Consider the following 72,089-nt stretch of genomic DNA (forward strand, 5'->3'; position numbering starts at 1 on the left):
CCAGTGAAGCATTAAAATGCAAAATTGCTGTGGGATGGAAAAGGATGGTAGTGATTTTAAACTACTTTCCAAGTTGTTAGAGTGGCAAGCTATGAATATGTTTTGAACAAATACCAGTAGCTACTTGGCAAGAAAGGAGTTATTAATGGTCACTGGCTTCTAGCCAGTTTTTCTTGCAGAGCTTGAAGAGAAAAATAAATACATCATAAAAGATATTCACTTCAGTCAGCTGTAAATTTGTGGTTCTGTGTATGAGGGAGGTAGGAAAGGATGAGTATATGTATAGACGTGAAGAGGAATATAAGACAAGGGATGATTTTAGGCTTTAATTACAAAATAAAACACCCAGCACCCATGATTATGTTTATTTAGAAAAAGTTTGTCTAGGGAAGCAGGAGTATTAAAATGGTTTGGTTCAGTTTTCAGCAAGAAAAGCTGGTTCTTTGTCACTCCAATCAGGTAGGCAGCTAAAACAAATAGGCCTCTATAAATAGCAAACAAGACTTTCATATGAAAAGATGAAAAAATCATCAATTTAAAATACAACAAATTTTTCCTGGAAAACATACTCATAGCTTTATTCTCTGGCAGATCCTATTGCTACAGAAGCAAGTTGTAGGGAGAAAATAGTTGTGTTTCTCCAAGAATACAGGGCAAAATTTGTATATGTTTGTGTGATAAAAACATTAGAACTTGTATGTTTGTTTTATTTGTCTACTTCCTTAATTATCTGGAGATAATACTAATACGTCTGTCTTTGCAGTGGAAAATTTACACTTAGACATAACTGTCCTCTAAAATTAATCCACCATGTCTCATTCTACTGGATGAACTGTTTTTATATTTTCTTTTCTTTCTTTTCTTTTTTTTTCTTTTTTTGAGATGGCGTCTCACTCTGTCAACCAGGCTAGAGTGAAGTGGCACAATCTCGGCTCACTGCAACTTCTGCCTTCCAGGTTCAAGCGATTCTCCCGCCTCAGCCTCCCAAGTAGCTGGGATTACAGGTGCCCACCACCATGCCTGGATAATTTTTTTATATTTTTAGTAGAGATGGGGTTTTACCATGTTGGCCAGGCTGGTTTCAAACTCCTGACCTCAAGTGATCCACCCGCCTTGGGCTGCCAAAGTGTTTGGATTACAGGCATGATCCTAGCCCTTTCTAACTTTGGCAAAATATCTGATTAAAATGTTTTATAATAAACTGGCAATCAAATTTAAAATTGTATTAACTTTTAAGAATTGATTTTTCTTACCTTCAGGAAGTCCTCTTTTCTTTTTATTTATTTATTTTTAATTTAATTAATTTACTTATTTATTTATTTTGATACAGAGTCTTGCTCTGTCACACAGGATCCTGGAGTGCAGTGGCGTGATCTCAGCTTACTGCAACCTCTGCCTCCGAGGTTCAAGTGATTCTCATGCCTCAGCCTCCCAAGTAGCTGGGATTACAGGTGCGCACCACCACACCTGGCTAATTTTTTGTAGGAAGCTCTCTTTTCTGAACTGAGTTAGGTTAAGTACTTTTTGGGCCTTATTACCTAACATGATGCAGCTGGATGACACTGGAGACTGAGAACTAGTGGTCGATGGACTGAATTAAGGAGAAAGATATATTTTGTCAGGCCTGAGCTGTGCTTTGAAAGATTTTTATATGATTAGCCAATAGGAAATATTGGGAAATTCACCTAAGGATCTGAATTTCAGGATTCTTTTAGAAAAGAAAAGGAAAATCTGACAACCAGGACTCAAATTCTTGAATGGTGTCAATAGAATGGAGTTGATTTGTGGTTCCCGCTGCCCTCCAGATCACGATAGTCCCCACGTGGCTGACTTCACATGTTAAAATTACCTGCTTGACTATCGTGAAACAAGAACCTGATGACTGGGCTGGAAAGCATAGGGATCTCGTGATGCTAAAATTTCAAAGCCCTATCAGAGAAAAGAAACTGGATCATGCTTAAGACATCCAATACCATAAGTGGATTGAACTGAAATCAACAAAAGTGGCAACCCCAAGTTCTGATTAGACTGAAGAGATTACCCCCAACCAAACCTAGCTTCCTGACAGAGGAAAGGGAATCATCTTGGTGCAGTGGGGAGCAGGGGCCATGGTGGTAAATATTATTTATAAATACTCATACACACACGGAAGTCTAAAACAAGAAATGCAAAATATGTTTAAAAAAAAAAAAAGTGGGGGGGAATATGACCCATAATGAAAAGAAAAAAAACTCAATAAAAGCAGACTCACAGGTAACCCTAGTGTTAGAATTAGCAGACAAAAATTTTCAAATAACTATTACAAGTATGTTAAAGAATTTAGATAAAAAGATGAGTAAAACAAGAGACAAGAGCATCTCAGCTAAAATAAGAAAATTAACTGAAAAATAACAATATCTAAAATGAAGTATTGATTGTATAAGTTTAATAACAAATCAATACAGCAGAAAAAAGAATAAGTGAACTGCAGGATAGGTCAGTAAAAATTATTCAAATTGAAAAGAGAATAAAAGAATGAGGAAAACAAAAATGTGGAACAAAGAATCAGAGACCTAAAAGTCAATATTAGGCAACTGAGTTGTCTTTTAGCCTGTTTTATGCTGCTATAACAGAGTACCCATGACTGCGTAATGTATAAATAACAGAGATTTATTTCTTACATTTCTGAAGTCTGGGAAGTTCAAGGCTGAAAGGCCTGCATGAGTTGAGGGCCTTCTTGCTGCGTTATTTCATGACAGAAGGTGAAAGGGCAAGAGAGCAGGTGTATGCATGAGAATGACAGAGAGTGAGAGAGCTAAAATTGATTTCCTCACAAACTAACTCTCACTATAATAAACCCACTCCCATGATCATATTAGTCCATTCACAAGGGCAGAGCCCTTGTGACTTAATCACCTCTTAAATATTCTACCTCTCAACATTGTTGCACTGGGGATTAAGTTTTCTATTTTCTTTTTTTCTTTTTGAGACAGAGTCTCACTCTGTCACTGAGGATGGAGTGCAATGACACAGTCTCGGCTCACTGCAACCTCCGCCTTCCAGGTCCAAGCAATTCTCCTGCCTCATCCTCCTGAGTAGTTGGGACTACAGGCATGTGCCACCACATCTAGCTAATTTTTGTATTTTTAGTAGAGACAGGGTTTCACTATGTTGGCCAGTCTAGTCTCAAACTTCTGACTTTGTGATCTATCCACCTTGGCCTCCTAAAGTGCTGGGATTACAGGCATTAGCCACTGTGCCCAGTCAAGGATTAAGTTTTCAATACATGAACTCTGGAGGACACATTCAAACCATAGATCTAACATACAGGTAATTGGAATCCAGGAACAGAGGAGAAACTGGGGCAAAATAAATATTTTAAAAGATAGTGGCCAAGAATTTTATAAAATTGATGAAAGATATGAACCCATATATCCAATAATCACAGTGAACACTAAGCTAGATTAAAAAAAAAAAAAACAAACTATACCTAGAGATATTTTAAAAGAAGCCAGGGTAGGGGAAAGGATCTATTATGCTTATGAATAGAAAAATAAGAATGTTGGTTAACTTCTTAAGAGAAAAAAACGGAAGCCAGAAAATAATGGAATGACATCTGGAAAAAAAAAAAAAAACCTGTCAACCTAGAAATCTATACCTTTAAAAGCACCCTTTAAAAATGAAAGCTAAATAAAAACAGAAACAGAAAAAATTGTCACTTGAAGACCAGCATTATAAGTAACACTCAACAAAGTTTTTCTCCAGGAATCTGTGAAGGCCACCAGAATGGGCAAAGATGTGAAAAAACATGAAGTACTCTTTAGAAACTTTCTTTAGAAGACTATTGACCATTTAAAGCAAATAGAATAGCAAAATAATCGCTAATGAAAAAATACATGACATTTGCACAATGGCAGAAGGGTAATAAAATTATACTGTAGTAAGTTTCTTACATTGTTTATGAAATGATAAAATAAGGGAAAGTTAAGGATACATATTGTAATCTTCAGTAACCACTAAACAAATACCAAGAGATATTACTAGAAAAACAATAGGTAAGATAAAATACAATACTGGCTGGGCACAGTGGCTCATGCCTATACTTCCAGTGCTTTGGGAGGCTGAGGTAGGCAGATCACTTGAAACCAGGGGTTTGAGACTAGCCTGGGCAACAAAGTGAAACTCCATCTCTAATATATATATATATCTATATACACACACATATATATGTGTGTGTATATATATAGATCTATATATACACACATATATGTGTGTATATATAGATCTATATATATTAGATATATATATGTGTATATATATCTATACAGATATATATATATACAGACACACATATATATGAATACTGAAAAATCCTTATATAACATATAATATATAATACTGATATATTCAGAATAGTGAATAATTCTTAATTTTTACTTTTTTAAACTTTTTTTTTTTTTGAGATAGAGTCTGACACTGTTGCCCAAGCTGGAGTGCAGTGGAGTGATCTTGGCTCACTGCAAGCTCCACCACCTGGGTTCATGCCATTCTCCTGCCTCAGCCTCCCGAGTAGCTGGGACTACAGGCACCTGCCACCACACCAGGCTAATATTTTTTTTTTTGTAATTTTTAGTAGAGACAGGGTTTCACTGTGTTAGCCAGGATGGTCTCAATCTCCTGACCTCGTGATTTGCCCACCTCGGCCTCCCAAAGTGCTGGGATTACAGGTGTGAGCCACTGCTCCCAGCCAACTTTTTTTTTTTTTTTTTTTTTTCTAATAGAGACAGGGTCTTGCTGTATTGACCAGGCTGGTCGTGAACTCTTGGCCTCAAACAGTCCTTCAACCTCAGCCTCCCAAAGTGCTGGGATTACAGGCATGAGCCACCATGCCCAGCTGCCACCGCCTCCTCCTTCTACTTCTTCTTATTCTTCTTCCTCTTCCTCCTCCTCTCCTTCTCCTTCTTAACTTAATTTGCAAACAAGCAAGAAAGGAATAACAAAGAACATATAGGGACCATTAAACCAATCATATCTATAGCTAATTTAATGTAAATAGAATAACATCACAGTGGAAATTGTCAAACTAAATTTTAACAAAAACAAGACTCAATTATATGCTGTTCACAAGAAACTCCAAGGACACAGACTGAAAGAAAAAAGAGAAAATATATACCATGAAAACACTAATAATAAGTGATAATAGTACAAAAAAATTACAGTATACACTAGGTAACCCAGAACTCTCAGCCCCAGGCAAGTGTAATATAAAGGTACATAGGATCGATTATGGAAACATTCTTAGAGGTGATGAGATTTGAGTCTAGTTTTAAAACAGTTGAGGTATAAGTGTATCTTTTAGAATAATTTTGGTTACAGTAAAAGAAAACCTGACTTAAACTGGCTTAAATGGTAAAGAACATTTATTGGCTCATGTAACTAAAAAAAACCCAAGGAACATGTCAGGCATGTTTTGATCAGGACTCCAACCCTGTATTTCCCTTTTTTTCACAGCTCTGCTCTCTTCCACAAGTCAGCTTCCTCCTCAGGCTAACTTACCTCATGGAAGCAAAGGGTTTACAAGAAGTCTTCCCTCCAAAGGCCCCTTTCTAGTATCAAACACTTGCACTTCATTCTGATTGGGGCCATCTGGACCAATCTCTGAGGCTAGGGAATTCCTTCCTCCCTCCCTCCCTCCCTTCCTTCCCTCTCTCTCTCTCCCTCTCTCTCCCTCTCTTTCTTTCTTCTTGACGGAGTTTCGCTCTTGTTGCCCAGGCTGGAGTGCAATGGCGTGATCTCGGCTCACCACAACCTCCACCTCCCAGGTTCAGGAGATTCTCCTGCCTCAGCCTCCCAAAAAGCTGGGATTACAGGCATGCACCACCACACCTGGCTAATTTTGTACTTTTAGTAGAGACGGGGTTTCTCCCTGTTGGTCAGGCTGGTCTCAAACTCCCGACCTCAGGTGATCCACCCACCTTGGCCTCCCAAAGTGCTGGGATTACAGATGTGAGCCACCATGCCCGGCTCCCTCCCTCCCTCCCTTCCTTCCTTCCCCCCTCCCCCCGTCTTTTCTTTTCCCTCCCTCCCCCTCCCCTCTTTCTTTCTTTCTCTTGACAGGGTCTCACTCTATCACCCAGGCTAGAGTACAGCGGTGCAATCACAGCTCACTGTAGCCTTGGCCTCCCTGGCTCAAGTGATCCTTCCTCCTCAGCCCCCTGAGTAGCTGGGACTACAGGCAGGTGCCACCATGTCCAGATAATTTTTAAATTTTTGGTAGAGATTGTCTCACTATGTTGCCCAGGCTGGTCTTGAACTCCTGGGCTCAAGTGTTTCTCCTGCCTTGGCCTCCCAAAGTGCTAGGATTACAGGTATGAGTCACTGTGCCCAGCCAGGATAGGGAATTTCTATGGGCTTGGACCTGAGTTACTACTTATCTTTGAACCAATCACTGTGGCAAGAAGGATGAAATAGCATATTTTATGAAGAATGCTTCTTTCTCATGCCTAATGTTGTCTCAATTAGTGTAACTCTAGCCTCTCTGGCTCTGGCAAGATCTATCAACCCATCTGATTGATAATTTTGTAAAACTTAACTGAGAATGCTCTACATAGTTTTCTTTTGGAAAGGCAGAACTGCCATTCCATTTGGGGAACTTCCCTCAGAGAAGAGGAGTTCTCTTCTGTTAATTCATGTAGCAGGACCCATCAAAGTCCATCATGACCTATGACTGGGTGCCTAGGTCTGCATTATTTGGAGTTGAGTCCACTTGTTTAACAGATTTGAACGATGTGCTCTAGCTGGCCTCTATGGCAATAAAAGTGCTGTTTGGGACCTTCATATTACTCTGGTTTATCTCTCAACTGATTGTTCAGAATCTAGTTAGAAAAGAGATGACATTACTAGGGACCACTATGAAGCCTCCAGAAAATATTGATTGACTTCCAACAATCAAAGCCTATGCTTACAGCTGGAGGCATAGCCTACACTTGATACGGTTTGGATAATTGTTCTTTCCAAGTCTTATGTTGAAATGTGATCCCTAGTGTTGCGGGTGGAGTCTGGTGGGAGGTGTTTGGGTCACAGGGGTGGATCCCTCACGAATGGCTTGGTGCCTGCCCTGAGGTAATGAATGAGTTTTCACTCTATTAGTTCACAAGAGAGCTGGTTGTTTAAGGAAACTGGTACCTCCTCCTCCTCTCTCTCTTGTTCCCTTTCTTGCTATGTGACATGCCTGCTCCCCATCAGCCTTCTGCCAGGAGTAAAACATCCTAAGGCCACACCAGAAGCTGAGCAGCTGCTGGTGCCATGCCTGTACAGCCTGTAGAACTATAAGCCAAATACACCTCTTTCCTTTATAAATTACCCAATCTCAGGTATTCTTTTTCAGCAATGCAAAATTGACTAACACAACACTACTCAAAGCACTTGACTACTGCAAATTCCCTAGGCAGGGAGAAGTAGGTTCCCCAAAGAAATATTTAGGTGCTGTCTGGATAAAGGAAGAGCCTGAATGTAGGGTGAGAAGATACTGATATGGTTTGATTGATAATCTCTCTGTTTGGTTATGTCAATTGGTCAGGATTAATCAGAGCTCTCCAGAGAGACAGAATCAGTAGGATGTATGGATACAGAGACATAGAAAAATAGAGATAGAGAGAGAAATTTGTTTGTTATAAGGAATTGACTCACACAGTTATGGAGGCTGAGAAGTCCAAATCCAGGAGAGCTGACGGTATACATCCAGCCTGAGCCTGAGGTCAAGGGCAGGAAACAACCAATTTCCTGGCCCAAAGACAGGCGGAGAGAGAGAGCATCCTTTCTTACTCAGCCTTTTATTCTATTCAGGCCTTCACCGGATTGGAGGAGGCCCACTCACATTGGAGGAGGGTAATTGCTTTACTAACTCTACCAATTCAAATGTTAATCACATCCAGAAACACCCTCACAGACATACCCACAATCAATTTGGACCAAATAGCTGAGCACCCCATGGCCCAGTCAAGTTGACACAAAAAATTTACGGTCACACTCAGGAAACATATTCACAGATTTAACACTAAAAGATTCACTGCCAAATGCTAAAAACACAACTGTTTACATGGTGTCACCTCCCCATGCTCAATTCTTGCCTCTCTTCCCACCCTGGTGCTTCAACCTCATACTGGCCTTTCTTCCTTTAATGGAATTGGCCTCACTTTGCTCTGGGGCCTTTGTAGATACTGGTCTACATGCAAAAACATATCCCTCTGCCCCCATTCACACTTACCTAACTCCTACTCATCCTTCAAACCTTGTTTTTAATAAATTAGCTGGGTGTGGTGGCACACACCTGGGTTACCAGCTACTCAGGAGGCTGAGGTGGGAGGATCACTTGAACTCAGGGGGTTGAGGCTACAGTGAGCTATGATCATGCCACTGCACTCCAGCCTGGGTGACGGTATGAGACCCTGTCTCTTAAAAAAATAGTAAAATCTTTTTTTTCAAGGTACTTTCTCAAGGGGACTCTGCCTTGTTTACCCAGTCTCTTTCCCCATGATGCATTGCCAAACATCATGTACTTCTCTGGGTGTGGGTGTGGAGGGACTTAAAACCACAGAAATGTGTTGTCTCATAGTTCTGGAGCTAGAAGTCAAGGTGTTAGCAGGGCCACACTCTCTCCAAAGGCTCTAGGGAAGAATCATTCCTGAACTCTCCCAGCTTCCGGTGGTTGCCAGCAATTCTTAGCATTCCTTGGTATGCCCTCATGCAATTTTTCTTGATAGCACTTTTCTAAGTTTATAATTACACGTCTATTTGACGGATGATTGAATCAGTAATAACATCTTCATTTACTTTCCAAGTGACACGTGAATTGAGGCATCGTTATTAGAAGTAGAACTGAAGCAGGGTCCAGCTGAAACATTTTCTCTGGGTACAATGACATGAATAAAAACCAAACAACAAACAAAAAAAGTGTGAAGGCAAGCCTAGAAGTGGACTGTAGGAAGCTGGATGACTGGGTCTCCACAAAGCCAGACCGATCCCCAAAATGCTCCAGAGGCTCCCCATCACTCATAGGAAATGCTGATTTTCTTACAGTGGCTTGTAGGACCCTAAACAATGTCCTCATCACCACCTGTACTGTTCTGATCTCACCTTGACAACCTTCCTTAGCACTTTCTCTGCTGTAGCCATCCTGGCCTCCTTGATGCTCCCAAACACTCCAGGTATGCTCCTGCCTCAAAGCCTTTCACTGGCTCTTTCCTCTGCCCTGAATGGTAACTTCTCAGTGGGAGGATGCCCTGACCACCCTAGTTAAAGTTGTAACTCACTCCTCAACACTCCTTATCCCACTTCCCCGCTTTTTTTTTCCCCACCTACTTTCCACAAACATAGGGATTTTGTTCTGTTTTGTTTCTGCTGTATTCCTAGACCCTAAAATAAGGCCTGGCACATAGTAGGCCCTCAATAAATATTTGCTGAATTAAAACAGACAGAACAAGCAAATATCCACAAAGACAAAGTAAGGCCAGGAATCAAGAGCCAAATAATCAGTTCAAAATCAGGGAAATCCAGGTGCCAAGGTAAGCAAGGATGAGGGTAGGACCGGGCATGTTAGAAATGAAGTGTAGAGTCTGGGCATTGTGGCTCACACCTGTAATCCCAACACTTTGGGAGGCTGAGGCAGGCAGATCACTTGAGGCCAGGAGTTTGTGGCCAACCTGGCCAACATGGTGAAACCCCATTTCTACTAAAAATACAAAAATTAGCAAGACATGGTGGCACGTGCTTGTAATCCCAGCTACTTGGGAAGCTGAGGCAGGAGAATCGCTTGAACTCGGGAGGCGGAGATTGCCATGAGCCAAGATTGCGCAACTGCACTGCATCCTGGGTGACAGAGTGAGACTCCATCTCAAAAAAAAAAGCGAAGTGTGAAGAGACAAGACCCAGCTGAGAATTAATCTAGAAAGCACTGCTCTTTGGAGATCAATTATGAGAGCACTGGACCTGGTTATCATGAACAGACTTCCTTGATGCCACGCTGGATGAAAGGAACTTGGGGGACCAGGACGGGTAAATTTGTGCGCTAGCCAGAGAATGAAGCATTGAGTCAAGAGGCAGAGAAACAAACCAAGCAGACATCAAGACTGGAAAAGCTCTGTAGATAGAAGTCTGGAAAGATGAAAGAACAGAGTAAGTTAGAATGGAGTGAGCAGAGACAGAGAGGTGTACAAGGTAAGCCTGGGGACAGACAGGGTTGAATAAACCTCATGAGTACAGGATTCACCTAACCCTTAAATGATATTTCCCAGTCTTTCACCTCAAGCCCTCTACCTGTTCACTCCAATCTCCCCTGGGCCAAGTCCTTTTTCAGGGTCCTAGTGGCCACCTACATACTGGATGACTGAAATCTCAATGTCCAGTCTGACTGCCATCTCTGCCAGCCTCAGACTCCAGCTTCCGACCTAGTATGTCTCACGATCATCTCAAATTCAGCATGTCCCAAACCAGTGTTCTCACCTGATGAGAACCTCTTTCTCTTTCAGCCTCAGCTGATGACATTTCCACTCATTCCCCAAAGCCAACAGGCCAGACATGAGGCATTGGCAGAACCTACATCACCTGCCTAAGAAGCAGAGATCGGGTGCTATGAAGAAGTGACCTCCTCAATGGGCCAGGCACTGTGCCTGGTGCTTCTCACAAATGACCTAATTTTGCCCTAACAGCATCCTTGCCAAGTGAAAATTATTATCCCCAGCTTACATATGAGAAAACTGGGGCTAGGGAAATGGACCAAGGTCATTTAGCTTCTAGCTGGGGGAGACGGGTGGGTGCTCTTTTTAGCCCAGTGTGCTCTCGTACCAATAAGCCCCATGGCACCAGCATGAGGACTCATTGCCTTTTTCTTTTTTAATAAGTTATTGAGGTAAAATTCAGATAACATAAATACTTAAAAGTAAACAATTCCGTAGCATTGAGTACATTTGCAATATTGTACAACCATCACCTCTATCGAGTTCCAGAAACATCTTCATCTCACCAAAGTAAAATCTCTTACCCGCTAAGCAGTTTCTCCCCTTTCCACGTTTTCCCAGCCCCTGGCAGGACTCACAGCTCTGAAGCCAGCTTTTTTCCTACTAGATCTGCTTTTGATCTAGCAGGAAGGTATGTAGGGTATCTAGTAGGAAAAGCACCTTGGGAGGCTGAGGCAGGAGGACCACTTGAGCTCAGGAGTTCAAGACTAGCCTTGGCAACACAGTGAGATGCTGTCTCTACAAAAAAAATTAAACACTAGCCAAGTGTGGTGGCGCATACCTATAGTCCTGGCTACTTGGGAGGCTGGGGCAGAAGGGTTGCTTGAGACCAGGGGGTGGAACCTGCAGTAAGCCATGATTGTGCCACCGTACTCCAGCCTGGGTGACAGAGAGAGAACTTATCTCAAACAAACAAAAACCCCACAGATTCTGACAAAAAAGACACGATGCAAAATAATACTGGTATGAGGGGCAATTACGGGAGACACTCATTTATGTTTTGTCTTCTCTGTTTAGGAGGCGTGGTGTAAGGAGTGACATTTCTGTTCCCTGATACCTACACCAGGTAGACCAGATTTCCTGCTCCACTCTGGCTTACTTAAGTGAACGTGGGGGGCTAGGATGGGTAGATTTGCGCTAACAGCTATTGTTGCCAAGCCTGATAAAACAGGGCCCCTCACACTGTTTCTTCTTTTGCAGGTGGGTGAGATAGAAGTCTACAAAGGGGAGAGAGAAGAAGCTGATGCTGAAACTTAAGAGATATTTCTCCAAGACTAGAGAAAGAGAAGGAGCCTCTGAGAGTGATAAGAGGCCCACGATTCGCATGCATGGAGCACCAGTAAGACATGGCTTCAGGAAGCCAGAGAGCCAGGCTGGGGACACAGATACCTTGGGAACCACAGCGAGGGTGTCCGTGGGCTGAGGCAGTGGTCAGTGGAGAGACCCACTGAGAGGTGACAACGTGCTAGTAGCCCTCGCTCGCTCTCGGCACCTCCTCAGGCCACGGTGTCCACTCTGGCCGCGCTTGAGGAACCCTTCTGCTTGCAGGGAGGTGTGGAGGGAGAGGCGCAGGCGGGAACCGGGGCTGTGCCCGGTGCTCGCGGGCCAACGCGAGTTCCGGATGGGCGCGGGCTCGGCGGGCCCCGCACTTGGAGCGGCCGGCCGGCGCCACCGCACCGGGCAGTGAGGGGCTTAGCACCCGGGCCAGCAGCTGCGGAAGGTGCGCCGGGTCCCCCAGCAGTGCCAGCCTGCCGGGTCCACCCTCGAATGCTCGTCAGGCCTCAGCTGCCTCCCCCCGGGGCATAGCTCCGGACCGGCAGCCCGCCATGCCCGAGCCCCCGAGCCCCCGAGCCCCCGAGCCCCCGAGCCCCGAGCCCCGAGCCCCCGAGCCCCCGAGCCCCCGAGCCCGAGTACAGCCGCCCCGCCCCCTCCCCGCCCCCTGCTCCCAGGCGCCGGATCCCATCGATCGCCCAAGGGCTGAGGAGTGCGGGCGCTCGGCGGGGCACTGGCGAGCCGCTCTGCCTGCAGCCCTGGGGCGGGATCCACTAGGCGAAGCCAGCTGGGTTCCTGAGTGGAGTGGGGACTTGGAGAACTTTTTTGTCTAGCTGGAGGATTGTAAATGCACCAATGAGCACTCTGTGTCTAGCTGGGGTGGGGGGGGGTCATGGACGCACCAATCAGCACCCTGTATCTAGCTCAAGGTTTGTAAATGCACCAATCAGTGCTCTGTGTCTAGCTAATCTAGTAGGGACTTACAGAACTTTTATGTCTAGCTAGAGGATTGTAAATACACCAATCAGCACTCTGTGTCTAGCTCAGGGATTGTAAACGCACCAATCAGCACCCTGTCAAAACGGACCAGTCAGCTCTCTGTAAAACAGACCAATCAGCTCTTTGTAAAATGGACCAATCAGCTCTCTGTAAAATGGGCGAATCAGCGGGATGTAGGTGGAGTCAGAGCTAAGGGAATGAAAGCAGCCTGCCAGAGCCAGTAGCAGCAATCTGCTTGGGTCCTCTGCCATGTTGTGGAAGCTTTGTTCATTTGTTCTTTGCAATAAGACTTGCTGCTGCTCACTTTATGGGTCCCTGCCGCCTTTATGAGCTGTGACACTCACCTGAAGTTATGTAGTTTCACTCCTGAAGCTAGTGAGATCACGAACCCACTGGGAGGAATGAACAACTCCAGTGCCGCCTTAAGAGGTGTAACACTCCCAGCGAATGTCTGCAGCTTCACTCCTGAAGCCAGCGGGACCACGAACCCACCAGAAGGAAGAAACTCGAACACGTCCAAACATCAGAAGGAACAAACTCCGGACACACCACGTTTAAGAACTGTAACAGTCACCGTGAGGGTCTGCGGCTTGATTCGTGAAGTCAGACCAAGAAGCCACCAATTCCGGACACACCATGGGAACAGTGTCCCTGAGCCTGCGGAAAGAATCCCTGTCCAAGGGCAGGGAGGGCCGGTTTGAGTAGCAAAGCCCTGTAGCAGAACAGACTGAGGCAACGAAACCCAATGCTTCCAGTTAAGACTGGGCCCCACCCCATTGGCTGAACAGGACAATGACCCTTCCCAACTTCGATTATTTTTCTATATTTATTTATTTATTTTGAGATGGAGGTTTGCTCTTGTTGCCCAAGCTGGAATGCAATGGCACGATCTCAGCTCACTGCAACTTCCACGTCCCGGGTTCAAGCAATTCTCCTGCTTCAGCCTCCCGAGTAGATGGGATTACAGGCAAGCGCCACCAGGCCTAGCTAATTTTTTGAATTTTTAGTAGAAACGGGGTTTCACCATGTTAGCCAGGCTGGTCTGAAATTCCTGACCTCAGGTGTTCTGCCCTCCTCGGCCTCCCAAATTGCTGGGATTACAGGCGTGAGCCACTGCGCCCAGCTTATTTTGAACAGGAACTACTCAGACTGTGTTCTCTCCCTCTTACTCTCCCCAAGGAAGAGAAGAAAATTATCAATAGAAAACGGCAGGCCGAGCACAGTGGCTCACACCTGTAATTCCAGCACTTTGAGAGACTGAGGCAAGTGCAACACTTAAGGTTAGAAGTTCAAGACCACCCTGGCCAACAGAGCGGTTTTCATTTAAAAAAAAAAAAAAAGCAAGTTTATTAAAGTGAATGAATAAAACGATGGCTACTCCATAGGCAGAGCAGCTGAAACCTTGTCTCTACTAAAATACAAAATTAGCCAAGCGTGGTGGCGTGTGCCTGTAGTCCCAGCTACTCAGGAGGCTATGGCAGGAGAATCACTTGAACCTCGGAGGCAGAGGTTGCAGTGGGCTGAGATCGCACCACTGCACTCCAGACTGGGCAACAGAGTGAGACTGTTTCAAAAAAAATCAATAAATAAAATCTTAAAGTAGCAAATGACAGTTGCAGCCAAGTAATTCCAAAAGCCATCTTCACTCAGAGAACCCTGTTCTTCCTCTTACTTCCAGTGATCTACATATTTAGAGAAACTTTTCCAGTAATAAACGCTAGAATGATACCTGGAAGTAGAGTCTTCAACTTGGATTTTTAGGTGACCGTAACAAAAGGGGGAAATTTCCCAAAACATATCCGAAATGGACTTTCTCACTGCTTTGGCTAGTGGAGGTTAAGAATCAGAGCTAATTTTAGAACATGTAGATAAGGTGACAATTCATACACCCAAGTATGTAGAGCAACTCATATCTACCCCACTGCATTTGGAGGGAAAGTGTTTCCCTGGTACACTTGTGGGTATAAATAGATGGAAGAAGGTGTACTCAAAACAGCAAACTTCTAATTATACAAAATGTTATATTTTCTGTTTAGTGAAGCCACATCCATGTAGATTATGATGCTATAATCATTACACCTGTCAACACAATGAAATAGCTCAAATCTCTGAAAAACTTTGCTTCACTCTTTATTATGTCAAAAATTACAACTCAAATTAAATCTTCATGTCTCTAATGAAACCTCAATTCTTTTTGCAAATTTCCTTATTTAAAAATGCTGTTTTAGCCAAAGAAATGTTTCAAAAATTCTGTATTCAGGCCAGGCATGGTGGCTCACGCCTGTAATCCCAGCACTTTGGGAGGCCAAGGTGGGTGGATTGCTTGAGGTTAGGAGTTCGAGACCAGCCTGGCTAACATGGTGAAACCCCGTTTCTACTAAAAATACAAAAAATTAGCCGGATGTGGTGGTGCATGCCTGTAGTCCCAGCCATGGAGACTGAGGCAGGAGAATCACTTGAACCCAGGAGGCGGAGGTTGCAGTGAGCCGAGATTGTGCCACTGCACTCCAGCCTGGGCGACAGAGCGACACTCCCTCTGAAAAAAAGAAAAAAAAATTCTGTATTCACAAATATCTTGATACTAGCAGTCACTTGTTTACATTGTAAATAGGTAGCAGGCTGAAAATTTTTGATGACTTAATTGCAGGTTCACAACTATGAAGGCAAGCCAAAGGGCTACCTTGCCAGGTCTGTAAAACTGACGTACATTGTAGGAGCTGTTTGATCTTTGAGTAATCACAAAAGACAAATCAGGCTGGGCATGGTGGCTCACACCTGTAATCCCAGTGCTTTGGGAGGCCGAGGCAGGTGGATTACTTGAGGTCAGGCATTCGAGACCAGCCTGGCCAACATGGTGAAATCCCATTTCTACAAAAAAAACAAAAGTTAGCTGGGCATGGTGGTGTATGCCTGTAGTCCCAGCTACTCAGGAAGCAGAGGCAGGAGAACCACTTGAACCCGGGAAGTGGAGCTTGCAGTGAGCCGAGATCATGCGACTGCACTCGAGCCTGGGAGACAGAGTAAAACTCTGTCTCAAAAAAAAAAAAAAAAAAAGAAAGAAATAAAAGACAAATCAGCAAAAAGAGGAATTCATAAAAAGAGAATAAAGCTTTGCAAAAAAAGAACCTGTCTTTGGATCTTCAGAAGTGACTAAAATATTTTAATAGGTCCCTTTTAGTGCCTCTTTTTGCTGCCTATGAAATATCGACAGATCTTCCCAACTGGGGAAAAAAAAAAACCCAAATTAATTAAACTCACTGTGTCTTACTTGGTTAAATAAAAAGAGGTAGAAAGACTACTATGAGAAAAGAGAAGCAATAGAAACTGTGGAAATTGGAGTTCCAAACATCAGTCTTAATTTGATTGAATAGTAAAAAGTATATAAAGTATGGAAATTGATGTTCCAAACATCAATCCGCATTCCTGAGCAATTTTCACATTGGTCACCAGCTCTCCACTCCTCCTGTCATGAGTCACTTATACCTTAAAAAGTATAACTTCAGAGAATTCTGAGAGGCATCCAGACCTTCCATTAGACATCTTCCAATCCATATGTGCCTCAAAGTTGTGTCTTCATTTTCCTCCTGTTCCACTTCCTTCAGATTTCCACCAAGATATGCATGTTGACCTTTGTTTTGTGACTACATCCAGGTGTCACCTACCTCTCCTCTGGCCTTAAAAGATTCTATAAGCACAGAGAGATGAGCCTGAGACATCTGAAGACCTAAGTCTGCATCCTTCCTGGTTTTTAGATTAACGGAATGTTAAGATGAGAGGTAAATGAGCAAGGCGAGGTGATAACTCATTTCCAAATAAAACAGGAATATTTTTAAAAATCTGACACTGCTGAAGGCCAAGTCATACAGTAGGACTCCCACCAGGCCAGGCTGTAAATATTGATTCTCCTCTCTGCAACCCCAGTGTTCAGGCTTCAGAGTAACAGTCTTAGTTCCTTCAACCACATTTCTAACCACAAGGTCACTGCACACTTCACCATCCTGGCCATCCTCCTTTAGCACATACAATTGAAAGCTTAAAAACTTTATCTTTTATTTTCAGTCCTCCCACAGCTGTTGGGACTTGGACAAACCTACCTCATAATCAAATATTTGCTGTGTTTTCTAGTTTGAAAAGCACTGTTCAAAAGTTATTTCATTTAATCTTTACAATTGTCGACTTCACAGATAAAGAAAACTGCAGATCAGAAAGTTTAAATAAATGCCCAAGGACACACAACTTGTAAGAAAAGAAGCCAGGGCTAGGCTAGGCTGGGTGCAGTGGCTCACACCTGTAATCCCAACACTTTGGGAGGCCAAGGTGGGTGGATCACCTGAGAGGTCAGGAGTTCGAGACCAGCCTGGCCAACATGGTGAAACCCCGTCTCTACCAAAAACACAAAAATTAGCTGGGTGTGATGGCGGGAGCCTGTAATCCCAGCTACTCAGGAGGCCGAGGCAGGAGAATCACTTGAACCCAGGAGGTGGAGGTTGCAGTGAGCCAAGATCATGCATTCCAGCCTGGGCAACAAAAGTGAAACTCCATCTCGAAAAAGAAAAAAAAAAAGAAGCCAGGGCTAAAACCCAGTTGTGCCCTTTATCTTCTAGTTCTGGGTTCTTTTCATGCCACCAATTGCACTTCAAAGAAGTAGAAACATTTTGAAGTTTTTGATAAGACTAGTAGCAAGGCTTATTTTCAAATAGTCTATGAATTTTTATAGCTTGGAGAAGGTCTGAGGAAGATATAATTTCATTTGTATCACTTCAGAAGCAATACAAAAAAAAAGTATTATCCTATTTCTTTATTTTAGATTCTAGGCCTATTTGAGAACAATAAATTAGATAAACTCAAAATCCACTTAGGCCTTCATGTATCACTTTTTTTTTTTTTTTTTTTTTTGAGACCACGTCTCGCTCTGTCACCCAGTCTGGAGTGCAATGGCGTGATCTAGGCTCACTGCAACCTCCCGGTTTCAAGCGATTCTCTCAACTCTGCCTCCTGAGTAGCTGGGACTGCAGGCACGCGCCACTATGCCCAGCTAATTTTTGTATTTTAGTAGAGATGGGGTTTCACCGTGTTGGCCAGGCTGGTCTTGAATTCCTGACCTCAAGTGATAAGCCTGCCTCAGCCTCCCAAAGTGCTGGGATTACAGGTGTGAGCCACCAAGCCCGGCCCATACATCACTTTTTTTAAAAAACTGCATCTGAATTTCTGCTCTATACTCTACATTTTATTTGAATGTCCTCTGATCAAAAAGTTACCAGGTTTATTAAAAATACCTTAAAAAGCATATCTTTTTACACTATCTTCCTCAGAATTTGGCAGATTAAAACAAACATTCACAAATTATTGAGAATAAACTATTTCTCAACAATTGAAATGCGTAGTCCTTGTAGCTACACATTTTGACTATGTCCTTCATATGATTTAAATTTCCTCTGCACAATTTCTTAGAGGTTTGAGAATTTCTCAATAGAATAAAAGAAAAGCACAAGTGGCCAGGTGCAGTGGCTCACACTTGTAATCCCAGCACTTTGGGAGGCCGAGGCGGGCGGATCATGAGGTCAGGAGGTTGAGACCATGGTGAAACCCCGTTTCTACTAAAAATACAAAAAAAAAAAAATTAGCCGGGCGTGGTGGCGGGCGCCTGCAGTCCCAGCTACTTGGAGAGGCTGAGGCAGGAGAATGGCGTGAACCCGGGAGGCGGAGCTTGCAGTGAGCCAAGATTGCGCCACTGCACTCCAGCCTGGGCGACAGAGAGAGACTCCGTCTCAAAAAAAAAAAAAGAAAAGCACAAGTCCTCTATCCATTGAATAAATTTTTTGAGAAATGCTATCAGGTTGATAGACTTTATGAATTCAAAAATTTGAAAAACTTTCCTATATGTCTAAGCAGCAATTTAGCTTTTCATACGTGTGTGTATGTGTGTGTGTACACACATATATATGTTACCTTCTGGACACAGCATTCAAACAATAATTTCTAGGAGAGAATTGTAGGTAAGATCTAAAAGATGTGTACTCAGGAAGCCAGTAATGGCATGTGGTGCCTGGGTTCCAAGCTAGCCTTTTTTAAAAAAACGTAGTGTTGCTCATACATATGCAAATGATAATAAACCAATAATGTATTAACTGTAATCTACTAGAAAGATTTCACCAACAATAAATGTTTGCTGTAGATATGTTTTGGGGGTAGATGCTTTCAAGATGTCAAAAAGAGTCACATTTTATCTTTGATGTAAGTGTTTCATACAGTAATATGCCATGAGAGTGGCTAGAAGAGGGCTATTACACATAATGTGTTTGAGTAAAGAAAACATGATCTACTGATAATAAAATGTTAGAAAATAGACTACATGATTTCAAGTTATACAGTTGCACTGCCTCTGACCTGAAGATGAGCAGCTGTAAAGGGATCTGATTTGAGAGAGGAAGGGACTGAGAGAGCTTCTGTTGCCTCCCATTTCACTTCTGCACCTGCCAGACCCTAATATCTTAAATGGGGAATGGGGAGAGTTGCAGAGTACTACAGATACTGAGTACTGTCTATCAGCAGAGTTTGATACACTTAATGGAAATTCTACCTATTAAGTGATTATTCATTCATCTATTAGATAAATGAGAATGCTTTGAAGGAGGTAGGCACCTAATAAGTGCCAGATGGCAACTTAAGTTTCAATAGTCATGTGGAGCTTAACAACTGGGACACATTCTGAGAAACGCATCACTAGATTTTGTCATTGTACAAAGATCATAGCGTGTACTTCCACAGACCTAGAAGGCATATATATTATTATTTATATATATTCTTCATATGGAAAACTAAATGCCCTATCACCATTATTGAATATCAATCATTTCCCCCACTTAATGTGCAGTGCCAGTATCTTGTGCCAGGTATCGGGTTTCTATATGTGCTCCATTATAATCTTATGGTACCACCATCATACATGTGGTTCGTCATTGACCAAAACATGGTTATGTGGCACATGACTGTACTTTGGAAGGATGGAGACTTTTGATATTCAGCATCCACTGCTATTCTCTTCACATGCTCTGTTTTTTTGCACTGACAGCTAAAAACTACAGTATCCAGGCTCCCTTGCAGCTAGGAGTTTAGATGTAGTCTCTGCCCTTGAGGCAGTTACATGACATTTGAAAATAGAAGAAGGTGAGGCACAGTGGCTAGGCTGGGCACGGTGGCTCATGCCTGTAATCCTAACACTTTGGGAGGCTGAAGTAGGCAGATCACTTGAACTCAGGAGTCTGAGACCAGCCTTGGCAACATAGTGAGACCTTGTCAAAAGAGAAAGAAAGAGAGAGAGAGAAAGAAAGAGACGAAAGAAAGAAAGGAAAGAAAAAGAAAGAAAGAGAAAGAAAGGAAGGAAGGAAGAGAAGAGAAAGAAAGAAAGAGAAAGAAAGAAAGAAAAGGAAAAGAAAAGAAAGAAAGGGAAAGAGAGAGAGGGGAGGGAGGAAGGGAGGGAGGGATGAAGTTAGGAAAAGAAAGCGAAAGAGAGGTGAAGGCCATTGTATTCCTGTGGAGGTGCAAGAGCACACATGGGCTCCAACAGATGTGAGTGTGGGCAGTGCTGGGCAATACATTGCCCATTGTACTGCCACAGTGGCTTCTTGACCTCTGGACCCCAGAAGTGGCAGTGTATCACCTTGAAGCCAAAAGCCTAGTCACAGTCACCAATTTTTGCTCCTTTCAAAACCACCTTTCAATGGTTTTATAAGCATCTAACTTTCTCTACTAAGTTCCTTCCTGATTAAAATAGCTTTTTCCTGCACTAAACCCTGACAGGTACTAATTAGTGTAAGGTGAGGGATTCCACCCCTTTGTCTTTCTGCATACTGCAGTAGGCCACGTAATCAATGGATCAGTCCTACTGTTACAAATTCAATCAGTCTTAACTATACCACAGCATATCCTGATGAGCTCAAAGATGTCATACCCCACCGTTTTAGTTCACTCAGGCTGCCATCACAAAATATCATAAACTGGGTCGCTTATAGATAACGGAAATTTTATTTCTCACAGTTCTGAAGCTGGGAAGTCCAAGATCAAGGCAACAGCAGATTTGGTGTCTGGTTGAGGGCCACCTTCCTAATGGAGGGAAACTTCTCACTGTGTCCTCACAAGGTGGAAGTAAGGGGTCTCAGGCCTAATTTATAAGGACACAAATCTCATTCATGAGGGTTCAACCTTTGTAATATAATCACCTCCTAAAGGCTTCGACCGCCCAGTACCATTGCCTCAGGGATTAGGATTTCAACATTTGGATTTGGTGAGGGAGGCAAATATTCAGAACACGGGACACACCATCTCCAAAGCCTAACTCACTGGTAGACTATGGCTGCTCAGTTTTCTCTAGGGTTAAAAACAGTTTTATTTTGGCCACAGCAATTAGGCAAGAGATAGAAATAAAGGGCTTCCAAATGGGAAAGGAAGAAGTCAACTCAGTCTGGTTCACAGATGACATAACTTTATTTTTATTTTTATTTTGAGATAGGGTCTCCCTCTCTGTCTCACCCAGGCTGGAGTACAGTGGTGTAACTGCACTCCAGCCTCAATCTCTCAGGCTCAAGCAATCCTCCTGCCTCAGCCTCCTGAGTAGTTGGGGCTACAGGCACACACCATTATGTCTGGCTAATTTTTGTATTTTTTCGTAGAGATGGGATTTTGCCTTGTTGCCCAGGCTGGTCTCGAACTCCTGGGTTCAAGTGATCCACCCACTTTGGCCTCCCAAAGTACTAGGATTATAGGCATGAGCCACTATGCCTAGCCAATATAATCTTATACTTAGAAAAACCTAAAGACTTCACCTAAACATTGTTAGAAATAACAAAGTCAGTAAAATTGTGGGATACAAAATCAACATACAAAAATCAGTAGCACTTACATAAGCTACTATAAGTGGGTAATAACAATCTGAAAAACAAATCAAAAAAGCAATCTCATTTACAATGGCTACAAAGAATATAAAATATCTAGGAACCAATATATCCATATATATCCATAGAAGTTAAAGATATATATATAAGGAAAACTATAAAGTACTGATTAAAGAAATTGAAGAGGACACAAAGAATGGAAAGATGTTCCAGGCTCATGAATTGAAATCATTAATATTATGAAAATGATAATCCTACTCCAATTTATAGATCCAATGCAATCTCAATCAAAATACTAATGACATTCTTCACAGAAATGGAAACAAAATCCTAAAATTTACATGAAACCACAAAAGACCTTACGTAGGCAAAGCAGTCGTGAGCAAAATAAACCAAAGCTAGGCCAGGTGTGATGGCTTGAACCTGTAATCTCAGCACTTTGGCAGGCCAAGGCAGGAGGAGTATTTCAGCCCAGAAGGTTGAGGCTGCCGTGAGCCATGATCACACCACTGCACTCCAGCCAGAGTGACAGAGCAAGAACCTGCCTCTAATTTTTTTTTTTTAATTAAAGAGAACAAAGCTGGAGGCATCACATTATGTGACTTCAAAATGTACTACAAAGCTATAGTAACCAAATCAGCATAGTACTGGCATAAAAACAAACACATACACCAGTGGAATAAAATAGGGAACCTAGATATAAATCCACACATTTACAGCCAACTCATTTTTGACAAAGGCACCAAGAACATACCATGGGTAAAGGACAGTCTCTTCAATAAATGGTGCTGGGAAAACTGGACAACCATATGCAGAAGAATGAAACTAGACCACTATTTCTTACAGTATACAACAGAACTAACCAAACTAGATTAAAGACTTAAATCTAAGACATGAAACTACTGGAAGAAAACATTGGGGAAACTCTCCAAGATATTGGTCAGGGCAAAGATTTTTGTGTAAGACCTCTAGAACACAGGCAACCAAAGCAACAATAGACAAATGAGATTATATCAAGCTAAAAAGCTTCTGCACAGCAAAAGAAACAAGCAACAGAGCAAAAAGACAACCCACAGAATGGGAGAAAATATTTACGACTATCCACCTAACAAGAAATTAATAACCAGAATATATAAGGAGCTCAAACAATTCAATGGTAAAAAAAAATAAAAAAAATAAACCCACACAAATGATTCAATTGTTTTAATGGGCAAACAATCTGAATAGACATTTCTCAAAAGAAATACATACATATAGCCAACAGGTATATAAAAAAATGTTCAACATCACTCATTATCAGAGAAATGCAAATCAAAACCACAATGAGTTATCACAAGTCAGTTAAAATGGCTTTTATCAAAAAGACAAGGAATATCAGACTCTGTTGAGAATGTGGAGAAAGAGGAACACTCATACACTGGTGGTGAGAATGTAAATTAGTACAGGTATTATGGAAAAATATATAGAGGTTTCTCAAATAACTAAAAACTGCTATATGATCCAGCAATTTCACTACTGGGTATATATACAAAAGAAGCAAATTCAATATGTCAAAGAGATATCTGCACTCTCATGTTTACTGGAGCACTATTCACAATAACCAAACTATGGAATCAACCTAAGTACCCATCATTGGGCGAAAGGATAAAGAAAATGTGGTATATATACACAATGGAATATTGTTAATCTATAAAACAGAATGACATCCTGTCATTTATAGGAGCTTGGATGGAACTAGAGGTTACTATGTTAAGCAAAATAAGCCAAGCACAGAAAGGCAAATATCACATGTTCTCATTCCTATGTGGGAGCTTAAAAAGTGGATCTCATGAAGATGAAAATAAATTTGTCATTACCAGAGGCCAGGAAGGGTGAGGGGAATGAAGAAAGGTGGGTTAATGGGTACAAATATACAGTCTGATAGAAGAAATAGGATCTAGTGTTTGCTAGATCAGTACAGTGACTATATTTGTAAACTATAGCTTACAATAGTTTATTGCATATTTCAAAATAGCTAGAAAAGAATAATGCAAGTGTTTCTAGCATAAATAAAAGACAAATATTTAAGGTAATGGATATCTCAATTACACTGATTTGATCTTTACAAATAATATAAATGTATTAAATTATTACTATGCCCCAAATGTACATTTTTAAAAATTAAAAATTAAGAGAAAAGTTTAATTTTCAAAAACAAAAATATTACTGACACAATTATTTATAAGAATGCATCAACAGGCAGTTCAAAAAAGTGGAAATAGAAATGGTCAATAAACATATGTGAAAACACAGCCTCATTAAAAATGGCAAAATGCAAATTTTTATTAAAATGAAGTAACACTTTTTAGATATATTGGCAAGAAAAAAAAATCAAGTTTGGGCCAAATGCGGTGGCTTATGCCTGTAATCCCAACACTTTAGGAGGCTGAGGTGGGCAGATCGCTTGAGCTGAGGAGTTCGAGACCAACCTGGGCAACATAGCAAAACCCCATCTCTACAAAAAAATACAAAAATTAGCTGGACATAGTGGTGCATACCTGTAGTCCCGGCTCCTTGGAAAGCTGAGGTGGGAGGATCACTTGAACCTGGAAGGTTGAGGCTGCAGTGAGCAGTGATCGCACCACTGCACTCCAGCCTGGGCGACAGAGCAAGACCCTGTGTCAAATAAATAAATAATCAAGTTTGGTATTGTCGAATATTGGCAAGACCATGGAGAAAATAGATATTTCGTGCTCTGCTGGTGGGAATATATATTGGCACAGTAACCTGTAAGTGGAATTTGACAGATTCTACTGAAATGTTTAAAATGCACACTCAGTGTCTGCATTTTAACCTCCATGCACACAAGAAAAAATGTATAAGCATATTCATTGGACCATTGTTTAAAATAGGAAGAAATGTTAAGCTTAAAATGTCCATCAATAAATGACCACCTAAATAAACCATGTCCATCTTTGAAAAACTCAGCAGCTATTAATAAGGATGAGATGGAGCCATGTATTCTAATCTGGGAAGATCTCCAAATTCCATTGGTAGGTGTAAAAAGCAAGTTGGGCCGGGCGCGGTGGCTCACGCTTGTAATCCCAGCACTTTGGGAGGCTGAGGCGGGTGGATCACGAGGTCAGGAGATCGAGACCATCCTGGCTAACACGGTGAAACCCCGTCTCTACTAAAAATACAAAAAAAAATTAGCCGGGCGTGGTGGCGGGCGCCTGTAGTCCCAGCTACTCAGAGAGGCTGAGGCAGGAGAATGGCGTGAACCCGGGAGGCGGAGCTTGCAGTGAGCTGAGATGGTGCCACTGCACTCCAGCCTGGGCGACAGAGCGAGACTCCGTCTCAAAAAAAAAAAGCAAGTTGCAGAATGATTCATCAGGCATGCCATTTTCTTAAAAGCATATTTTCTACTATGTATATTTAATAAGCACATATGTATCTATTGAAGTACATTAGAAATGGCCTGAAAGAATACACACTAAGCAATAATTACCACTAGAGAATACAGGAAGGGTAGCAACATGCTGTGAGCCTCATTTCTTACATTTTACAAAATTGAAAAGCCAGTTAAGTAGAGGTTAGATAAGAGAGTTTCTGTTTGCATAGCCTATGCCGGAGGTTTCCAAATGCTAAATATGGTCCTAAAATTATTCAGGAAGATAAAGATAAAGATACAGATTTTAGACCACTGCCTCCAGGAACTTTGACTTATGTACATATAAACTGAAGCCTAGGAATAAAATGTTTAAAAAGCTTCCCTGGTAAGTATAAAGTGATTGGAGCCATGTTGAAGGTCACTGTTCCCAGCCCAGCTAAAATTAATTCAACACATAGAAGAGCAGAGAAGCAAGGATAAGACATTGGCTATATGTGGGTGCCTTCTACTAGGGTAGAAGTACCCAGTGTTATTGCTAGAAAGCACAGACTTGACTTATCAATTACTAATAAAGCCATTCTCACAGGGTCAATAAGAATTTTGGAGAGAAATTTAGCTATAATTAAGCATTAATCAGGCTATATTTTGACCCACTTCTTTGTAACCAAAAGTCACATAGCACTAGATACTGGCCATTTGCAGCCCTGTTTTTCCTATAGATAGGATTTCTGACATTCGATTCATAAGACTTGTTTAAGAATTGCTTAAGAAGACTCTGAATTCCAGTGGAATGGCTGATGCCAACCAGTTTGAAGACCCCCACAGCAGAACTGAATCAGCATGAGAACACGTTTTTTCATCTCCCTGGCCCATGATTTCACCCTGCACTCTTTGACCAATCAATATCTCCACACTTCAGCCAACTCCAAAACCCTTAACAACCCTAGCCCCAAATTCCTCAGGAAGATGGATTTTAGGTTTACTCCCATTTCCTGATTCAGCAACCCTTCGATTAAACCTCTTTCTCTGCTGCAACCCAGTATATCAGCACATTGACTTGCTGTGCACATTGGGTAATGGACATATTACAGTTACACACACTTATTGGTGCCTGAGAAATTAACTGAGAATGGGGTAGAGCAAGACGGCTGATAGAGGCTTATACTGTTCATCCTCCACATAGCAACACCAAATTTTAACAACTAACTACACACAAAAAGCACCATCATAAGAACCAAAAATCAGGTGAGCAATCATAGTACCTGATTTTAACTTTATATCACTGAAAGAGACATTGAAGAGGGCAGGAAAGACAGCGTTGAAGCACTGACGCCACCCCTCCTTCATCCCCCAGCAGCGGCCATGTGGCACAGAGAATCTGGGTGCTTGGGAGAGTGCAGCAATTGTGAGGCTTTGCATTGAACCCTGTGCTCCCCTGTTACAGTGGAAAGCAGAACCAGGTTCTACTCAGCTGATGTTCATTTGGCCCAGCTCTAGCCAGAGAGAAATTGTCCATCCCAGTGGTGGGAGCTTGAGTTCCAGCAAGCCTCATTACCCTGGGCTGGAGTGCTCTGGGGCACTCAGTGAACTTAAGGGTCAGTCTCGGTCACAAGGAGTGCAATTCCTAGGCAAGTCCTAGTGCTGAGCTGGGCTCAGAGCCAGTGGACTGGGCAGGCATGGAACCTACTGAGACACCAGCCGGGGTGGCTTGGGAGGGTGCTTTTGTCACCCTTCCCTCACCCCCCAGCAGTGGCCATTTGGTGCAGAGAAATCTTTGTGCTTGGGAGAGGGAGAACACAGCAACCGGGGGACTTTACATTGAACTTAGTGCTGCCCTCTCACAGTGGAGACCTGGCAGGATTCATCTCCTGCTGACAAAAGAGCCCCTAGGCCCTGAATAACCACCAGCCATACCCAGGTAATACACTATGGGCCTTGGGCTCTGAGGCATGCTGGCTTCAAGTGGGACCCAGCACATTCCCAGCCGTGGTGGCTACAGTGAAAGATCTTTCTGTTTGAGAGAAACAGAGGGGAAAGTAAAGGGGACTCTGTCTTGCACTTCAGGTACCAGCTCAGCCATAGTGGGGTGGAGCAATAAGCAGGCTCTTCAGGTCCCCAAGTCCAAGCCTAGGCTCTTGGTTAGCATTTCTGGACCTGCCATGGACCAGAAGGGAGCCCACTGCTCTGAAGTGTGAGTCTCAGGTCTGGCAGCACTCATCACCAGCTGACAAAAGGGCCCTTGGGCTTTAAGTGAACATCAGCGGCCACCTGGCAGAACCTCTCGTGGGGTGCTTGTGGTGGTGGCCACAGGGAAAGAAAAGTGGGAAGGATTTGTCTTACGGTTTGAGTGCCAGCTTTGCTGCAGTAGAGTAGAATACCCAGTAAATTTCTCAGGTTTTTGACTTAAATCCTTGGCTCTCAGACAGCATTTCTGGACCAACCTAGGTCTGGAGGAACTCCCTGCCCTGAATGGAGGGACATAAATCGGACTGGCTTTGCCATATGCTGATCATAAAGCCCTAGGTCCTAGAGTGAACTTGGGTGGTAGCGAGATAGTAGTTACAGCGGGCCTTGGGTGGGGCCCAGTGCTGTGCTGGTTTCACGTCTGAGCCAGCACAGTCCTGGTGGTGGTGGCTACAGGGTACTTGTGTCCCTCCATCTCCAGTTCCAGGAGGCTCAGCAGAGTCAGGGAGAGACTCTGCTTGTGAAAAAATAGGAGAAAAAAATAAAAGTGTCTGCCCGGTAATCTAGAGAATTCTTCCAGATCTTATCCAAGACTACCAGAGCTGTACAGCTATGAGTCTGCAAGAAACATAATATTATTGGACCTGGGGCCCAAGTTCCTTCAAAATACCCGGAAAGCCTTTCCAAGAAGGATGGGCACAAATAAGCCCAGACTGTGAAGACTGCAATAAACGCCTAACTCTTCAATGCCCAGACATTAATGAACATCTACAAGCATCAAGACCATCCAGGAGAAAATGACCTCACCAAACAAAATAAATAAGGAACCAGGGACCAATCCTGGAGAAACAGATATGTGACCTTTCAGACAGAGAATTCAAAGTAGCTGTGTTGAGGAAACTCAAAGAAATCTAAGAAACACAAAACAGAAATTCAGAATTCTTTTTTTTTTTTTCTTGAGATGAACGCCCAGGCTGGAGTGCAGTGGTACGATCTTGGCTCACTGCAACCTCTGCCTCCCAGGTTCAAGTGATCCTCCCACCTCAGCCTCCTAAGTAGCTGGAATTACAGGTGTGTGCCACCACACCCAACTAATTTTTGTGTTTTTAGTAGACATGGAGTTTTGCCATTTTGGCTAGGCTGGTCTTGAACTCCTGACCTCAAGTGATCAGCCTCCCAAAGTGCTGACATTACAGATGTGAGCCACTGCACCTGGCCAGGAATTCAGAATTCTATCAGAAAAATTTAACAAAGAGATTGAAGTTATAAAAAAAAAAATGAAATTCTAGTGTTGAAAAGTACAACTGCCATGCTGAAGAATGCATCTGGGTCGCTTAATAACAGAAGTGATCAAGCAGAAGAAAGAATTAATGAGCTTGAAGACAGGCTATTTGAAAATCCACAGTCAGAGGAGACAAACAAAAAGAGTAAAAAACAGTGAAGCATGCCTACAAGATATAGAAAACAGCCTTAAAAGGGCAAATCTAAGCGCTATTGGCCAAAAAGAGGAGGTTGAGGAAGAGATGGGGATAGAAAGTTTATTGAAAGGGATAATAACAAAGAACTTCCCAAACCCAGAGAACGATATCAATATTCAAGTACAAGAAAGTTATAGAACAACAGGCAGATTTAATCCAAAAAAGACAACCTCAAGGCATTTAATAATCAGACTCTCAAAGGTCAAAGATAAAGAAAGGATCTTAAAAACAGCAAGAGGAAAGAAACAAATAAAATATAATAGAGCTCCAATACATCTGGCCTCAGACTTTTCAGTGGAAACCTTAGAGGCCAGGAGAAACTAGCGTGACATATTTTAAATGCTGAAGGGAAAAAAAAAACTTTAACCCTAGAATAATATATTCAGCAAAGAATATCTTTTAAGCATGAAGGGGAAATAAAGACCTTCCCAGACAAAAGCTAAGGGATTTTCATCAACACCAGACCTGTCCTATAAGAAATGCTAAAGGAGGCCAAGCGTGGTGGCTCATGCGTGTAATCCCAGCACTTTGTGAGGCTGAGGCGAGTGGATTGCTTGAGGCCAGGAGTTCCAGACCAGCCTGACCAACATGGTCAGGTGTCTCTACTAAAAATACAAACATTAGCGGAGTGCGGTAGTGGGCATCTGTAGTCCCAGCTACTCGGGAGGCTGAGGCAGGGGAATCACTTGAACCTAGGAGGCAGAGATTGCAGTGAGCCAAGATTGTGCCACTGCACTCCAGCCTGAGTGAAAGAGTGAGATTTCATCTCAAAAAATGACAACAACAACAAAAAAAATGGACTCTTTCATCATTATATAATAACCTTCTTTGTCTCTATAGGAGGCAGAAACAAAGAAGGTCATTATATAATAATCAAGGAGCCAGTTTAGCAAGAGGATATAACAATTATATATGCACCCAACACTGGAGCATCCAGATATATGAAGCAGCAAATATTATTTAAGGTAAAAAGACAGCCCTCAGTACAATAATTGCTGGAGACTTTAACATCCCACTTTCACCAATGGACAGATCTTCTAGACAGAAAATCAACAAGGAAACATCAGGCTTAAACTGCACTATAGAACAAATGGACCTAATAGATATTTACAGATCATTTCATCCGAAGGCTGCAGAATACACATTCTTCTCCTCAGCACATGGATAATTCTCAAGGATAGACCATATGTTAAGTCACAAAACAAGGATTTAAAAAATTCAAAAAAATTGAAATAACGTCAGGCATCTTCTCTGACCACAATGTAACAAAACTAGAGATTTGGAAGCTATACAAATACACAGCAATTAAACAATATGCTCCTGAATGACCAGTGGGTCAATGAAGAAATTAAAAGGGAAATTGAAAAATTTGTTGAAACAAATGATAATGGAAACAGAACATACCAAAACCTATGGAATACAGCAAAAGCAGTACTAAGAGGGAATTTTATAATTATAAGTATCTACATTTAAAAAGAAGAAAAACTAATCTAATAACCATAAATAACCTAATGGTACGTGTTAAAGAACTACAAAAGCAAGAGCAAACCAAACTCAAAATTAGCAGAAGAAAAGAAATAATAAAGATCAGAGCAGATGGGGTGTGGTGGCTGACGTCTGTAATCCCAGCACTTTGGGAGGCCAAGGCAGGTGAATCACCTGAGGTCAGGAGTTCAAGACCAGCCTGGCCAACATGGTGAAACCCAGTCTCTACTAAAAATACAAAAATTAGCTGGGTATGGTGACGTGCACTAGTAATCCCAGCTACACAAGAGGCTGAGGCAGGAGAATAGCTTGAACCCAGGAGGTGGAGGTTGCAGTGAGCCAAAATCACACCTTTGTGCCTCCTGAGTGACAGAGCCAGACTCCATCTCGAAAAAAAAAAAGATCAGAGAAGAAATGAATGAATTTAAAATGAAGGAAAAATACAAAAGATCTGTAGAACAAAAAGTTGGTTTTCTGAAAATATAAAATCGGCAAATCATTATCCAGACTAAAAGATAAAAAGAAAGAAGACAAAAATAAATAAAATCAGAGATGAAAAAGGAGGCATTACAACTGATATCACAGAAATTCAATGGATCATTAGTGGCTACTATGAGCAACTGTATGCCAACACATTGGAAAATCTAGAGGAAATGGATAAATTCCTAGACACATACAACCTACCTACCAAGATTGAACCATGAGGAAATCCAAAACCTGAACAGACCAATAACAAATAATGAGATCAAAGCCATAATTAAAAGGTCTCCCAGCAAAGAGAAGCCCGGGACCTAATAGCTTCTCTGCCGAATTCTGCCAAACATTTAAAGAAGAAATAATACCAATCCTCCTCAAAATGAACTGAAAAAATAGAGGAGAGGGAAATACTTCCAAACTCATTCTACAAGGCCAGTATCATCCTGATACCAAAACCAGACAAACACACATCAAAAAAAGAAAACTACAGGCCAATACCTCTAATGAATATTGTTGCAAAAATCCTCAACAAAATATGAGCAAGCTAATTCAGCAATACACTAAAAAGGTTATTCATTCATCATGATGAAGTAAGATTTATCCCAGGGATGCAAGAATGGTCAAACATACGCAAACCAATCAATGTGATATAACACATCATATCAACAGAATGAAAGACAAAAACCATGTGGTCATTTCAATTGATGCTGAGAAAGCATTAGATAGAATTCAACATTCCTTCATGATAAAAACCCTCCAAAAGGTGGGAATAGAAGGACCATACCTCAACATAATAAAGGCCATATATGACAGACTCACAGCTAGTATCATACTGAATGGGGAAACACTGAAAGCCTTTCTCTAAGATCTGGAGCACAACAAGTTTGTCCACTTTCACCAATGGAAAGTAGTGGAAGTCCTAAATGGAAAAATTAAACAAGAGAAAGATAAACGGCCTCCAAATTGGAAAGAAAGAAGTCAAATTATCCTTGTATGTAGATGATATGATCTTATATTTAAAAAAAAAAAAACCTAAAGACCACCAAAAAACTATTAGAACTAATAAATAAATTCAGTAAAGTTACAGGATACAAAATCAACATACAAAAATTTGTAGCATTTCTGTATGCCAACAGTGAACAATCTGAAAAAGAATCAGAAATGGAATCCCATTTACAATAGCCACAAATAAAATTAAACACCCAGGAGTTAACCAAAGATGTGAAAGATCTCTACAATAAAAACTATAAAACACTGATGAAAGGAATGGAAGAGGACACTTAAAAATAGAAACATATTCCATATTCATGTATTGGAAGAATCATTATTGTTAAAATGTCCATTCTACCCAAGGCAGTCTACAGATTAAATACAATCCCTATCGAAATACCAATGACATTCTTCACAGGAATAGAAAAAACAACCCTAAAATTTATATGGGACCACAAAGACCCAGATTCACCAAAGCTATCCTGAGCAAAAAGAACAAAACTGGAGAAATCACATTACCTGACTTCAAATTATACTACAAAGCTATAGTAATCAAAACAGCATGGTACTGGCATAAAAACAGACACATAGACCAATTGAACAGAATGAAGAAGCCAGAAACAAATCTATACACCCACAGTTAACTCATTTTTGACAAAGTTGCCAAGAATATACATTGGAACAAGGACAGTCTCTTCAATAAATGGTGCTGGGAAAACTGGATATCCATATACAGAAAAATAAAACTAGACCCCTACCACTCATCATATAAAAAAATCAAATTAAAATGGATTAAAGACTTGATCTTAAGACCTCAAACTATGAAATTACTACAGGAAAACACTGAGGAAACTCTCCAGGACACTGGTCTGGGCAAAAAAATTCTTGAGTAATACCCCACAAGCATAGGCAACCAAACAAAAATGGACAAATGGGATCACATCGAGTTAAAAAGCTTCTGCACAGCCAAGGAAACAATCAACAAAGTCAAGAGACAACCCACAGAATGGGAAAAAAATTTGCAAACTACTCATCTGACAAGAGATTAATAACCAGAATATATAAGGAGCTCAAACCTCTCTGTAGGAAAAATTTAATAATCTGATTTAAAAATGGTCAAAAGATTTGAATAGTCATTTCTCCAAAGAAGCCATGCAAATGGCAAACAGGCACATAAAAATGTGCTCAACATCATTGATCATCAGAGAAATGCAAATCAAAACTACAGTGAGATATCATTTCACTCCAGTTAAAATGGCTTATCTCTGAAAGACAGGCAATAACAAATGTTGGTGAGGATGTGGAGGAAAGGGAACCCTCATACACTGTTGGTGGGAATATAAATTAGTACAGCCATTATAGACAACAGTTTGGAGGTTCCTCAAAAAAAACCCTAAAAATAGAGCTATCATGCCATCCAGCAATCCCACTGCTGGGTATATACCCAAAAGAAAGGAAATCAGTATATTAGCTATCACCTCCATGTTTGTTGCAGCATTGTTCACAATAGCCAAGATTTGGAAGCAACCTAAATGTTCATCAAGATATCACTGGATGAAGAAAATATGATGCATATATACAATGGAGTACTGTGCAGCCATGAAAAGAATGAGATTCTGTCATTTGTAACAACATGTGTGGAACTGGGGGTCATTATCTTAAGTGAAATAAGTCAAACACAGAAAGACAAACTTCACATGTTCTTACTTATTTGTGGGTGCTAAAAATCAGTACAATTGAACTTATGGAGATAGAGAGTAGAAGGATAGTTACCAGAGGCTGGGAAGGGTAGTGAGGGGTTGGGGGTAAGCGGAGATAGTTTTTGTTTTTGTTTTGAGACAGAGTCACACACTGTCACAGGCCGGAGTGCAGTGGCATGATGTTGGCTCACTGCAGCCTCCACCTCCCAGTTTCAAGCAGTTCTCATGCCTCAGCGTCCCAAGTAGCTGGGGTTACAGGCACCCGCCACTACACCCTGCTAATTTTTGTATTTTTAGCAGAGACAGGATTTCGCCATGTTGGCCAGGCTGGTCTTGAATTATTGGCCTCAAGTGATCTGCCTGCCTGGGCCTCCCAAAGTGCTGGGATTACAGGCTTGAGCCACTCCGCCCAGCCTGCGGGTGGTTAGTGGGTACAAAAAGTGTATACAGTTAGAAAGAATGAGTAAGACCTAGTATTTGATAGCACGAAAGGGTGATTATAGTCAATGATATTTAATTGTACATTTAAAAATATCTAAAAGAGTGTAATTGGATTGTCTGTAATACAAAGGATAAATGCTTGAGGGGATGGATACCTCATTTTCCATGATGTGATTATTGCTTATTGCATGCCTATGTCATGTACCCCATAAATATATACAGCTACTATGTACCCACAAAAGTTTTAACGTAATAATTTTTTTTAAAAAAAAATAATTACCAGTGGCCAGGCGTGGTGGTTCATATCTGTAATCCCAGTGCTTTGGGAGGCCAAGGTGGGAGGATGGCCTGAGGTCAGGAGTTTGAGACGAGTTTGGGCAACATAGCAAGACCTTGCCTCTACAAAACATAAAAGAATCAGCCAGGCATGGTAGAGGCATGCCTGTAGTCCCAGCCACTAGGAAGCTGAGGTGGGAAGATTGCTTGAGCCCAGGAATTCAAGGTTACAGTGGGTTTATGATTGCCATGGCACATTGCACTCTACCCTGAGTGACAGAGCAAGACCCTGTCTCAAAAGAAGAGGAGGAGAAGAAGAAGTAATAGTAGTAGTAGTTAACAGAAATTGCAGTATCTTCTTCATGAAATTTAGCCCCAATCGTCAAGTGGTTGGAGGTAACAAGACAGCCAAGAGACCTTTTGGAATAAGGGGAATAAGACTAATTGACACCAGGAGTTCCAGAACATGGTGTCTCGGTTGTCTCAGCCTTTTGAGTCCTTCAATATCGCTAAGCCTCCCGGTACCGCCGCCCCGCCCGCCAAGCCTGCGCCCCCAGCTACACCCGGAGCGCCGACCTCCCCAGCAGAACACCGCCTGCTGAAGACCTGCTGGAGCTGCCGCGTGCTTTCTGGGTTGGGGCTGATGGGGGCCGGCGGGTACGTGTACTGGGTGGCACGGAAGCCCATGAAGATGGGATACCCCCCGAGTCCATGGACCATTACGAAGATGGTCATAGGCCTCAGCATTGCCACCTGGGGTATCGTTGTCATGGCAGACCCCAAAGGGAAGGCCTACCGCATTGTTTGAAAGTACCACCAGTGAATCTGTCTTCTGTCCCTGTCCCCGTGACACACAGAGCAGGCATGGAATTTAATGGGTGTTCTGGACAGACACGTGTACGTGGACAGACATCACTACTGTGGATACTACAAGACTGAAAAGAAAATCATATGTTGTCATTCTCTGGCTATGGAGTGTTTGTGGCCTTCACAGATTTCACAGGAACCAATAAATCCCTCAGAGAAGTAAAAAAAAAAAAAAAAAAAGACTAATTGACACCAAATACCTGATTGCTCTGAAGATACGAAAATAAATGAATAAATAAATAAATAAAGAGTAAGGTTGACTGACAAAGGGCAGAGCCATTCTTCCGTGTGTGCGAGCTCCCAGAACTGTTTAACAGGGTCACAGGAAGTGTTTGTTTGCAATACAGCTCCCCACAGCCCCAGGGGAGGTATTATGTGTGGTGGAGGACATTGAGGATCTGAGATGAGGCTGGAAATTTGCATTTTAACATTTCCTGCACGATAAACTAGTGGTTCAAAGATGACACTTTGAGAAACGTAGCATGAATTTGCTCACGATTTCTTTTAGTTTTTGCACATTCTGTCTCCAGCCTTGTTTTATTTTATTTTTTTCTTTTTTCTCTATAAAAAACCTGAGCTTTCATTTTTAATCCCTATGAAAAATGAGTCATTCAGCTTATTGGTCTCTGCATTAATCTGCTCTCGAACTGTTATAAAGAAATACCTGAGACTGGGTAATTTATAAAGAAAAGAGGCTTAATTGGCTCAGGGTTCGGCAGGCTGTACAGGAAACATGACAGCTTCTGCTCAGCTTTTGATGAGGCCTCAGGAAACTTACAATCATGGCAGAAGGCAAAGGGGAAGCAAGCACCCCACATGGCTGAGCAGGAAGAACAGAGAGAGTGAGGAGGTGCTCCACATTTTTAAACAACCAGATCTCACAATAACTCACTTGCTATCACAAGAACAGCACCAGGGGATGGTGCTAACCCATTCATGAGAACTCTACCCCCACGATCCAACCACCTCCAACAAGCTCCCACCTCCAACACTGGGAACTACAAGTCGAAACAAGATTTGGTGGAGACACAGATCCAAACCATACCAGTCTCTTTTGCAGCAATTGTGTACCTCTGCTATCACATGACCCACCATGGGCTTCACAAGGTTGTTTTAAGAAAGCTTTGAACTCAAGTGTGGTACAACATCATTTACAATAACTAGCCTCTTTAATGAGAATTCTCAAACTGTGAGATAGATATCTTAATCCACTAGATAGGAATTGCTGTGGTTTGAATGTGGGTCCTCTCAAAAATGCATGTTCAAACATAGTGGTGCTATTAAGAGCTGGGACCTCTTGGGAAGTGATTAGGTCCTGGGGGATCTGCCCTCACGAATGGAGGGAACTAGCTTAGGTCCTTTTTGTTCTCTTGCTCTTCCGCCTTCCACCACTTGAGAACACAGCAACATGGTGACGTCTTAGGAGCAGACAGCAGCCCTCACACGATACCAATGCTGGTGCCTTGATCTTGAACTTTCCCACCTTCGGAACTGAAAGAAATAAATTTACAGTCTTTATCAATTACTCATTTTTAGTATTCTGTTATAGCAGCACAGACAGACTTAGACAGAAATAACTAAAATTTTAAAAAATATGTCTACTGGGGCCAGGCACCGTGGCTCATGCCTATAATCCCAGCACTTTGAGAGGCCAAGGCAGGCGGATCACTTGAGGTCAGGAGTTTGGGACAAGCCTGGCCAACATGGTGAAACCCCATCTCTAATAAAAATACAAAAATTAGCCAGGCATGGTGGCTCGTTCCTGTAGTCCCAGCTACTCGGGAGGCTGAGGCAGGAGAATTGCTTGAACCCAGGAGGCAGAGGTTGCAGTGAGCAGAGATCATGCCACTGCCGTCCAGCCTGGGCCACAGAGCAAAACTCTGTTTCAAAAAAAAAAAATCTGTTGGGTTTTAAATTATACAATCATTCTAGAAAATGTCTTACAATACAATGTTGTATAAGCTAAGAATAAAAAGTAAAAAGAGTAAAAATGGCCAGGCGCAGTGGTTCACACCTGTAATCCAAGCACTTTGGAAGGCCAACGCAGGCGGACCACAAGCTCAGGAGTTCAAGACCAGCCTGGCCAATATGGTGAAACCCAGTCTCTACTAAAAATACAAAAATTAGCTGGGCGTGGTGGCGCACACCTGTAGTCCCAGCTACTCAGGAGACTGAGGCAGAAGAATCGCTTGAACCGGGGAGGCAGAGGTTGCAGTGAGCTGAGGTCACACCACTGCACTCCAGCCTGGGTGACAGAGTGGGACTCCATCTCAAAAAAAAGAAGAAAGAGTAAAAATTTACAAAATCCACTTTCCTTCCAGCCCAATTCTACAAAGCAAAGGCCACCACTGCTGTTGATATGTATACATAAGCTTCATGAGGGTTTGTCTGTTTTCTCTAACACTATATCCCTAATTTTTGGCAGTGTCTAATGCATAGTAATCATTCAATAAATATTCATTGATTAAATGATTAAAGTAATGTTCTGCATGTATATTTTTTACTTTAGTATATCACATTTAATGTGTATATATAAGATTATGTTGTATTCTCTATAATTAATATATTATACATTATTTAACCAATGCCTGAACTTTTAGGCTGTTTATAATTTTTCCTATAGCAAACAATGCTGATACAATCAACCTTTTATGCACATCTTTGTGTACTTGTGTGATTCTTTCTGAAGAAAAATTTTTAGAACTGGAATTACAGTGTCAATGTGCAAACATATTAAACATTTTTTAGTATTTCTTTCCTCTATTTTTCTATTTAGGGAGCTTTTTTTCTAATTACAAAAGTAGTGCATGTTGTCTGTAACAAGTCTAATTATAATGCTAAAAGTTACCAAACATTTATTGTATACCAGTCACTATGCCAGGATTTTTTGTGTATTATGTACTGGCTGGCTAGGCCAAGGGAGGGTAGCCCATGGAAAGCCCCGAAGTAAGGAAAATTAAAAAAAAAAAATTCTTCCGCACGAGAACAGATGAGGAAAGATTGTTTCAATGAAAATACAGCAAGAATTACATGTTCTAGAATGCAGCCATTTGGTTCAGGGATGATGTGCCTTTCCAAGGATGGTTACTTTTTACAATAGTAAGTATAATTTTGGGAGCTGACCTTCTTGAGGATATAAAAGACCTCAATCCTACATTGTTGTGATTCTCTCACCAGGCAGACATCTCATTCTATATCTATGCTAACAACTGATTGTTAGCATCTCTGACCTTTGGAGACTTTTCCATAAAAAGACAAAGGAGGCAATGGGAAACCACATCTACCTACTCGCATTTTTATCTTATATAGACCTTCAAGGTAACTATTAGTTTAAGCAGACTTAAACAGAATCCAAATCATTATTCTCATTCATCTTCTTTTTTTTTTTTTTTTTTTTTTTTTGAGATGCAGTCTCGCCCTGTTGCCCAGGCTGGAGTGCAGTGGCGCCATCTCGGCTCACTGCAAGCTCCGCCTCCCGGGTTCACGCCATTCTCCTGCCTCAGCCTCCCGAGTAGCTGGGATCACAAGCGCCGGCCACCATGCCCGGCTAATTTTTTGTATTTTTAGTAGAGACGGGGTTTCACTGTGTTAGCCAGGATGGTCTCAATCTCCTGACCTTGTGATCCGCTCACCTCGGCCTCCCAAAGTGCCGGGATTACAGGCATGAGCCACCGCGCCCAGCCTATTCTCATCCATCCTTAAGACTGGACTCTTTGGTCATGGTTAACTGACTTTTTCGTATAGGATAAATTTTTAAACATGAGATAGTAGTCAATTCTGCCAACATTCAGTTGTTGTTTCTGAATTTCCCACATTGCTTAAGGTCAACTCCACCATGAAGCTATAAAAATACTTTTCTACATTTTTTCATATATCTGTATAGGTTTGTTTTTACATTTTAAGTGAATTTTAAAGATAAAACTTACCTATCTATATGGTATGAGGAAGGAAACCTCTTACTTTCACATACATAACCAATTATGTTACACTATTTATTACATAAACCATACTTTATCAATGATCACAGTGCCATCTTTGTCATATATTAAGTCCTAACAAATACCTACATATGTTTATGCAATCTCTATTCTATTTACAGATCTATGCAATCTCTATTCTATTTACAGATCTACTTGACAGCTGTCGAACCAATACATGCCATTCTGACCATAATACCTTTAACATAAGTTTGACCATTTAACGTAAGAACTAATAACCAGACCGAGCTCAGTGGCTCACGCCTGTAATCCCAGCACTTTGGGAGTCCGAGGTGGGTGGATCACCTGAAGTCGAGAGTTTGAGACCAGCCTGACCAACATGGAGAAACCCCATTTCTACTAAAAATACAAAATTAGCTGGGGGTGGTGGCACATGCCTGTAGTCCCAGCTACTCAGGAGGCTGAGGCAAGAGAATCACTTGAACCTGGGAGCCGGAGGTTGCAGTGAGCCGAGATCGCACCATTGCACTCCAGCCTGGGCAACAAGAGTGAAATTGTCTCAAAAAATAATAATAAAGAAGAAGAAGAAAACAAAAAAACGAAGAAAAAGTGGGGAAAAAAGTCTTCCTGACCTGAAGAAAGAAAAAAAACAAAACTGACATGGTAGACAAAACAGTCTAAAGGAATTCCCTACTACTAAATAATGAGATCCTGAACAAAACAAAACATTTATTGCTGGGCTTCCAGGAAATAAGGTAAACCTCTGGCAGTAGGTCTAAACCTTGAACTGACACCAGAATAGAAGCCCTAAGATGCTTAGAAAGTCAGCTTGTCCTGCCGGCATATGTGATATCAGCTCTGCAATGTAGAGTTCAAATTTTGGGTCAATAGAAAAAAAAAAAATAAAAGCTGAAGCTGAGCTTTCCTGATTAAAGAAAGGGAACAAAAGTGACTCCCAGCAGAAGCTATTCCACTCACAGTTTCATTCGATGGATTTTCTACAAGTTAAGGTTAACGAAATCTGACTGCCAAGCATACGTGTTAATGAGTTTCTTTTAAGTGAGAGCCAGCTGAAATCACAAACAGCACATTTGGACACCCTTAATTATTTTAATTATGTATAAGATGTTTTAAATAAATAGGAGATCTTTTTTGTAGTTCATAAATGCGATGATTGGGTTTTCATGCTGATGCGTGAGATGTGCCTCCCTCAAACCTTGTTATGATGTCAGTACGTTACCCATCTGATGTGGAAGAAAAAGAAAACAAACAAACAAGAAGAAATAAATAGGAGTCATAAAGCAATAAATTACAGAAACACAAATATGAGGAATAAAAGATTATCCAAAATGGCCAGACTTAGGCCGGGCACGGTGGCTCACGCTTGTAATCCCAGCACTTTGGGAGGCCGAGGCGGGTGGATCACGAGGTCAGGAGATCGAGACCACGGTGAAACCCCGTCTCTACTAAAAATACAAAAAAATTAGCCGGGCGTGGTGGCGGGCACCTGTAGTCCCAGCTACTCGGAGAGGCTGAGGCAGGAGAATGGCGTGAACCCGGGAGGTGGAGCTTGCAGTGAGCCGAGATTGCGCCTCTGCACTCCAGCCTGGGCGACAGAGCGAGACTCCGTCTCAAAAAAAAAAAAAAAAAAATGGCCAGACTTTTGAAGAAGCCAAAGTGAATTTTTAGTTTTTAAAAATTGTTGAAGTAAAAATTTGAATATATGGATAAAAATTAGATATATGGATAAAAATTTGAATATATGGATAAAAATTAGCCCTCTCACTCCCAAATGGATAGTATGAAATAGAGATTAAGAGATAGAAGTGTGTATATCTCATTCAAATCCAGAAGGAGAGAACAGATAAGACTGAGAAGTGGCAATATTTGAAGCTATTTGCCAAGCGCGGTGGCTCACGCCTGTAATCCCAGCACTTTGGGAGGCCGAGGCAGGTGGATCATGAGGTCAGGGGTTCGAGACTAGCCTGACCAACATGGAGAAACCCTGTCTTTACTAAAAACACAAAAATTAGCTGGGCATGGTGGCGGGCACCTGTAATCCCAGCTACTCAGGAGGCTGAGGCAGGAGAATTGCTTGAACCTGGGAGGTGGAGGTTGCAGTGAGCCGAGATCGTGCCACTGCACTCCAGCCTGGGCGACAGGGTGAGACTCTGTCTCAAAAATAAATTTGAAGCTATTATGGCTGAGAATTTTCCAGAAGCAGTGTATGACATTGATCCACAGATACAGATGGAAAATGAATACCAAGGAGAACAAATAGAAAGAAATCTACAATGAAACATATTTCTGTGAAATACAAAACACCAGTGCCTCTCCCTACCATTCCCCTCACACACACAGGATGCAACTGCTGAGATAAAATAGATTATTGATAATGGAATGACAATTAGAGTGACAACAGACTTTTTCACAATGTGGGAAGGCAGAAGATAATGGAATAATATCTTCAAAGTGTTGAGAAAAAATTCTGTCAATCTTAAATTGCATACCCAGAAAAACTATCTAATTTTAGGAAATGCATTGTGAAGTATTTAGAGGTAAAGTACTTAAGAGTACAATAAATCTGTAACTTAACTTCAAACATTTAAGAAAAAAATACATAAATAAATATATGTGTATACACACATATATTTAAAGAAAGAGAGAAGCAAATAAGATAAAATGTTAACATTTGGAGAATCTCAGTGAAGGGGATATTTGGGAATTCTTTACGCTATTTTTACACCTTTAGGAGTATAAAATGATTTCAAAATTTCAAAAGATAAAACTTACAATAGCAATAATAAATATAAGTACCCAGAAATAAAAGATATGAAGAAGACTACAATGGAGAAACACACTGCATTGATAAGAGAACACTTAGCACTATACAATGTATATAATTATACAATTACACACTACACTTCACAACATCCCCCACATTTACCTACAGACTCAATGCTTTTCCTATAAAAATCCCAAAAGGAATATTTGGGTAACTTAAGCTGACTCTAAAATTTATATAACAGATAAAAGACCCCAAAATAATTAAAATAGCCCTGAAGAACAACAACAACAAAAAAAAAACGAGTGAGGACATGCCCTGTCGGATAGCAAGACTTATCATAGATGACATAGTACTTAACACAGCTTAGTATCAGTTCAGATAGACAAAGTAATCATCTGAACAAAATCGAGAGCCTGAAAAAAAAGGCCCACACTTATTTGGACACTTGATTTATGACAAAAATGGTGAACTATTCAGTAAATGGTGTTGGGACAATAGGTTATGAAAAAAAAAAGAAAATCACATACTTATATACCATACACAGAAGAAGCAGTCTCTGCTGTATTATATACAAAACTTGAATTATCTTAGAGAACATTATAGGATAATATTTTTATAACCTTAAGGTAGGGAAGTATTTCTTAAACAAGATTGAAAGGCACAGATAAATTCAGCTACATTAAAATTAAGAACTTTTAGCCAGGCGTGGTGGCTCATGCCTGTAATCCCAGCACTTGTGAGGTGGAGATGGGCGGATCACTTGAGGCCAGGAGTTTGAGATCAGCCTGGCCAACATGGTGAAACCCCATCACTACTAAAAAATACAAAAACTAACTGAGTATGGTGGCGCATGCCTGTAATCCCAGCTACTCAGGAGGCTGAGGCACAAGAATCACTTGAACCCAGGAGGTGGAGGTTGCAGTGAGCCAAGATCACACCACTGCACTGCACCCTGGGTGACAGAGTGAGACTCTGTCTCAAAAAAAGAGAAAAAAAAAAAAGAACCTTTATTCTTTAAAAGGCATTATAGAGAAATAAAGAAGCTATTTGCTACACTTATAATCATTGAAGCCTTAGTATCCAGAATATTCAAAGTCCAAAAAATTAGTAATCCATAAAACAGTAAATCAGTAAAACACACATGATGCAATATAGTTCTGGACAGGACGTATGAGCAGGCATCTCACAAAAGAGAAAAATATGAATGGTGAAAAGACATGGGAAAGTTCCTCAAACTCACTAGTAATTAGCAAAATAAGACCATAAGGAATTATATTTTACACCCACTGGATTGCCAAAAGTTAAGAAGCCTGAGTCTACAGAGTTGGTGAAATTTTAGATTAACTGTAACTCGTATATACAACTGTTGGGGCTGGGCATGGTGGCTCACACCTGTAATCCCAGCACTCTGGGAGGCCGAGGCAGGAGGATTGCTTGAGCCTAGACATTCAAGACCAGCCTGGGCAACATAGTGAGACCCTGTCTCTACAAAAAAAATAATAATAATTTAAAAAGTAACTGGGCATGGTGGTGCTTGCCTGCATTCCCAGCTACTTAGGAGGCTGAGTTGGAAGAATGGCTTGAGCCTGGGAGGTTGAGGCTGCAGTGACCTGTGATAATGCCTCTGTACCCCAGCCTGGGTGACAGAGTGAGACCTCATCTCAAAAACAATAAATAAATAAATTAAATAAATAAAACCTCATCTTGGTAAGCTTCTTCTCAATATATAGGTGACTATATTTCCAGATTTTTAAAAAAATATGGTTTCTTGGCCAGATGTGGTAGCTCACACCTGTAATCTCAGCACTTTGGGAGGCTGAGGCAGGTGGATTGCTTGGGCTCAGGAGTTCAAGACCAGCATGGGCAACATGGTAAAATGTCGTCCCTACAAAAAATACAACAAAACAAAACAAAACAAAACAAAAAAATTACCCGATCGTGTTGGCACGTGCCTGTAGTCCCAGCTACTCAGAAGACTGAAGTAGAAGAATTGCTTGAGCCCAGGAGCTTAAGGCTGCAGTGAGCCATGATCATGCCACTGCACTCCAGCCTGGGGGACAGAGTGAGATCCTGTCTCAAGAGAAAATAATATATATATGTTTCTTTAAAGATGTCTTTGGTTTCTTTGAGATTTTTACATATACTAACACAATCTTCATCTCTTTAGCAAGGCTATCCACATTGACTCTGGATATATATCCAGGAGTAATTTTTTAAAGTTTACTTACAATCATAAAACTGTGTTTGCATTGCTCAGTAGCCCTGCATAGTTTACTAAAACAGTTCAAATCATTTCAACATAGTAACACCAGCTAATTACCACAAACTAATCACACTTGGAAGAACTGTTTCCTTGACTAAAAATTGCCATATCTCAGAACCATTACTTCTCAATAATATAAGCTCTTGGTCATTAGGATTGAAAAAAGAGGAGGTGGTCTCTTTGGAGAGACAAGCAGGGGGCAAAAGCAACAAGACTGCACGTCCTGGCTATTTTCCCCAGAATAGATTCCAGTTTGCCTTTCTCCTAATATGCTCAGAATATAAACCAACACTTCACATTTGGTCTATTTCTTGCTTCAGTCATTATGCTTTCATTAGTGGACTTTTTAGTTCCTTTAATTCCTTATCTCTCACTAGCACTACTTTTTAATATTTCATTTTATAGTCTTTATTAGCTTATTGGTTGTATCTCTTTTTATTTGTCCTCTTGTCTGGGTTTGTGGCTTTGGGGTCTACAGTGTACATTCCTCACTTGTTCTTTTTTCTCTTTCTTTTTTACAGACATAATCTCACTTCCATCACCCAGACTGGAGTGCAGGGGTGCAATCGCAGCTCACCGCAGCCTGGAATTCCAGAGCTCAAGCGATCTTCCCACCTCAGCCTCTCAAGTGGCTGGGACTATGGGTACACACAACTACACCCGGCAAAGTCTACAGTGTACCTTCTTAACTTATCAGTCTCTTTTCAAATAATATTAGACTACCTTTTTTTACTGATTTATTTTTTAATAGAGATGGAGTCTTGCTCTCTCGCCCAGGCTGGAGTGTGGTGGTGAGATCTTGGCTCACTGCAACCTCTGCCTCCTGGGTTCAAGTGATTCTCCTGCCTCAGCTCCCAAGTAGCTGGGATTACAGGTGTGTGCCACCATGCCCAGCTAATTTTTGGATTTTTAGTAGAGACAGGGTTTCACCATGTTGGCCAGGCTGATCTCGAGCTCCTGACCTCAAGTGATCCACCCAACTCAGCCTCCCAAAGTGCTGGGATTACAAGCGAGAGCCACCACGCCTGGCCTGGACCACCTCTTGTATAAGAATTTGGCCTATTGTATAAAAGCCTTACAACAGTGTGCTTCCATTTTTCTCTCCCAGTTTCTGTGCTATTGTTGCCTTTTACTTTACTTCTGTGTATACTTTATTCTCATTATTTATAGATTCTATATTTGTAAAGTCACCTACTTGCTAAAATTTATTTGTAACTCCAAAATCTATATGATAATTCTGTAGTTATTTGTGAACATGCTCAGAGCAGCAAGATCTTTGAGTCCCTTGAGGTTCACAATCCAATCAGAAGAAATAAGGCAATGCCTGTCTTCTTTGTTTCAGCTCTTCTACTGTAAATAAGTGTCCTATTTTTGGTCTAGTTATTGCCACATTGTTTATATGTTGTGCTTTCCATGTGGATGATTCACTGTTTAAAGTGGCCCCCCAAAAGACTTGTATGCTGAAAACTGTAAAATGTTGTTGAAAGAAATAAGTAAATGGAAAGACATCTGGTGTTCATGGAAGACTTGGTATTGTTAAGATGTCAATGTTACCCAAAGTGATCTACAGATGCAATGCGATTCCTATCAAAATCCCAATGACATTTTTTTTTTTTTTTTTTGCAGAAATAGAAAAGTCCATCTTAAAATTCATGTAGAATCTCAAGGAACCACCAAATAGCCAAAACAATCTTGAAAAAGAAGAAAGTTAGAAGTCTCATATTTTCTGATTTAAAAATTTTCTGCAAAGGTATGGTAATCAAAATAGACTGGTACTGGCATAAAGACAGATATAGAGATTCATGGAAGAAGATAGAGAACCCAGAAATAAACCCTCTCATACGGTCAAATGATTTTCAACAAGGCTGCCAGGCATACTCAATAGGGAAAGGACAGACTCCTTAACAAATAGTGTCAAGAAAACTGGATGTCAGGCCAGGCGCGGTGGCTCACGCTTGTAATCCCAGCACCTTGGGAGGCCAAGACAGGCACATCATCTGAGGTCAGGAGTTTGAGACCAGCCTGGCCAACATGGTGAAACCCTGTCTCTAATAAAAATACAAAAATTAGCTGGGCGTGGTGGCACATGCCTGTAATCCCAGCTACTCAGGAAGCTGAGGCAGGAGAATCACTTGAACCCAGGAGGTGGAGGTTGCAGTGAGCCGAGATCATGCCACTGCACTCCAGCCTTGGCGACAGAGCGAGACTCTGTCAAAAAAAAAAGAAGGAAAGAAAGAAAGAAAGAAAGAAAGAAAGAAAGAAAGAAAGAAAGAAAGAAAGAAAGAAAGAGAGAAAACTAGATGTCCACATGCAAAAGAATAAAGTTGGACCTTTATCTTATAGCATATACAAAAATGGACTCAAAATGGATTAAAGATCTAAACATGAGGCCTAGACCTATAAAACTCCTAGAAGAAAACATAGGCGAAAAGCTTCATGATGTTGGATTTGGCAATGATTTAGTGGGTATCACTGGATAATGATAAATAATAGATAATTACTTCTTCCTTTGGATATGACACCAAAAGCACAAGCAACAAAAGAAAAAAAAAGACAAATGGAACTACATCAGACTCAAAAACTTTTGTTCATCAAAGTACACAGTCCACAGAGTGAAAAGGGAACCTATGGAATGGGAGAAAATATTTCCAAATCCTATATCTGATAAGGGATCCAGAGTATATAAACAACTACAACTCAACAACAACAAAAAAATCAAATAACCCATTTTAAAAGTGGGTAAAGGCATGGAATACTGTGTGGCTATAAAAATGAATGAGATCGCCGGGCGCAGTGGCTCATGCCTGTAATCCCAGCACTTTGGCAGGCAGATCACGAGGTCAGGAGTTCAAGACCAGCCTGGCCAACATGGTAAAACCCTGTCTCTACTAAAAATACAAAACTTAGCTGGCTGTGGTGGCAGACGCCTGTAATCCCAGCTACTCAGGAGGCTGAGGAAGGAGAATCACTTGGAGCCGGGAGGCGGAGGTTGCAGTGAGCTGAGATCATGCCATTGCACTCCAGCCTGGGTGACACAGCAAGACTCTGTCTCAAAAATAAATAAATAAAAATAAATAAGATCATGTCCTTTGCAGCAACATGGATGGAGCTAGAGGCCATTATCCTAAGCAAATACAGAAACAGAAAGCCAAATACTGCATGTTCTCACTTATAAGTGGGAGCTAAACATTGAGTGCACATGAACACAAATAAGAGAACAAGAGACACCAGGGCCTACCTGATGGTAGAGAGTGGAAGAAGGGTGAGGATGGTCAAACAACCTATCCGGTACTATGCTGATTATATGGGTGACAAAATAATCCGTATACCAAACTCCTGTGACACACAGCTTATCTATATCACAAAACTGCACATGTACCCCTGACCCTAAAATAAAAGTGAAAAAAATGGATAAAGGATCTGCTTGAGTAGACATTTCTCCAATGATAATATGCAAATGACCATCAAATGTATGAAAAGATGCTCAACATGACTAATCATCAAAGAAAAGCAAATCAAAACCACAATGAGATATCACTTTACACCTCTTAGAATATCAAAAACAAACAAATAAGCAAAACCCCAGAAAATAACAAGTATTGGCAGGAATATGGAGAGGCTTGGACCCTTGAACACTGTTGGTATGACTATAAAATGGTACAACCATGGTGGAAAACAGTATGGTGATTCTTCAAAAAGTTAAAACAGAACTACCATATGGTCCAGCAATCCCACTTCTGAGTATATCTCCGGAAGAACTGAAATCAGGGTTTTGAAGAGAGATTTGCAAACCCCTATATCTAGCAGCACTATTAACAATAGCGAAGAGTTGGGAGCAAACTAAATGTCCATCAGTGGATGAATCAATAGACGAAATGCGATATGTCTGCACAATGGAATGCTATGCAGCCTTAAGAAGGAAAGAAATCCTGTCACATGCAACAACATAGATTACCCTTGAGAACATTATGCTAAGTGAAACAAGCCAGTTACAAAAGAACCAACACGGTATGATTCTTCCTATATAAGGTATTTAAAATAGTCAAATTCATTGATATAGAAAGTAGAATGGTGGTTACCAGGGGATGAGGGAAAGGGAAAATGGGGAGATGTTGTTTAATGGATATAGAATTTCAGTTCTGCAAGATGAAAAAGTACTGGTGATCTATTTCATAACAACGTAAATATGCTTAACACTACTGAACTGTATACTTAAAAAAGGTTAATATGGGCTAGGCGAGGTGGTTCATGCCTGTAATCCTAGCACTTTGGAAGGCCGAGGTGGGTGGATCACCTGAGGTCAGGAGTTCGAGACCAGCCTGGCCAACATGGTGAAACCCCATCTCTACCAAAAATACAGAATAGCTGGGCAAGGTGGTGCACAATGCCAGCTACTCGGGAGGCTGAAGCAGGAGAATTGCTTGAACCCAGAAGGCAGAGGTTGCAGTGAGCCAGGATCATGCCATTGTACTCTAGCCTGGGAGACAGAGCTGGACTCTATCTCCCAAAAAAAAAAAAAAAAAAAAAAAAAAGGTTAATATGGTAACTTTCATGATTTGTTTTTTAACCACAATGTTTAAAATCGTATTTTAGTGTACGTGTATGCCTAAGATATACAGAAATTCCTGGCTCAGTGACCCTTCCAGATGCTGTGCCTTTGGGGGAGAAATCAAGTAGAAGTTGGGAGGGGCTAATACAGTTACACAGATCATAAAGTATGCTGTGAGAGAAAAGAGGCAGAGTCGTTTGTTTATTTTGTATTTTGGGCTCACATTTGCTAAAGAGCTTTATGTTTATCAATCAGATAATTAAAAAATATTTGCTTAAATATCACTTTGGTTTGCTGAAATCAACACAGCATAAGGATAAAAACCTAGTTTCCTCAAATTTTGTCATTACAGGTTGAATTAAGTGTGTCCCCTCAGATTCACACATTGAAGTCATAACCCCCAGTACCTTAAGATGATATATTTTATGTTGTGTTTTTTACCACAATGAAAATTTAAAAATTATTTTAAAAATAAATAAATTCAAAATGGATCAAAGACCCAACTATAAACTATCAACTCTCTTAAAAGAAAACATGAAACTGAGCCTGGTGGTTCATGCCTGTAATCTCAGCACTTTGGGAGGCCAAGAAGAGTGGATTGCTAGAGTCCAGGAGTTTGAGACCTGCCCAGGCAACATGGGGAGACCCCATCTCTATAATAATACAAAAATTAGCCAGGTGTAGTGGCAGACGCCTGTAGTCCCTGCTGTTCAGGAGGCTAGGATGGAGGATCACTTGAGCCTGGGAGGTAGAGGCTGCAGTGAGCTGTGGTCACACCACTGCACTCCAGCCTGGGTGACAGAGTAAAACCTTGTCTCAAAAAAAAAAATTAGGGAAGAAGCTTTATGACATTGGGTTTGACAATGATTTATTGGATATGACATCAAAAGCATAGGCAACAAAAGAAAAATTGACAAGATGGACTTCTTCAAGATTGAAAACTTTTGTGCATCAAAGGGCACTATCAACAGGGTGAAAGGGAATCCATGAAATGGGAGAAAGTATTAGTAAATCATATATCTGATAAGAGATTGATATTCAAGATATATAGAGAACTCTCTTAAAATGCAACAACCAAAAAAACCAACCTGATTTTAAAATGAGCAAAAGATTCAAATAAATGATTTTCAAAAAAATACAAATGGCCAATAAGTACATTTAAAAATGGTCAACATGAGGCCAGGTGCAGTGGCTCACCAGTAATCCAAGCACTTTAGGAGGCTGAGGTGGGAAGATCACTTGAGGCCAAAGTTCAAGATCAGCCTGATCAACATGGTGGAATCCCATCTCTACTAGAAATACAAAATAATAATAATAATTATCTGGGCATGGCAGTACATGCCTGTGGTCCCAGCTACTCAGGAGGCTGAGGTAGGAGGATGGCTTGAGACCAGGAGGTGGAGGTTGCAATGAGTCAAGACCATGCCACTGCAATCCAGCCTGGGCGACAGAGCAAGACCCTGTCTCAAAAAACTAAATAAATAAAAAGTAACATCGGTAAGCATTAGGGAAATGAATAACAAAACACAGTAAAATACCACTTCACATACACCCATTAGAATGGCTATTACTTATTATTTTAAAAAATGACAACAACAAATAATGTGTTGGTGAAAATGTGGAGAAACAGGAACCCTTGTGCATTGCTGAGGAAAAATGTAAAATGGAGCAGCTGCTATGAAAAACAGTATGGCAATTTCTCAAAACATTAGACATAGAATTACCATAAGATCTAGTAATTCCACTTCTGGGTGTATACTCAAAGAACTAAAATCAAGGTCTTAAAGAGACATTTGTACACCTGTGTTCATATCACACTGTGATTATAGCATTATTCATAATAACCAAAAGATAGAAGCAACCCCAGCATTCATCAATGAATGAATGAATAAACAAAATGCGGCATATGCATACAAGGGAATATTATTCAACCTTGTCACAAAAGGACAAATATTGTATGATTCCACTTATATGAGTGTGGGAACAAGAGTGACTTCTGACTAACCCTGAGTCCAAAAATGCCTCCATAATGTCTAGCTGTCATTACTTTTTGTGTAGGAACAGCTAGTCACTGTAAGTTTCCTCCAAAACAACACTTAATGCTGTTACAGACATCATAGGCTAGGATTCCTGCAGCACCTATACATTCCTTCCAGAGCACATATATTTATACTTTTCCCCAAGACATCAGCCTCCCCAAGGATCTGGGAGGTTGTGGTGCTAAGATCTACCTGTCTTGCAGCCCCCGAGACCATGCTTCTGTCCATAAGTTCCCCTGATAAATAATCTCATAGCAACAAACTGGATTTGTCTGCTTCCTTCTTTGATTTCTCAGCTTCTTTGGTATTTGGGGATCTCTTTGCATATACAGCCCTTTCACAGAACAATGAGATACCTAGAGTACTCAAATTCAGAGACAAAAAGTAGAATGGTGGTTGTCAGGGCAGAAAGCACAGAGGACAGGGGAGTTATTGTTTAATGGGTATGGAGGTTTCATTTGAGAAGATGAAAAAGTTCTAGAGATGGGTGATGGTGGTGGTGGTGGTTGCAGAATAATATAAAAATACTTAATGGCACTGAATTGTACACTGAAAAATAATTAAAACAGTAAATTTTATGCCATATATATTTTTCACAATAAAAAAATGGCTCCCAAGGGCAATTGTAAAGTTATATCTGGTATTCCTAGTTCAAGAAGACATGGATGTGCCTTATGTGTGTGTTAGATGTTGGCTGTGAGCTCCATGTTAATAAATCAATGATATATATTACATAAGCTGTCTTTAAATAGAGACACACATAAAACAAGATTATGTGTTGATTGCTTGACAAAAGTGTTGCAACCAGAGGTTTACAGAATCTAACTCTGTATTTCCCCTGTGAACAATGTTCAGTGTTCACTAATTCATCATTTTCAACAACTTTACAGAACATAACTATCATGACTAAAAAGAATCAGCTGGGACAGATGCAGTGGCTCACACCTGTAATCCCAGCATTTTGGGAGGATGAGGTGGGAGGACCACCTGAGTCCAGGAGTTCAAAATCAGCCTGGGCAACATAGTGAAACCCCATCTCTAATTTTTTTTAAAAAGTAAAAAAAAAAAAAAAAAAAACAAAAAAAAAACTGTATGTTATAAACTCCACAATACATTACTATTTTTGCTTTAAAATACTCAATTATCTTTAAAAGAGATCTTTTAAAAACATCTTTTATATTTACCCACATATTTTTTATTTGCAGGCATGTTACCAACCTACGTCTTTGCACTTGTTTCTGCCTCTGTCTGGAATTCTCTTGCCCCAGCAAGCCATGTGATCAGTTCCCCACATTCTCTTTAGGTCTCTATTCAAAAGTTACTTTTTCAGTTAGACCTTCCATGGCTACTTTATCTAAATAGCCATATATCTTCACATCTATTTCCTTATTTAACTATCAACATCCTTATTTAATTCTCAACTATTAATTATCCTTATTTTACAAATGAGGAAAATGGAAGTCAGAGAGATGAAGTGAATTGCCCGAGGTCACACTGCTAGTAAATGGTAAAGCACGTAGATTGTCTCCAGAAACTTCTCAATATATTTATCTTATGTACATGATATTTAGCCTATATAAATATTTACATATATTTATCATGTGTATACACACACCTATAGATATATCCCATCTTCAGGCTATATTTCATCATAGCTGTTTCTAAGTCCTCCATGATTGATGCAACTGGTAGAGACTTAGAAGTAAGATGATGCACTGACCCAGCTAGCATTTACTGGGCATCTGCTAGTAGATGCTAGGCATTGTGATGAATGCTAAGGATATAGAGATGAAAGATGCAGTTGCTGTCATCAATGACCTCACAGTTGGGAATAGGGAGAAGACAGACACTTAGAAGTTCCATGGAGAAAGAACTAGGTAGGACCCAATGGATAAAAAATACTGAATGAAGATTCTAATCCAACACAAGAAAGTTTCTAATGGTCAAAGTTGTCTGAAAATGAAATGGGCTAAAGGGTGGAGTTCCTCTCACAGGAGTTGTCCTAGCAAAAGTAGGGTGTCGCTGAGCTGGCGGTTATAGAAGGGATTGACTTAAACATAACATGGCTGATCAGGAGCCAGGTAACCAATGTGAGCTAGGGTTTTTAAAGACACTTTTCAACAAAGCGACTATTTGCAGACATGTGTGTAGGGCTAATGGAACTAACAAGAATTTTGATGCACCCAGGGGACTAGCAGAAACGAGAAGGCATTTCCACTTCATGCCTGAAGGCACAGGGGGAGTCTGATTAAAAGCCAGAGCCTAGGAAAATAGGCTCTCAGAGAGAACAAGAATTTCTAGAGAAGCAGCAACTGCCAGAACTGGAACAATACAGCATTCCCAGAAACAATATACCTGCACTTCTCTATCCTTAGGTTGTTCGGTTATTTGCAGTGCTACTTATTCACCAAATGCAAATGGAAGCCAGAGGCAAGCGCCTGCCAGTGACGCAGTTGATAAAGGAACTAATACTGTCCACAAAGGTCAGTGTCCGAGGGCACCCAGCAGGGCAGAAGAGGGTGAAATGGATCCAGAGGGATCCACAGGGAAAACGCAGGATAATCAGCAGAGTTGGTTTTAAGGGCCCGTTATTTTCAGAGGCAAAAAATTTTTTCCCTTTACACTGTACAAATGAACAATTGGGAAGCGAACCTCAACTGTGGGGTGAGTGGAGCGTGGAGAAAATTGGAGCTGAGTGGATAATCTGGCTCTGCCCTTCCCACGTCTCTTTCCCACGCAGCGTCACCGTCGTGCTCTCCGGTGCACACCACCAGCCATCCCTGCCCTGGCGCCCGGGCGAAGCTCACGGGCTGAGGAGCCTGCTTCCTGCGCCGGTGATCAAGGGCGTCCCAGCTCACTGAGGGCCAGGAGGCGAGGCTTGGGCACACGTCCCGTCCCGCCCGGACGCTGGTGCCCGCGGGGTCCTCCTGGCCCTGCTGGGAGCGCAGGGGTCGCGGCGACCATTCAGAACCCCGGCTGCCAGACAAGCGAGGCTTTCCACGTGGGCAGAGGCGACGTTGTTCAGGTGGCAAGGATCCAAGGCTGAGCCTTCCTCCCTCTGCGTCCACCCACCGCCCCTCCCCATCCCCGACCTAGAAAAGGACACGCACACAAAAAACTTTCGCCACACTATTAATATATTCGCGTTTCCTCCCACTTTCCCAATGGGCTACCAGCTGCAGAACTCCTGAATAGAAAGCTTAATTGTGCTTTGTCATGCAGAGTACCTCGATTTTCTATAGAAGGTTACAAAGGGCCATTTGAAGTATTTCTTTCTCGCCTAATAGTGAACCATTTGCATAGGGCACCTCTGCGTCTGCCAGACCCAGGTAGCTGCGCCGAAGCTCCGGAGGCCCCGGAGTAACAAAACCCAGGGCGGTTTCCAAAGGGCGCCCTACCCCGCCTCTCGCCCAGCGTTTGGACTTTTCTCTCCAATTCCCTCGGGTCACGGCCCGCCCTAGGCAGCTGATTTGGAGGACGCGAAATATGGTCTGCAGGCCGCGGGTGCCCAGCCCGTCCGTCTGATATCTTGGAGGCCTCGGGCCATCCAGGCCCTTCTAGCCTGGACCGGAGCCTTTTTTAGGCCAGGTCTACCGATCCCAGTGGTGTTTTTCATCTACTACCTGCAGGTCCAGAGACCAGGCCTTTGCCCACGCGGGGTCCTCCACCCACTTGCTTCCCACGTAAGGCCCAAGTGAGGCGCTGAAGAACTGGAAGTTGATTATGATTTCGATACCACGCTGTTCGTTTCTCGTGGTTGATTGACAGGGCTGCGTTCAGAATATCTTTTCTTGTTGCTTGTTTTGACAGTTCAAATCCAGGTCTGTGTGACATATAAAGCTAATAAAATTCTAATTTCATTGTTAATCTTATTTCATTGCAGTATAGGTTTTTACCCTCACACCTGCATGGCAGGGTGTAATTCCATTAATAAAAAAAATCAACATATTCATTGCATGTCTTTTCCCTGATGATATATTGTGAGCAGTGTGAGTTGAGAAAGAGCCATTTATTCCCACCGTGAATGAGCCTGCATGGGGCGGGAGCTTCACCTGCCCCTCAGTCAATTAGGAATGTATCGAAAATTCTAGCAGAAAGCGAGTTAAATTAACCGTTGGCTAATTTCCTTGTGTCCCTCCTACATAATCCCCCCTTTTCAGCTTGCCCCAGAAATTACCACATGTTGCAAGGTTCAAATAGTGCCTAATGAAACAGTGACTAAACGCTTCTCCCTCCAGCGCCACCGACGGGGGAGCCCTTTCGCCGGCCTTCAAAGCTTGCAGGGCTTCGTGGTTCTGGTTCCCGTATCCAAGAAAAAAAAAGAGGGAAGAAAAGAAAGAGAAAGAAATTTTTGACAAGCAGAAAAAAAAAAATCTAAGCTGTCAATAACTTTCTATCCAGCGGGTGAAACTACATTACTGCCCACCCACTTCCTGCCACCGAAGATGCAGTGGGATTCCGAGATGCCTGTGCCTGCAGTAGAGACCCAAGTAGGAATGACAGCTTTAGCATCCTCCTCTTTCCCCGGAGAGCTAGGAGGATTGAGCCATGGCCAGGGGAGACTGGACGGGGAAAACGGCCAGGAGAACAAAGGGTGGGGGTGGGGGGCGGATATCAAGGCAGAAGGAGATGGAGACAAGACAGAGAAATGCAGGCAAAGAAAGATCACTGGGGAAGCAGATGCAAAGGCAAAAAAAAAAAAAAAAAAAAAAAAGACAAAAAAAGACAGAGTGACAGCAAACACACCTCTAAGTCTCAACTCCCTTATCCCGAGTTAAAACTACATGTATGGCTTAAGCAACTCATCAGCCTCTAGCCAAAGGCATTTTGAAGCCTTGACATTCAAAATCCTAATAATTAATTATTCTTATTAATTAATTAAGGAGGAAAGGAGGAAGGTGGCTGGCTGCTGCTTGACCCCAATCTAAATTACGGTTTGTGAAGGAGGTCTCCAAAAGCGTGCACTCCCTCTCCTTCCTATTCTTTCTTTTCCACACTCTCAAAAATTTCCATTATAATCCTTCAAGGTCTAGGGCAGGCAGAGCTTCTCATCCTGCTCCGTCCCTTCCCAGCAAACAGACCAAGCTGGCTTCAGCTCCTTGGAGCCGGCTGCCACTCATAGGCAGGGAGCTCTTTCCCATCGGGAGCAACTCCCACCTGCCTTTTTTTCTCTGCACCTGCTGTGGGTGGTTTCTCCTTGAACTTCGGAAACCAAGTAGTTGCCTAGAATTACTTTCGCTACAGTGCTCACAGCTAAATATTACTACATTCCCTCTCTCTCTCTCTCTCTCTCTCATCTCTCTCCTCTCTCCCCTTGCCTCCCTCTCACTAGAGACTTGAGTCCCCTATTTGAAATGGTGCAGCTAATACAAAGTCATCAAAGCACTATGGTTCTTGTCTTAAAGTGACAGCCTGCTTTATGAGACTGTTTGAAATACTCCCCTTGCTTTTCAATGTCTCTCTATCCATCTTTGTCTGCTCTTCAGAAAAGGGGACAATATAAAGCCCAGCCTGGCGAGCTCCCCACGCTCAGGCCTGGGCAGTGCCAACCTCCGCCTTTAAGCAGATTGAAATTGTCACTGCTTCATTAATCTGAAACTAGTTACTTTCCTAAGCACACAGCATACACTTCCGATCTGTTAGGATTCACTCAGGGGAGCCCCTGGGGCCTTCCTGGGTTTGGGATTTAGAAGGCTCAACAAAGATACAGCAAGGATTCAGGAAAACATAGGGCTCAGCTTGAAGAAAAGCAGTGCCCAGTACCGAAGGGCGGCATTGACATCAGTATATTAAGAGAGCACAAAACACTATTTTCAGAGATAATGGGACGCCCAGGATTTTGGAGGGTACACTTGAGAATAAGTAGTCTGGCTATGGCAACAGACAAGGTTATCTATTGCCACATGGAGCAGCACTAGAGGTCTCACAGGCCTCAGATTTTTTTACCCCAAACACAAGAAACCTGAATCCAAATTTCTTTGCAAGTTGGAGTTTTGCTGATTTTTTCTTTAGTTTTTTTTTTTTAGTCTGAGTTCTGATTCAAGTCTGATTCTAAGAGATGTCTTAAGTTCTGTGCTTCTTTGGCCCCTCTCTTAGTTCCAGCCTGTGTTGCCCAGTGCCAGACGTTGGATGCAGAAGCCTTGGGTCCTTGTAGAATTTCTATGAGACAAGTTGCCCCTTTTCTTCATACCCCCACCATTAACAAAAGACAATACAAAGGATTCTATTACTTTTAATATTTCTAGCTGGCTTAGAATAGCAAGTTTTTGGGTTCTATTCTATGTAGTTTAGGGAAGAGACGTGGGCATTTTTTAAGAGAAGCTCAATTTTCAGTAATGTGAGCCTAAAGATTTATAAAATAGATTTATATTAAATTATGTTAATAGACTCCTAGTAAATGCACCATTTAATTGCATGAAAAAAAATGTTTCCTTTTAAAAGGTCTGCCACCTTAACAGGTACATTCAAAGATTCCCTGTGAATAATGAAAATAGGAACAATTGCTTTGATGCACTGAACTGCATTCATCGTCTAGGACAGCTTTGGGCTGTGTTTGGAGAAGATGGGAGGAGCTCTTTTGAAAGGAGTGATTGCTCCTTTAAACCCGATTTCCTCTAGCAAATAGGTTCTATTGGAGTGTCATTCTCCTCCCCTCTCTCACACCCGTAAGGCTGGGCTTGAGATCATGCCCCAGAGCTCTTCTCCATGTCTCCCCTCCATGTTCAGACTGTTTTTCCTCCCCACAGCCCAACACTGAGCACCTCCCCATCTCCCTCAAAGAAATCTCTCAAGGAGTGCCATTAAAAGAGAGTGGAACCTGCAGGAAAGGTATAAGTGGGAAATAAAAATAAAAAGAAAACCTGGTTAAAAATTACTCTTTTCCACCTACATCACCACCATCAAAGGACCCTCTCTGTCTCTCTCACACACTCACGTGCCTCATGCATGCACACACTACACACATGTACATACAAAGACCCTGTTGCCCTCTGTGACTGCTTTTAGTTAGAACCACCACCTTTCTGGCAATTGTCTGACCACAGTTAGTGTGTGCCAAGCAAACTGCATTTCTAATCCTGACCAGATATAACTGGACAGAATTGGTGGGGCGTTATGGGCGGTGGGTGGTGGTTGGCAGTAAGGAGCCGGGGGGTGGGGGGGGGGTCAGAAATCAAAGACTTCACATCCCCAAGTGTTTTGTCCCTCCTAAAATTATTGGATATTCTTTAGGGGAGTGGGGAAGGGACTGAGCTATGATGACCACTTCAGAATAAGGACCCCAGAGGAAAAGAGGTCTATGGGCACCAGTGTCTCCATCATGCGGGCCCACTGACACCCTAAGGATGGGCTACTGGGTCACTTTTGCTTTTGGCCTAGTTTGCTATCAGTATCAGGCCCTTGGCCTTAGGCATTTGTTGGTGGCTGAGTGGGACAGTGAAGGGGAAAAGTCTCTGTTCTTCCTCTATGCTCTGAATGTCTGGGCTGGGCCAGGGCACACGGGTGAGAGGTCATCCTTCCTGCTCTCCACTCTGCCTTCCACCCCCAGCTCTTTTCCTGTCTAAAACTAGCATGAGATTTGTTCTCAAAAAGATGGACTCAACCACACTCACGGCTGGTGCTACCCACTGATTTTCTCTTGGTGGAGCAAGTTCCTGCTTTCTAATTCTCATTTTCATTCTCTTTCTTTCCGTTCTTTCTTTCTTTCCATGACCTCTCTAAGAGGTCACGCTCTGGGGAAACAGAGTTCTGTTTCTGTTTTTCAAGTGGGGCATGTTGGAAACTAGTATCTAGTGCTTCCCAGGTAGAGAAATTGTTAAGGGTGACCCCATACATCTTAAACTTTCCTCTTAAATGGGTGTTTGATATCAACATTATTTAGCTGAGAATGTGAGTTTCTGAGGGTTGGCTTAAATGCTCTTAAACTAAAGTGAAACTGTTGGTCTTTAGAATCAGACCGACTCCAAAATACCAAAGCATTATTCTGATTTGAAAACTTCAAAAACATCAACTGATATTTTTTGAGGAGTGGAGATAGGGGAACATGTAAAACTTATTCTAGCATAGTAGGAGACCTCATACTCCATTCTGAAAGTAACCAAAAAAGTCCACTCTGCATCGGATGTCCTAGAAGGAAGACCTCCCTGGGAACCCTGGAGAACGTTTTCTTCTATGGAGAGTGTCCCAGTATCTAAATATCTAAATAGGTATCGCTACGCTTTTTTTTTTTTTTTTTTTTTTTGCCTCTGAGCAGAAATACTTTGTTTATTCTCCTTTCCCTAGGGAACTTCCCCAAAGATCGAAGCAAGAGGGGCTGGGGCCATCCAAGCAGATCCAAACCATCTAAACAGGGTTGGCCCTGCGGCTATCTGCGGCATGGCAGAGCTGGGCCCACCGCGCACGGTACCAGGTGTTCCAAGTGCGTGGCTCCGCAGGGCCTGGGAGCCGGGAGCCAGGCGAGGCTTAAGAGACTGTGATCGGGGCTAGTCATGGACATAGGGGAGGGCTAAACCTGAGCGCTGAGCCCCAGAGAGGCCGGGCTGGGTAGATGGAACGGGGACCAGAGGGGTCTCCCCACAGCCCAGAGGAAGCTTAGCTTTGGGCAAGAGCGCAAAGAGCTGCAGCAGGCGCTCTTTGTGCTTCTTATATCCCCTGGTGGAAATAGTCTGCTTAAACTCCTGTTCTTTGCGTCTGCAAACTCCCTTCCTCCCACCTCTGCTCTCGCGCGCGCGGAGAGGCCCGCTTCTTGGGAAGAAGGGAGACAGAATCTTTTGGAAAGGCAGCCGGCCTGCGCCTCCTCCCTTTAGTGGCGGGCAGGGCGAAGAGCCCGGAGCTCTGCGCGTGAGAGACAGGAGGAAAGAGATCCAGAGGCCTGAGCCTCCCAGGCCGAGCAGTAGTGAGCCGGCTATCTGGGACCTCTGCGCAGGACAGAGCTCAGCACATTGCACAAAGCGCCGGCAGCTCCCTTTTCAGCCTGACACAGTGCGGGCCCTCCTCCCTATGTCCCTTGACTGAACGAAGAGGGATTTTCCTTCTGAGCCTACTGTGTGTGTGTGTGGCGCGCTAAATACAACACTCAGGGAAAACCATGGCCAGTTTTAGAACCCCAACCGTACCTGGTAAGGTTCAGTCCGACCGGCCTCAAGTAACTCAGACCTAAAGCCCTTGTGTATTGTGTTGTCATTAACTCCTATAGCTTGGACCTATTGGGTGGCATCTTTATAGAACCTAATCAGAAATCACACCAGTTGAGGATTAGTGGGGCTCAGCTTGCAGGGAATGAGACCTCTTCGTTTTCCTGTTTCCAGCTTCTTCACTTCTCTCCCTAAGATAACAAGCCCAGGCTGCACTGAGGAGAGAGCCAGTTGCCCTGCTGAGGGAAGAGCTAGAAATAAGTCTTCTCTGGGACCAGGCTTAAAGGAAGTGATTCTGCTAGGCTGTGGGAAGGGGGGTGGCCGGGCGGGGACTAGAAGGGAGCCAAATTAACTGAACGTTAGGGAGACCGGGAAAAAAAAAACCCCGAAACTCAAAGGTCTAAAGGCATCTCTGGGCTGCTTTGAAAAAGTGAGATTATAACTCTTTGAACAGAATACTTCCTGTCCCTGACTTTCTGTTTTCTCAACATTGAGGGAAACCCGCTAATTCTGCCTGCAGCATCGTTTTTAAGTTTCCACTGTTTGCTTCTGACCTGTTTGATGGATTGTTGCTCTTCCTAAAACTATTCTGACTCTACAAATTCCTTCACATAATTCAAGTTTCCGTACTGAGAGAAATGAGGAAGTAGAAAGAAGAAAACAAAAACTAGATGCGGGATTTTTACCCTTCCTTGCTAAATAAAGGTTTACCTGTCATTAATGGTCAGTGTCATTCTAAATGGAGTGATTTGTCCTATCAACTGTCTAAATGGAGTGATTTGTCCTATCAAAATAGGAGGTTGCCTATTTTGAGGATGGAGAGGCACTGCCTGGTAGATGCATCATGACTAAAGGTGCCTCCTTGGCGAAAGTTCCGTTACATAGAAAACTTATTGAGCCACAAACTCCCCAGTCAAGAGACCCACATTACCAAGTTCTTACTCAACATTTTCCTCCAATTCCTCAGACAGCTTTTTCCTGCATATGCCTTTCTCTAGACATTGGAGGAGGGGGCAGGAGAAGATAGGGAGAGCAAACACCACAAATTTAAAATTCTGGTTTTTGTTTCATTTATTTAAATAAATATAAATATAAATTTTATATAAAACTATTCACATACAAAGGGACTTCCAGCGACTTAGATTTTAAATTCTCCCCAGTTGAAATTTTAGAAAGCAAGACCTATAGGGTCTAATTTTCTAAATTATTTTCAACTTGGGTGTTTTTGTTTGAAAACGACAAGAGAAAATAATCAATAAACCCTGTGTTCTTATCGAGTTCTGAAAGAGAGTAGGGATGGGAAAATGACATGTGCTTTCAAAAACCCCATACAGTGTTAAACTTAAACCAACCCTGTTTTTCCTCTGTTGTACGACAAGAATGAGTTGAATTATACGTTATTTACATTTTTTAAAAAAAATCTATAACTTCGAGTTGGAGCCCTAGATAAACAGGTCAAGAAGGAGACGCGAAGGATCAGGCCCCAGCTTGTCCATTCCAGAACTTCCAGGTTCGTTTCTTCTCCAGATGGGACCACTGCAATGAGCAAGGATTTTGGCCCCTGGGTGCCCCACGCCTTGGCGTTGCCTGATCTGCCAGGAGCGGGGGATGTGAGGGAGGAGGCCCTCCCTCATAAGGGGGAAATCTCCTTGTCATCGTTGGCCGAGGCCGGCGACAGGGAGTCCTCATCCTCGGAGCGCGCGTAGTGCACCTGGCTCCCGACGCACTTGCAGCCCGCGTGACTGTTCCTCTGCGTGCCCTTCCCCTCCTTCTTGTGCTTCACTCGGCGGTTCTGAAACCAGATTTTCACCTGCTTCTCCGACAGGTTCAGGTAAGTGGCGATTTCAATCCTCCGGAGTCGAGACAGGTACATGTTGGAAGAGAATTCTCTCTCCAGCTCCAGGAGCTGCGTGCTAGTGAATGCCGTCCTCATCCTCTTGCCATTGGGTACCTGGCTGGCGTCAGAGCCTCCTGCGGACCGGCGAAGAGAGGGTAGAGAGGTAAGGCTCGGGCAAGGCGCTCCCACCCCTCGTGCTAACCAGGACGCATTTCAGGGACCCACCCGGGGAAGCCCAGCCGAACATCTGTATCCCTTTCCCATTTTAAGGCACGTGGTTGCTTAGCGGGGAAGAAAAGAGACGTGCAAATCAAATAAAGGTCTTCGATGCGCAGGATGCGAAGTCACAGGACTAAAGAGGGATGGGGGCTTGCACTATCTGATCGTCTCTCTTTGAGCCTAGCGGAGAAGCGCGCAGGCTTAGCCAAAAACGTCAAAACGCTTTAGCCAGACCCGACGCGGGGATGCCACACAGGTTCAAACACACCCACCCCAAACCCCAAGCAGTTAATCTCCGGTTTCTCCGCCGTGACGTTCGAGGTCCCTAAGGCCCCAGTATTAATAAGGCAATACTCGAGCACCTAGTACTAGGAGTAAAACGCACCAGGCTGAGTGGAGAAGCTGGCGAACTAACTTCCACCTTCGTGGAACTTCCGTGGCTGACTCTACAGTTACACTAAAAGCCCCTCCTCCCTCTTCACCCTGTCCCCGGGCTCGCACTTCCTCCACTGGAGGTGGAAAGTTTGCTCCAGGAGCGCGAAAGACGCGGAGCGCAGGTGCCCCAAGACCCCGCCCTACCCATGGTGAGGCAGTGGAATCTCCGCGGGTCCGCCACGTTGTAGGCGGTGGCGGTGCAGACAGGTGCGTGGTGTTGCGGGTGCCCCAAGGCCGCCGCGGCCGCCGCCGCTGCTGCTGCTGCTGCCGCCGCCGCGGCCGAGCCAGGCTGCTGGGGCTGATGGTGGTGATGGTGGTGCTGCGGCGGATGGTGGTGATGATGCGCATGGTTCACCCGCGGACAAAACTGCGCGTCCACAGGAGCAGAAGAGAACTGGCTCTTAAGCAGAGGCAATGCCCCTGCGGCCCCCGCCACCCCACTGCCTCCGGCCCCGGTAACCCCGGCCCCTGCGCCCCCGCTGCTGGCGCCCACAGACCCCCGAGAGGAGTGCAGGTGCGAAGTGACGCAGAGAGGGCACACGCAGAACGCGCCGCTCTTGCGGGACGGGCAGCCGGGGCCGGACACGGACATCACCAATGGGGACGGCATGCCAAGCGGGATGAAGAAATCCGGCCCGGGGTGCGGTTCAGGCAGCGAGGGCGCAGGCCGTGAGGTGTCCTTGATGATGAGCGAGTCGACATAGAAGGAGCGAGACATGTCGAGAGGGGTGGGTGGCTGGAAGCCCCGGCCGGTCGCGGCGACCCCTCTCCTCTAGTGTTCTAAGCTGTGCCCTGGGAGCCGCGCAGACACGGGCAGTCAAGCCCTTGGGGACGCAGAAGTGTTGGCGTCTAGGCTGGGAACAAAGGGGTCCCCGGAGAGGGCTGGTCCTCACGTCCCCCGCCCGGCGCCCCGGCTCGGGTATTTTATAGCCCCCCACCCTGGCACGTGATGCTGCGGAGTACCGCTGGGCTCAGGCTCCTCGGCAGCTCCCCACCCTCGGGATAGGCTGCCCGAGTCACAACAGAAGCCGCGAGGAGGGGCGGGCGCGCGGCGGGGAAGAACTCGGGGGAGGGGGATGGGGGAGACTTTGCAAAGTGTAGGTTTTGTTAATTTCCCGGGGAGGCCGGCCTCCTCCCCCTCTTTCTCCACGCTTTACTGAGAAATCACAGCGCTGCATCCTCCATCCCACCCCATCTCGCTACCCTGGCCCCAGCCCAACTCTTCCCCACGCCCCACCGCAAAGCGTACCAGGTGGGGACTTGGAGGCCTTTTTAATAGGAATGCTCAGTGTTCCCAGCTCCTCTGTGGTAGGAGTGGCTGCGGCGCGGTGAAGTGTGAGGCCTGCGGTTTGGAGCAGGATTGTGGGGGCGGCGGACTGGCAGTCGTCCAGTCCCTGAGCGCAGCTCTGGCCACGGTTACACCTACCCCTGTCCACAGCTTTTGGACTTGGCAGAGGTCATTCAGGTGGTTAGTTCAGGACGGTCCGGCGCAGAACAGTGAGGCCTCCCAGCTAAGAAACCGTCAAGCTTTTCATGCTGATGTTCGACAAGGTCTTAAGTGTCTTTGTACTTGGGGCCCTCCTGGGGCCACTCAGACCAACGACCCTTCCTTGTTTCCCTTTCTGATCGGCACGTCCCACTTCCGCAGAGAGAGAGAGATGCTGAAGAGTCACCCTTTTCTTTCTCCAAGTAGTTAACACTATGGCATTCCAGGGCAACCCTACAAAGTCCATCCTGAAGATTTTGGAGGGAGGACCTCAAACACCAAGCCCTCCTAAAGACGGAGCAGGGATTAGACAGACCTTCGCTCTGGGTCTGAGGATTTCCTGTCCCTCATTTTTACCAATCTTGGGCAGCTTAGCAAGGCTAACCAGGAAGCACTCTTCCTCTGCATCTTAAGAACCTAAAAAGGATGAAGAGGATTCAGCCATCCAGGGAATCTTGCCTCTGATTGGAAGAAGTGGCTTTGTAAGGGAAATCTCTCTGGTCCATGGAAGTCTTGCGCACCTCTCACTGCCCGAGAGAGGGTGGCTGCCAAACTATTGGGACTATTTATCTTCGGAGAAGGCAAGGCAGCAGAGGTGGCCATTTTCTCTCTTCCTTTCCCCCTGCAGAAAAGCGGGCTGGGGCCATGAGGTTGGGCAATAGCTAAAAGTCTGATTCTTTTTCCAGAAGGGCTAACTTCAATCCTGAGTTAATGATGGTGCTAAGAAACTTAGAGACAGGACTCCCTCCACCTGAGAGAACAAGGTGCCCAAATCCAGGAGAGCACTAGCTAGAGCCACGGCTCTATCTTTCCATCCTCTGTCTTCCCCTCTCCATCTCTGCGACGGTCTCTCTTGCCTGCTAGAGAAGTCTAATTGGGTTGTAGGGATGCCCCGCTCTGGGGAGCCCAGGATTTATGGATGGCAATTAAAGTTTTATGAATTGCAGCTGAGGCTGGTTATTGAGCTATTTGAATGTGATTAGAATTCAATTAGAAAGTGGTTAGTGGACGGTGGGTCTCTGGAGTGTAAACAGACAGCTATTCCAGAAATGTGCTAATCCAACATCTTGTGACAACAATTAAGGAGTCTCAGGGCTTAACATGGGGCAGCTCAGCTGTAACTACTTTTGTGCCACAAGGTCTGCAGACGCTCAGGCTCACCCCAGCCCGCCCTTGTTCATGACTGGAGGATCTAGGCAATCCCTGAAATCATTTCAGCCCCAGGAAGAAGGCTTGGAGCCACTGATGGAGAATGGCAACAAAAATATCCTGCAGAGTGGCAGGATATTTTTTACAGTCCTAAACTGTCCAAATAGATGACTCGATTTCCCCCATTCACTTTGCAACTATACATGCATATATAGATATAGATACTCTTTAAGAATAATAGCTTTCTCTCTTTTCCTCCTCTGGGTTAGGTACCCGGTTATCCGCAGTCTGTTTTGGGCTGATGGTTTGAGTCACAATGTTCCCAGCGGTTTGGGATGTGTTCAGAGGAAGAGCTCCTATGCTGAAGTCCTAGAAATCGCACCCCTGTGCAGACCATTTTACTTTAGAGAATCTTAACTATGCAAGAGGCTTGTGCATCTTATTCAATTTGTGTCTGACTATGGAAACTTTCATTTTTCAGTGCCAAGGAATTTTGAGAAATGTGAGGGGCTCATGGGGTTTCCTAAAGACTTCAGGGGCAGCAGCGGTTTCAGACCAGGCTGAGGCTGAAAGCAAGACCATGTCTGAAAAACTTGCCCCTTAGGGTACTAGGTTAATTGCTTCAGCCCACCAAGAGCAAGTATACTGGAATCCTATTTCTTGCATAGTTTCTGTCCACTCCGACTCACTTCTCTAGTTCTCTTTGGATCTCTCAGTGTCTGCCAGTCTCTCTCCCTCCTCCTTTTCTGAGTCCAGCCCCTATCTGGCCCTACCTGCCTATCCCCTACTCAAAGGAAGCCTACCCTCCATGCCCCAGGGGCAGCACTGCCCCCCGCCCCCACCCCGGCCCTGCCCAGCCCTACCGTTCCCCAGAGTGCAGTGCCCTGAACCAGCAGGAGACCCCAAATTCAGCTTTCTTTTCCTGAGAGGGAGCAGAAGACCATTGGCGTGTGCCCATAGTGCCTGAGCCGCCACACAATTTTATTTCTCAGTGATTCTGTCCGATAAAATGTCATCGTCCGTTAAGTAATCCCCAAAATGAGAGTTCTTATGAGCCTATAATGAGCTCTAATTGCCACGACTCCGGGAGCCACGTGGAAGGATTTATTCGGTATTAAGCAGTCGGGTACAGAGTACAGGCTGTTACCTAAGCCATTACTTTCATAATTCAAGGAGAAAATTAGTTCTTTTAAAGGAAGGGGGAAATATTTTTATTATCTCCCTCTTGTTCAGGACGATAGAGGATGATTTTGTCTTCCTTGAGTGCAAGACAGTGTCACATATGTGATGGTAACAAAATTGTTCTTTGTACCTCCTCCTGGCCAAGGCACTCCACTCTTACCTTCAACTCACAAAAAAAAATCAAAGCTGTTCTAGAAAGAATAGCAGAGGCATGGCCTTCTTGTCTCTGGATTCTCCAAGTTGAGCCTGGGTGAGCAGTTTCCTTTCAGCCCAACCTTGAGATTTGAATTCTGAGTTCTAGCTTCCAAAAGGTCTCCAGTACTTCTTCCTAGCTCTGGAATGTCACCTGACCTGAACCCCACATTCTTATCTCACTTCTCTTTCTTCCTGTTTCCTTTCATGGGCAAAGTCAGGAAAAGTAAAGGGTAGGGACTTAGCGTTGCTTATTCAACAGGCCCCAGAGTTCTGACCCGTTCCTGTGCTTAGCTGTTTTCTTCAGGCTGTAACTCCCACTTTGCCCCTCCCTCTGTGTCCTCCAAACCCCGCCCCCCCCCCCCCCCCACCACCACTTTCATCCCCAGTCCTTTTTTCTCTTAGTTTCAGCATTTGCCCACATGGTTCTCCAGCTCCAAATGGAGGCTGCAGGCAGGGCGGGACAGCCCGGGAGTTGGCGGGGCCGCCTCGGATTTATTTGCTCCTCTTACATTGATTTCATATTAGTTTCCAAAGCGATGAATGATCTCAAAGCTGGGTTTTGTTAGCCGAACACAAACAGGAGACAGGACTTACTTGCCCCCAGCTCCCTTTAATGAGGTCATTATCAAAGCGTGAACAAGTCTATGAATGTTTTATTGAAAGTGCATCGTTAACTTGTATCCATCCTTTTCTCCGAGTGGCATTGTGATATTGCTGTCTGTGGCACATCTTACCCGATATAGCCCGAGATTTCCCCATTCTCTGTAACCAGGCAACCCTTTCTGAATACCCAAAAATTGAAAAGAACCGCTTAGTCTTCAAGAAAGTCCTCAATAATAGTGGAAAAGAACAAAGATCCAGGAGACAACAAAATGCCACAGGGGTGACTTTTCATGAGCAATTATCTCTCATTAATCAGAAGAACAGCTGCAATATTAATTTTCTCTCTTTCTTCCTCTCTTTTCACAGTCCCCAACATTTGAATAATCATAAATTTTGATTTTATGAAGGAGTCACATTTTCAGGGGCTGTAGGAAAGCAGCTACCTAGGTGAAGACAAGGAGAAAATGCTCTCATTTTATTTTATTTTTTGTTTGGGTAAAGCTGCCAACAAAGCAAAATGGAAAAATAAAAATAAGAAATGCCAGAGAAAATGCCCCCCCCCTTTCTTCTTCTAGATGGCTGTTGAGAATAAGGACTCTCTTCTCCCCCACCCTCTGCTCACAACTACCCCTCCTTTCTTTCCTCCCCCCGCCCAGACCCATTCCCCAGTTTTGCTCTGAGCAGGGCGGAGGGAAATGTCCCTGGCGTCTGGCGTGGGAGTTTCAGCCGGGTTTCTGCCCGTTTAACTTGCAAACGTGAAGCCAAGCGTTGTCGATCTGACCAAAGAGACACTCTTTGGGCGTAACTTGCATTGTGGCCATCAAAAGCCCGCCAGCCTTGGATGAACTGAGACGTGTATTCAGCAGAAATGGGGCGCTCGCTCTCCTTTCAGGCTCTGGAGAGGCAATTGTTCACAGGATGTGTAGCCAGGGTGGAAAACGTGGGTCCCCAGATAAGGCTATAACCTGCAAACGAGCTTGGGGGAGTTAAAAGAATCTCATTAAAGCCCCGGCTGCAATTAGCAAATACACACTCATAGAGAACTCAAGCTCCTCTTGAAAAGCTGTGGGTCAAGATGAAAGAGGGCAGTTGGGAGCTAGTCCCCACATTCTTGTACTGCTTGAGTGATGGGGGGCTCAGGAGCCAGGCTATTCCTTCAGCTGCCCCAATATTGTTAGTTTTAATGCAAGGCCAGGGAAGGCCTTTCTAGAGGGAGGGCAGGCTGTGGGCCCTGTGTTCATGCACCACCAAAAATAATCTTGCTTCTCCCTGGTGTTTATTCAGAACGGATGGGCTTTTGAGAAACCTGAATTCGCCTTTGTGCTCACCACAGTTGCAAGAGTTCAATTCGGCCCTCTGAGAAGAAGCAGCAGGGAGAGGGGGCTGGGCGGGTGGTAGTGGAGGTCTTCTGAGAAATAAGTGAGGGGTTTGGCTTAGAATTTCAGGAACGGCCCAGTTGGAAAAAAGTTTTGAAGGCACTGAATGCCTGCCACACAGCCCCTCTGCTCCCCACTTCACTTTAATTAATATTCGCCCACCCCCAAATCCTCAAGCCGAACAAGGCATCCCTCTCCCACCCTCAGAGCTCCCCTCTGTCATCAGAATAAAATTTATCGAGCGCCTACTCTGTGCCCAGCGTGTGCTAGGCACTGCAGGGTGCAGGCCTGAAAAGGCCGAGACAGTATCCAATAGAATATTGCTTCATTTCAGTAACAATGGCCTGAGGTGGGGAACAATTATCCGGATAATTGAAGCAAATGCTTCACCTCCCTCCCTCCCTCTCCAGTTCTCCTGGCACTTACTATTTTTTACTACCCTATTCAGAGATGTGGTTTTTGTATTGGAGGGCGGGCGGGGGAGGCAGGGAGTGTGTAAGAGGAGGGTTGAATTATTCACATGCATACCAATTCCCCACTTCCCTTGGCCTAAATTTTCTGAAAGCTTGGAGCCAAAATAGCTGCTTAGTTATGGGAGCAAAGACTTAAAAAAAAAGTGGTTTTCGATCTTGGTCATCTACAAAAATCACCTGGAGAGCTTTATAAAAATACTGATTACCTAAGGGATTTCGACTTAATGATGTGAGGCTGGAACACGGCGGGGTGGAGATGGAGGGGGAGACAGAATTCAACCAGAATTCTGCATGCAGTTCTGATGTAGTTGAGAAATAAACGATAAATCCTGCCCCCTACGCCCTCCTATCATGGAATCTGAAGAGAGCAACGTAACTTCTTTGAGCCTTATCTGGTCATTTGATAGTTAGAAAGTGTGTATTGAGTGCCTATTATACCCCAGGCTGCGCGCAAGGGAATTCAGTAGCGCAAGGGAATTCAGTAGCACAAGACCCGCCCCCGGGGAGTTTCCAAGTTAAGCGAATTAATAAATTAACTCGGAGCTGGTGAGTTAAAAAGGTCGTGTGAATATGAAAGAAAAGCTCAAGGGGCTCTGGGTGATGATAAAACCGAAGCTTGAAGTGACATTTAAACGGAGACCTGCAAGATGTGCGGGTGTTGGCCTGGGAAAGAGGGATGGGGAATGCGTTCCGGGCCACCGAAGGGTGCTCACGGGAGCCTCCGAGAGTTTCTCTTGGCTAATTGCAAAAACTGAAAGGAGGCCAAGGAAAGTGGAGAAAGAATTTCAGTTTCTGCCTCTGTAAAATAGAGAAAACGCCACCGTCTTCGAGTTTTTGTGAGGAATTAAGGACTGCCTAACACCGGGCCTGGTGCCTGGTAAGGCTCGTGGCTTCTCTTGTTGATTTTATTATTACCTGAGATCTGCAGCTCCACGGGCTCTTGAAGCTTGTACATTAGGTATCAGAGTCCCTGGGCTTGGCAACGAGGAGCCAGGAAGCCGCTGCACAATCATCTCTCCGTCCCCCCGCGCCTTTTGCCGGCCGAGTGTTGCCCTCTAAGGCTCCTCCACAGCCTGGCACTCGCACCCTGAAGGCGCCCAGTGTGGAGTTTTTCTAGCCCTCGGTTTCTTGGCATACCTTTGTTCAGCAGCTACATTAACCTCGCCTGCTAGGGGAGCCTCGCCACTCCCCGCCGCCGTCAAAGGCTCTGGCGTCCTGGCCGTCCCCACTTGGGACTGCGCCCTAAATTTCAAAACGTTCCTATGATATTAGAAACCTCCCAGCTTTGCTGCACACCGACCTGCTTTGCATAGGAGGAAAACAGTCGCCTTTCGAGTATATGACAATATTCGTAGCTACATTTTCCGAGCTCTCAATGTGTGGCAGTTCCTGAACCAAGAGCCTTGCCTGCATGACCTCATTTAATCCGCACAACAGCCCTCCCAGATAAAATGCCATTATTTTCTCCGCATTATGTTTGCGGAGAACCCTATTTGAACTATTGAAGTTCAAAGACTGAATCAAGGTCACACAGCTAGTGATGGCACAGCCTCTTAGGCACTAAGCAATACTAACCATCTAATAACACCTAGCATTTATTGAACACCTACTATATGCCTGGCAGTGGGTTAAGACTTTAACGCCTCCTTTATTTCTCACAGCAACCCTGTGAGGTAGGTGCTTTTATTACTTCCTTATTTGTTGGCTGTCCATTTGTTGGTTAGTGTGGTTGGTTTTCCTATATATTAAAGGTTCTGAGGGCCAGTCCAATGTACGGACTGAAATTAGAATGAGGACAGGGAACATGATTGTTTTTATTGACCTGTGCCCAGAACACAGTAAGCGCTGAAAAACATTTGGAGTGGATGAAAGCAATATTTTATTATTTAATTCAAAAGCCCTCATCATAATCAATCCCTATGCCTGTTGACTGCAAACTGCTCCTGGGCAGAAACTGGGTCTGTTTTATGTATTCACCAGTGTATGCCAAATGTCCAGCCCAGAGGTAACATATATTAGGATGGCAATTAATATTTGTTGAATGAATGATTCCTTATTTCAGATAGGAAACGGAGGCTCTGAAACACGGTAACCTGGCCAAGGCCACATAGCAAGTGGCGCAGGGAGAATTCCAGCCATAGTTTCTAACGCTGAGTCCCTTTTTTCAGCCTCCTGCGCTGTGTCCTCGGGGCATACGGACAGGGCGCGGGAACCCTGTGCTGCACGGCCGAGAACGGTCGTAAGTTCGTCCTCACTCGCCCGCGTCCCACACCTGGGCGAGGCCAAGGGAGGCAGAAGAAATGAGCGGCTGGAGAAGCCGCTCCGAGGAAGAGGGTAAACAAACAGGCTTTGGGGCTGCGCGAGGGGCTCTCTGCGCGACAGCTCCTACCCGGCGCTCTTGCTCCCAAGGCTCTAAAACCGCAACCTACTCCCTTCCTCCAGTCTCCGTCTCCCTGGGCTCCGCCTCTCTCTTCCTGGCTAACTTATTTCTCACTGGGAAACCAAGGAAATCTAAGCGATCGCACTGACCCCACAGCCTCAAAACAAGCCCATCTGCAAAGGCCAGCAAACGCCAAACACCCGCGCCCACACCCCGCACAAAGTCCTCTCCGCGACGGATGCGCATGCGCGAGCGCCAGTGCGGAGGCAGAGTTCGCGTGTGAGCCTGTGCGCATGCGTAAGTGTAAGTGGGTAGGGAGTCCTTGAGTGTGTCTGCGCGCAAGCGCGTGTAAAGAGCGAAGGAGAGGTGGGGGCGAGTGTGCATGAGCGCGAGCATAAGAGTACTGTCAAGAGTGAGATTAAGGTACGTGGGCGTGATGGTGTGTGAAGAGGTGAAAAGTGAATTAGAATGAGGGTAGGGAATGAGATTTCTTTTCCTTTTTTATTTTTAAATTATTTCAATAGTTTTTTGAGGAACAGGTGGTGTTAGGTTACATGGATAGGTTCTTCAGTGGAGATTTCTGAGATTTTGGTGCACCCATCACCCAAGCAGTGTGCACTGTACCCAATGTGGTCTTTGATCCCTGTGCGCGTAGCTGTGTGAGTGAAGCGTGTTTGGGAGCATGGGTGTGTGTGAATACATGAGTGTATGAATGTGTGAATGTGAGGAATACGAGAAACGGCGTGTGCACAGGGTGAGTGGGGTGTGAGAGTGTGAGAACGTGCGTAGAGAGAGCAGGAGTGTGTCTGCGTGTGCCTGGCCCCTCGAGCCCCGCCTCCCCACTAGGCACGCCTTCCTCTCGGTGGGGTGCGCGGCGAGCGCAGCCCAGTGCCTCTGTCCGCGCAGACCCGCTCTGCTGGTGCTGGAGCCTGGCGTGGGCTGAGGCTTGAAACTGGCGTCACTCAGCGAGCCAGAAAGGAGTGGGCGGGAGTGTCTGGGAGGGTGCGCTGTCTCCCCACGTAGAAGCCTGGACACTCTAAGTAGGAGGGGCTCTGGCAGTATTGCATCGAGGTCCTCCCTTTCATCTGCCCCCAGTATTGCTCACCCACCTGTGGATCATCTT

General features: G+C 43.5%; 2 protein-coding genes and 1 non-coding gene across 4 annotated transcripts; 2 read left to right on the top strand and 1 right to left on the bottom strand.

Moving 5' to 3' along the window:
• Positions 1–34,522: 34,522 nt before the first annotated feature.
• On the top strand, positions 34,523–35,095 carry DMAC1 (distal membrane arm assembly complex 1). Of its 2 annotated transcripts, XM_030818944.1 has the most exons (2): positions 34,523–34,717; positions 34,801–35,095. In XM_030818944.1, exons 1-2 carry the CDS (start codon positions 34,523–34,525, stop codon positions 34,993–34,995), a joined length of 390 nt encoding a protein of 129 aa, XP_030674804.1. In that variant the 3' UTR covers positions 34,996–35,095. The 2 variants fall into 2 exon arrangements, with proteins under 2 accessions (XP_030674804.1, XP_004089017.1); XM_004088969.3 differs by having other exon boundaries at positions 34,523–34,884.
• Positions 35,096–40,006: 4,911 nt separating this feature from the next.
• On the top strand, positions 40,007–40,111 carry LOC115836830. Its single transcript, XR_004031837.1, has one exon. It is a non-coding gene; the product is annotated as a small nucleolar RNA U13 (small nucleolar RNA).
• Positions 40,112–60,684: 20,573 nt separating this feature from the next.
• GSX2 (GS homeobox 2) lies at positions 60,685–63,154 on the bottom strand. The gene is made up of 2 exons (XM_003268381.4): positions 62,267–63,154; positions 60,685–61,602 (listed from the first exon to the last, which is right to left on the bottom strand). The coding sequence occupies exons 1-2, from the start codon at positions 62,838–62,840 to the stop codon at positions 61,262–61,264; spliced, it is 915 nt and encodes a 304-aa protein (XP_003268429.2). The 5' UTR covers positions 62,841–63,154; the 3' UTR covers positions 60,685–61,261.
• Between the last annotated feature and the right edge of the window lie 8,935 nt (positions 63,155–72,089).

This window comes from Nomascus leucogenys, chromosome 9 (assembly GCF_006542625.1).
Source record: "Nomascus leucogenys isolate Asia chromosome 9, Asia_NLE_v1, whole genome shotgun sequence".
Lineage (NCBI taxonomy): Eukaryota > Metazoa > Chordata > Mammalia > Primates > Hylobatidae > Nomascus > Nomascus leucogenys.

Excerpts from the sequence above, each read along its gene's own strand:
- DMAC1 (XM_030818944.1), top strand. The coding sequence starts at position 34,523 with ATGGTGTCTCGGTTGTCTCAGCCTTTTGAGTCCTTCAATATCGCTAAG. Across the intron at positions 34,718-34,800 it reads TGATGGGGGCCGGCGGGTAC|CATTGCCACCTGGGGTATCG; the intron begins GTGTACTGGGTG and ends CATAGGCCTCAG.
- GSX2 (XM_003268381.4), bottom strand. The coding sequence starts at position 62,840 with ATGTCTCGCTCCTTCTATGTCGACTCGCTCATCATCAAGGACACCTCA. Across the intron at positions 61,603-62,266 it reads ATTCCACTGCCTCACCATGG|GAGGCTCTGACGCCAGCCAG; the intron begins GTAGGGCGGGGT and ends GCCGGTCCGCAG.